Source organism: Nicotiana tomentosiformis, chromosome 8, assembly GCF_000390325.3.
Source record: "Nicotiana tomentosiformis chromosome 8, ASM39032v3, whole genome shotgun sequence".
In the NCBI taxonomy this organism is placed as follows: Eukaryota; Viridiplantae; Streptophyta; class Magnoliopsida; order Solanales; family Solanaceae; genus Nicotiana; species Nicotiana tomentosiformis.
The window spans coordinates 114,046,375-114,118,463 of NC_090819.1; the positions used below are offsets into that span (position 1 = coordinate 114,046,375).

General features: G+C 40.0%; 4 protein-coding genes across 4 annotated transcripts; 3 read left to right on the forward strand and 1 right to left on the reverse strand.

Annotated features, from left to right (window-relative positions):
* Positions 1–3,907: 3,907 nt before the first annotated feature.
* LOC104088211 (probable purine permease 11) lies at positions 3,908–6,171 on the forward strand. The gene is made up of 2 exons (XM_009592856.4): positions 3,908–4,067; positions 4,738–6,171. Exons 1-2 carry the CDS (start codon positions 4,031–4,033, stop codon positions 5,838–5,840), a joined length of 1,140 nt encoding a protein of 379 aa, XP_009591151.1. The 5' UTR covers positions 3,908–4,030; the 3' UTR covers positions 5,841–6,171.
* A 2,408-nt stretch (positions 6,172–8,579) lies between these two features.
* Positions 8,580–15,550, forward strand: LOC104088212 (phragmoplastin DRP1E-like). Its single transcript, XM_009592857.4, has 15 exons — positions 8,580–8,859; positions 9,095–9,158; positions 10,587–10,694; positions 10,914–11,015; positions 11,419–11,469; positions 11,558–11,619; positions 11,795–11,885; positions 12,011–12,075; positions 12,816–13,010; positions 13,114–13,233; positions 13,316–13,386; positions 13,704–13,929; positions 14,394–14,444; positions 14,515–14,883; positions 15,264–15,550. Exons 1-15 carry the CDS (start codon positions 8,731–8,733, stop codon positions 15,390–15,392), a joined length of 1,833 nt encoding a protein of 610 aa, XP_009591152.1. The 5' UTR covers positions 8,580–8,730; the 3' UTR covers positions 15,393–15,550.
* Positions 15,551–15,851: 301 nt separating this feature from the next.
* Positions 15,852–30,932, reverse strand: LOC104088213 (haloacid dehalogenase-like hydrolase domain-containing protein Sgpp). Its single transcript, XM_009592858.4, has 5 exons — positions 30,642–30,932; positions 29,127–29,241; positions 16,724–16,875; positions 16,367–16,628; positions 15,852–16,286 (listed from the first exon to the last, which is right to left on the reverse strand). The coding sequence occupies exons 1-5, from the start codon at positions 30,674–30,676 to the stop codon at positions 16,095–16,097; spliced, it is 756 nt and encodes a 251-aa protein (XP_009591153.1). The 5' UTR covers positions 30,677–30,932; the 3' UTR covers positions 15,852–16,094.
* A 2,038-nt stretch (positions 30,933–32,970) lies between these two features.
* Positions 32,971–33,777, forward strand: LOC104088214 (serine/threonine-protein phosphatase 7 long form homolog). Its single transcript, XM_009592859.2, has one exon. The coding sequence runs from the start codon at positions 32,971–32,973 to the stop codon at positions 33,775–33,777; it is 807 nt and encodes a 268-aa protein (XP_009591154.2).
* The last annotated feature ends 38,312 nt before the right edge of the window (positions 33,778–72,089 follow it).

Here is a 72,089-nt window from a genome sequence, read left to right on the forward strand (position 1 = left end):
CATTTGAACAACACACTTTATTCTACGATAAAACGGACATCACCTTCCCTGTTTATATGACTTTCCACAAGTTACAACAACCAACAATATCCCAAACAATATCAACAATAATCATAATAAGCCTTTCAAAAAAGTTTAACAATCCCAACGAGCGGCAAGCTCGGTTTGTGCCTAAACAACTAAAGTTTTAAACCCCTTCTTCCTTCCTGAATTTATAAACAACATTAACCGCCAAATATCCAATTATACCTACTAAATTTCAGCCACAATAGAACTTTAAAACGACCCCATAGCAGTCCCACAAGTTCAGCAACTCGAAACTTCTTTTTCATATTACTAAAACATGTTTCTGACTAGTCTTTTCTTTCAAATCGGGCAACACAATCAACAATACATAATTAAGCCTCTTCTCATATAAAACTACCATGAATTAAACTTGAAATTAAGTTCACAACCAGCCAACAGTGACGTAACAACAAACAACATACTACTCTTTCGAAACTCGCAAGTTCTAGTCTTTACGATCAAGCTACAACTCGTAAAAGCTTAGATAAGGGAAAGAGAAGCATAAAATTACCTTGGAATAAGTATAACCCACGAAACCTAGTCTTTCTTCATCCAAAACCAGTCCCCCAACACCGCTACAAGAAGGAGAAAGGGAAATTAGCAAGTTGTTCGGGTTTTTCGGCACTAGAATCACTTTGTATCACCCGAAATTACCTAGGGTTTGTGTGGGATTTTGGGGGGAGGAGTTGCAGGGTTTCAATCTGAAGTTCTTAGTCTGAAATATAAGTGAAAGAAATTATTTAATTCATCCCTTAAAATTCCCCTTGGCCTCCCCTTTTTTGGGGGATTTATTTGGTCCCTTCATTTAAACAAGTAGGTGACACACCTACTTGTCACCCACCCGTCTGTGCAATCTTGTGAAAAAATGAATATCTATCTACTCCGATGTCGTATCGATGAATGTTTTAATACATTAGAAAATAGACTTGTATATCTTCAATTTGATAGGTGGATCACCCCGTAATTCTTATTAAAATGAGAGAAAAGCTCCGCTACATTTTACCTAAGTTTCAGCACATTTATGAATGAAACTTGTGATGACCTTTGCCAACTTTTATTCCACAACTCGCATGAATTCAAAACATAACACACGGCTATCATACGACTAAAATAACTCAACACATAACCTCCTTATTATGTTAAGCACCCTAGTCTCACCCCAAAAGTACATGTTATAACATTCTCAATTTGTCGACTTCCGACGAAGGTTATTTGCTTCAATTGGTTTAGCTTCTAAGCCTTCCAATACTCTTGGTGCTTGTTATCAATGATCTTAAATATTTATAACCTTCACGGTAACATGATTAACTTACTTTACATATTTCAAAGATGATCTCATTTCTGAGCTTACATCAATTAACTTACGATATACGCTCACGTATGAAAACATAAGGTGCAACAGGAGTCGTGGCCGGGATAGTGTCCCTGGTGGCGACCGCAACGAACTGCTCCATCCATCCACGGTCATTGTCATCATTCATGCTAGTTAGAAAAGCATGGTGACCACGCTTGCTGAAGTTTATCATTCCCCCACGAAAAATCTTGAGAGAATAAAGGCTCATCAGCCGAGCCAGGGATAGCTCTTCTCCCGTCTCCTGGCATAGACGCCGAAGACAAGCAACAGTCTGCTACACAGAAGGGCTCACATGTGCCAAGCAGACTTGGCAACGAAGGCAAAACTCCAAGATAACGGAGTCAAGCCCCCCGTTCAATGAGAACGGGCCTAGAAAAAAGTGATACGTATAAACATACGTAAAAACTTTCTTGTAGAAGGTTACCCGCTCCGCCAGGTCAGGAGCAATGATGTTCAAATCTTGACAATCACAATCTTCCTTCACATCAGGGATGCTAGAAGGGCGGATGGAAGAAGGATACACGCCAACAGCCCATGTTCGGGGGTTAGCAGAAGGGTACTTCTAATCGAAGTCCTTAGTTGTAATAAGCTTTCTGGGAATGATGGTGCTCATCGTGGTAGGAGCAGCATCATCAGCACTTTCTTTGTTTTTCGAAGCACTGGAATTTCTGGAAGAGGAGGCCATTGTTATCAGAAGAGAATAAGGGTTTTTTCTCTAAAGAAGAAGATTAGAGGAAGTGGAAAACAAGTATGAGTTGAGTAAAGAGAGTTTGAGAGAGTTTGGAAAGTTATGAAGGGTAAAAGGAGAAGGTTGATGCGTATAACTAAAGGTATATGCGGCCAAAATCGTGGCCATAATTACCTCGATAACCGGAAAAAATATTGTTGAATCATGGGATGACGCGTGTTCGAGGCATAAAATGCGGAGAGACGTGCGTCTAATCAACTGTCAGCAACTTTTCAGATGGGGGGTCAGAGAATTTTCCGCCAAGAAAGGTATCTTTACCAACTTCCCGGTGACACAAGGTTATGCCACCGAAAAGTAGGGGGACTATGTGTATAGGTTAAAATATGTTCATATTAATTGCTCGCATGGTTAAGCGACACATGGAGCCGAAGGCAATCAGGTCCGAAGGCAACGATCTTGATGGTTCCTGAAAGGAATGGTGTCCATGAAGGCAGAATAAATGCCTGCCACCCGGTAGAATTTAATGGAGAATATTCTATAGCATTAAGTGCATAGTCCGTTACAGAGAATATAGCATTCACTGCCTACCGTTACACATTCTTCAATGACTCTCATAATTGTCATTTAAGAGGGGCTTGATCCTAGGACCTTGTTCCCTATGTGCAATTATAAATAGAGATCTCAACAACCATTGTAAGGGACACGAATTTTCTGACAAGCACATACTATACTTTGTTCTAAGTTCAATAATATTTTATCTTCTTACTTATTAATATTGTTAAGCGTTGCTCCCAAAACCAAGATTTCTGTTGTCTTATCTCGATTTCAACGCTAAGTCTTATATTCTTGTTTAATTTATTTATCATTTTGGGATCAAATCGATTTACTTGTCTATAAACCACGTATAAATTCAACTGTACCGTTTTACGGTTAAACAACATAGTAGTTGTTGGTTCAAAGTCAGGATATCCCATGAGTATAATCTTGGATTAAAATTAAATAGCTTATCCCACCTTCTTATATGGGATAAGTTATAGTGTTATATCGATGTTTTGGTATAAAAATAATACTCATTTTAGCTAATACTTCTAACCAAATAAAATTTAATACCAAAATCTATACCAGAATAATTCACGCAAACCCTCGAACCAAATAACCATAGTGCTAAGTTTTATCGTGAAGATTATTTCTGAGAATGCTAACAGCTGGCCAAACGTTTGTCATGTGGCAGGGACCAAGTAAAAAAGTCATTGTTGCAATAGTACATATATATCTTAGTGATTAGCTGCACAAAATTGTAGGTCCTTTTTGCTTTAATATATTTCACCTAATTCCTTCTTCTTTTTCCTAGAAGCATTGAATCCAATGAGAGTGATTACTGATTAGACTTGTGAGCAAGTTAGTATGGACACAACTTTTTATTTGATAAGCTTGATTTGGTTCATTTTAGAAAGTGTTCTAAAATGTGCAATACAGGATTATCTATCAATCATGGTTCAGGGCGTTAGTATTAAGGTACGAGACAAAAGTCTCACGAATTTTTTTTGTTTTAGATATTTTTAAAAATTAAAAAATTTAAAATATAGAAATGTATTGAAAAATATATTTAATTAAAAAAGTTCAACAATTGATTTCATAATATGAACACAAGAATATTGTTTAGTCACCAAATTCTAAATCATTCAAAAGCAACTATATTTCCTAGCTCAGTGAAGATTGAGTCAATCTATTTTCATTTTCAACTTTTTAAATTCGTCAAACTTGTCATACTATATACTATATAGACACAGTTGGCTTTAAAAAGCTAAAATTTCAACTGGTGGGACTTACTAATATGTCATAGACGTGATACGTCTTCAATTTGATTTCTTTATTAATGAAAAACAGGATTTTATTAGCACTCTCTGTACCACAACTTAATCATGGACTCTACTCAAGAAGTTGAACTGCAAATCCCAGGTTTGTCACTGATTTTATTTCTCCTTCCAAAAGTCATTTATTTCCCATCTTTTTTAGCTCTTATCCACTCTTTATGATCACAATTTGATACTCTTCTTGGTAAAAATGATTCAAGAAAAGGAGTAGAGGTGTAGGTTTTGTTCCTATGTTTCTTAGAGGGTTCTCCAACTAAAGAACGATGTCCATCGTCGGCGGCAGAGTCAAGATTTGAAATTTATGACTTTTGAACTTGCCATTAAATTCATAACTCGTTTTAGTTACTGGGTTCACAAGTAAATAATTATATACATTTAATGGATTACCTGATACAAATAGAGACAAAGGCGGATCCAGAATTTAAGTTCTATGAGTTCAAACTCATTATATTTTTAAGTTATGAATTCATATCTACGTATTTCTTGCAATTTTGGTGGATTTTTACACAAACTTATACTCCTTGTCGAAAGTACTGGGTTCACATGAACCCGGTGCTTTTAAGCTGCATCTGCCCCTGAATAGAGAGTCTAAACAAAAGCTACTGGATCTGAGTTGTCGCTCCGGCCCTGGTCCTGAAATTTAGCTTGATTAAGTGAATTATGCACCAAATAAAAATGAAATTTCTACAACTGAATTCTATTTGTTGTGTTTCATCATAGTTTTCACTTATTTGATTACTATATTAATGTTGTAGTGGCTGTCAAAGAATCAAGCAGAATACAAATGTTAGAAGATGACACAAATCAGCAGCAGCAGCAGCAACTTTCAAGATTCAGTAAACACTACGGTTGGTGGTTTAGAATATGTGTATACATCACTTTCCTACTTGTTGGACAATCTGCAGCTACACTTTTAGGAAGATTTTACTATGATAAAGGTGGAAATAGTAAATGGATGGCAACATTTGTTCAATCAGCTGGTTTTCCAATCTTGATTCCACTCTTATTTCTCCTTAAATCTTCAAAAATTGTCTCCTCCTCATCGTCCGAAAAACCATCAAAATCTTACCTTTCTCTCCTTTATGTATTTTTTGGCCTACTATTAGCAGGTAACAATTTGATGTATTCATATGGTCTGTTATATCTTCCTGTCTCAACTTATTCCCTCATTTGTGCATCTCAATTAGCCTTCAATGTCCTGTTCTCTTTCGTACTAAACGCTCAAAAATTCACAGCCCTAATACTCAACTCTGTAGTGATTGTCACAATTTCAGCTTCACTACTAGCAGTTCATTCTGAATCTGATACTACTAGTACAAAATTATCAGTTGGGAAATACGTGATCGGATTCGTTTGCACTGTGGCTGCATCAGCAACTTATGCACTATACCTCTCTTTATTAGAACTAACTTTCAAGAGGGTGATCAAAAGTGAGTCATTTGACACAATCTTGAAAATGATAATTTATCCATCATTTGTAGCAACTTGTGCTTGTGTTGTGGGGCTATACGCGAGCGGAGAATGGAGAAATTTAACAGCAGAAATGAATGGTTTTCAGAAGGGGAAAATTTCATATTTGATGACATTGATTTGGACTGCTGTTCTTTGGCAAATTGGTTCTGTTGGTTTATTGGGGTTGATATTTGAGGTTTCTTCTTTGTTCTCTAATGTGATAAGTACTTTGGCTTTGCCTGTTGTGCCAGTTCTTGCCGTGATTTTCTTCCATGATAAAATGGATGGGGAAAAAGTTATTGCATTGTTGCTTGCTCTTTGGGGATTTCTTTCCTATATTTATCAGAATTATCTTGATGACTACAAAGCTAAGTCCTCAAAATCTGATGTTGAGAATACTTCTTAAAATGGAATGATAAAGGATTTGGACTGTAAACTATAGCAGTTATAGTCGCTCAATGGAGATGTTTGCCTTTGTTTGGAATGAAGATGGATGAACAGTCACTTGAACCTGGAACTTGATAAAATTCGGAGAAAATATGGAAGCATACTTTATTATAAAGTCAATGGAATTGAGGAGGTACTCTTTACATCCAATTTCATGATATATTCTCTGTTAAATATCATGCAAAAAATAATTGCATGCTTCTTGTCCTTTTTTATGTACTATAATCATTATTAAGAAAAATATTGTATGGCGATTTTTGAATAGTATCTGAATTTTAAGTTTGTGTCAATTTTAACATATTTATAACTATAAATGTATATTCTTTATGATGGTAGTGTCCGTATCAACTTATGCACAACTTCCCACCGGTACAGGTGTCGACCGACACAGTTCAGTTGAGTCTTCCTTTACTCTTCGTTAATTACGGGAGGGTGGGAGGATACTTTTTCTATAATAAAAAAAAGAAATATGTTTGGTTTTAAATTAGTATGGACAGAGAATCTAAATTAGTAAAAGTTGATGCTTCACAGATGCATTTTGTGAAGAAGGGAGAGCTGAAGATGCCGAGAAAATAATACAAGTCATGATTGAAAAAGGTCTGAAACTTAATGAGTTTAACTATATAATAATACTAATAAACGCAGGTCAAATACATTATCTAAGAAAACGATGAATTATACGAGAGAAAAGGGTATGAAGCCCCTCTCTCTCTCTCTCTATATATATATATATACTATTAATACTATAGTATATACTATTAATATATAGTATATATATCTATTAATACTATCAGCCACACATAAAAAAATCTATTAATAATATAACAACCAACGTCATCTATGTTACTATATTTCATCTACTAATAAAATACATGACCAAACCTCATGGATTGAGTAGCGCAATAACCTATTGACATTAGGGTTGGCAAACGGGGCGCGGCGCGGCGGTTGCGGGGCAAACCCGCATAAAACCGCAAAAATTTTAATCCGCCCCACCCCGCATAGCATAATTTGCTGTTTTCAGTCCGCCCCGCCTCGCATAATTGTTTTTATGGGTAAGGTGAATACGTGGAGAAATGCGGGGATCTTAAAATTCGAGTTCAATTCAAGATAGATTCTGTCAAATGAATAATATCTACTCCATATTTTCCATCTAGAAAGACGATAATAATTTAAGTAGTACAATTCGTTATAAACATAATAATTGGCCAAAAAAGAGAAAAAAATTCATGTTTAAAGAAGTATAAATCACAAAATGAAGTAACTTTCTAAAAGTATCTTAGCATGCGATTACTCTAAAGAGAAGATAGAAGAATAGAGAATATTTGGCTAAGTTTATAAGCTAATCAAATTAGTTTATTAATTAACACTTTTTTGGTTATTTATTCTTATCTTTTTACCATTTATTTCACATTTGACACAAACAATTAACGTTCTTCGGAAACAAAAAGAATAAAAACACTAACGAAACTTTTGGCGTTCATGATCTTAATATTCCGTCACACTATTGAAATATTCCTTTTTCATCATATTTGCATTTTCAACCTACTTTTAATTCATATAATTATTATGATTACTAACTTTCTTAGCACAATCATATTTAAGCAGACATTGCTTAAAATTTTGTCCCTTGTTTTCCAATGTGGTTTTGGTTGATGGGTGATTCTATCAAATGATTGTAATTACGTTATTAATAGTTTCTTTAAGATAGAATAAAAGGAAGTTACAAGATCTATTGGTAAATGACAGACGTTACATATATATGATCTTGTTTTAAGTTGTAATCAATGTTAAGGGTATCTATAATCTGTTGAATTATTACTCTTTAATAATCCTTTAATAGAAGATAATCCCAGATAGAATATATATACTATTATATTTCCAACAATGCCAAGGGCAGTTTTAGTAACTAGTAAGATTTGAAATAGGCTGGTTTCCCATAAATACACATGTGTCACACCTCCCCTTTTATTATTATTAATTAATTAATTAATAATTAATAATAATAATTCTTGTGGATATGTGAGGACGATACATATTTAGAACGCAAATTATCTGAACCGCTTTCTAAGATCATCATGTGATGACAAAAAATAGCAATTTGACTCATATTGTTCCGAATTTGAATTTTAGTGATTCTTTAATCAGCATCACCTAGTATAGTTTTTTCATTGTTTTCCGTTTCAGTTTAGATGACACATTTAGCTTATCGAGAGTCAAAATATTAATTTTGATCAGCATTTTAAAATGTATCTTTTTATCATATTGACATGAGAATAATTATAATTTATAGTACTTTTAGTATAGTTTCGAATATCTAAGTCTTAAAATATTAAGTTGAATTAATCAAATTTAGCTTCAAAATTTAGTTAAATTGATTTTCGATAAGCAAAATGTGACATCTAAATTGAAATAGAAAGAGTATATGAACTCGCACCAGTAGGTCAACTACTTCTTTTATTGACACAGAATAACTTATTTTTTAAACTTTATATAAGATAAATAAAGTTTTTTGTTGACATGAAATAAAAAAAATAAAGTTGACAACACATAAGAAAATGTCGTCAAAAAAGATCCCGCCCAGAGTCAAAATTTTAAAAATGTTGATAACTCCACATGACCTGAAAAAGACTATAAAAAGACTACCCCACGTGGCGCACTAACTCGACCACAACACAAACCCCCTGGCACTCACACTCCTTACCAAGTCAAAATATAATAATATAAAAATAGATTCCGTCACGTTCTCTACATTGGTACTACTATTGCTCATTCTCCTCTCGTTCGTCGTTGTAGCCGATAGGAATCTCCGACATCGGAGAATCGATAGGGTTAGGGTTTTCGTTAGAATGGAAGGCGTCATTGGCCTTGTAAACAGAATTCAGAGAGCTTGTACGCTCCTCGGTGATTACGGTGATGATCGGAGTTTGCCTACTCTTTGGGATACTCTTCCAACTATCGTCGTCCTCGGTGGCCAGGTCTGTTTCATCTACACCTATTTTTGTGTGTTTTCTCTGTGTTTTTTTGTTTTCTGTTTATGTATGTGTTTTGGTTATTTTATGTACGTGAGAGTCTGTAGATGATTGTTTTCTGTTTGATCGGTCTTTGTGATGGCGTTAATGCTTTTTATGGAGTTTTATTACTGTTGCTGGTTAATTTAGCGTTCTTGCTTTGTTTTTTAAATGTTTTGATTGAATTATGGTGGTTTTGTAGAGTTCGGGGAAGTCTTCGGTTTTGGAGAGCATCGTCGGCCGGGATTTTCTTCCTAGAGGATCAGGTAATCGTTAATGTACCAACTATATATATCCTAAAAAAGTAAAAAATCATATTCGTAAAGCTAAATCTGCTGTTCTTTTCAGTTATTTTAAACTGTAATTTCTCAATTGGAGATTTTTTTGCCAGTAGGTTGGTGCTAACAAATTATTAAAAAGAAAAAAAAAAGAATCAAACAGAATTAGAGATGTACGCAAGCCTGGCTGATTTTTTCCCATCTGCCTAAGCTTACCCGATACTATCGTTGGTGGGAGGTAACATGAATACAAGGAATAGTCGAGATACAACAAGTTGCTTCTAACACCACCGTCATAAATTAAAAAGCAAATTTCATTTTTAATGAAATTCTGTTACGAGGATTTTGGATGTTGATTGACATTTCGACACCATACATATATGGATCAGTCAATGGAATAGAATATCAGAAACTTAACAATCTGATTCTTTTTCCCAGAAAGATAAAATGAAATCAGCTTTAGCAAATGTTACCTCTGATTATGTCCAATAAAATAAAGAAGATATAAAAGAGACGTCGTTAAGCGCTTATTTTATTTCCTCGTAATTTACTATAGTTTTGGCTTTTTGTTTTTTTGGTGAAGAAGAATAGAGAAATACTGGATAGCTGGTACAATTGTAAATGCTGTATTATTAACATATGCAGGTAGAGTAGAAATACTAAAATAAGCTGTTACTTTAGTGAAAAAGGAACTAGTCTTTTTTAATTGGACCACAATATACATTCTCAGTGCTCTTATATTGAGATATTTGACAATTAATTGACTAATTAGGAAAAATGCTACTTTTTTAGCCAGTTTTAGACCTTTTGACCTAATGATTGTAACTTATGCTTATGTCATTATGTGTATTATCATGATTTGCTCGAGTTAAACTTTTCTTATCACAATGATAGACACAAAAAATAGATAAGACACTGATTCTAAGTGTCTTATATTGAGATATTTGACAATTAATTGACTAATTAGGGAAAATGCTACTTTTCTAGCCAGTTTTAGACCTTTTGACCTAATGATTGGAACTTATGCTTATGTCATTATGTGTATTATCATGATTTGCTCGAGTTAAACTTTTCTTATCACAATGATAGACACAAAAAATAGATAAGACACTGATTCTAAGTGTCTGTTTTTCAAAAGAAAAATTATGTACTATTTATTTCATTCTCTACCTTTCAGCATAACCCAGTTTTAACTATCTTTGCCCTGGACCTACAAACTATACCATTTCACTATTTTAGAGATACTCCAAATTGATACAATTTTCAGGAAGCTGCATTGGAATTTTATATTGCAATTTCGCTCTGCTATTAGAAACAAAAATCTGTAATTTATTGGAAAATAAAGTTATAAACCACAAAATTTCTCCTTCCCTCCCTTTTGTTCAGTTTTCACATAGCAGTATTTATTTTGGGCAGGGATTGTAACAAGAAGGCCATTGGTTTTGCAACTTTACAAGACTGAGCCAGGACAAGAAGACTATGCACAGTTTCTTCACACTGGAAATAGAAAGTTTATAGATTTTGGTATGTTGGTTTTTTGAAAATGTGGTACAATGCGTAGTTGCCTTAGAGCTTCTTCATTTTTTCCTTTACTGTTGTGCTTTCGACATTACCTTGTCATATTTCTTCTGGTAGTTAGTCCATTACCGTAGCCATTTTGGAAGTGAATCTTCCGTGTAATATCATTTCAAACTATGCAATATTTATGTGTTGATTTGATTTGTACATTTCTTCTTAATGAAGCTATGGTAAGATCACAGATCCAGGAAGAAACTGACAGGGTGACTGGAAAGACAAAGCAGATTTCTTCTCTTCCTATTAATCTCAGCATCTACTCTCCAAATGGTGCGCCTTTTATGTTACTTTCTTTTATTTACAATAGTGTGCTGGCTTTCATTGTGGATTTAGCAGTGTATCTACAGGAAGGCATGCAACTGATGGTTTGCTTTCTTGCTTCTATATGTATATGTCCATTATGTTGCATTTTGCTGTTCCAAAGTTTTGTCTGTTATTACCTATTGTACATATAGCACACAAAAAAAGAACTTAACAAAGTTATTATATATGTAGTTCATATTAACATGTTGTAAAACGTCCTTGATTTAAGGAGGGTGGTGCAATTGCTTGATTGTAAGTTTTTAGCTTTACTCTATGGTTGATAGATTCTTGGTGGTATTCATATGAGTACTCAGTATTGGGGTTTTGATTTCACTATCAATCAGATAACTCATATTGGGTTTCATTGCAGTTGTCAATTTGACGTTAGTAGATTTACCTGGTTTAACAAAGGTTGCCGTCGGTATGTTTCTTCATTCTCATGTTGTTGGTCTTTCATTCGTACATGTTTCATGATCTATTTTGCTCAATACAATTGTGTGTGTTGACAGAGGGGCAGCCTGAAAGTATAGTTCAGGAAATCGAAGATATGGTTCGCTCATATGCTGAGAAGGTAATATGCTGAGAGGCAGAGAATGTCTTTGTTGATTGGCAAAATCTAACTATGTTTCTACCCTTTAGAGATGAGAAAGTGGAACTTTGAGAATTATGATCCTACTTAGCTTGTAAATTTTGCTCTCGACACTTTGTAGGAACCAACTGACAAAACTTTGGTTCTTGCATTGTAGCCGAACTGTATTCTTTTAGCTATTACCCCAGCCAATCAGGATGTTGCAACATCTGATGCTATAAAGATTGCTCGAGAAGTTGACCCAACTGGTATTATTTTCAGATCATCTCTGGCATAATAAAACATTTGCCTAATTTTTCCTGTCTTTGTTTTTTCTCCCACATTTGAAAAATACTTTTGAGGGTCATTGGAGCATTAACTTGCTTCCATGCAGGTGAACGTACACTTGGTGTGTTGACAAAGCTTGATTTGATGGACAAGGGAACAAATGCATTGGATGTGAGTCTTTTTTCCTTTCTACCTAACATAACAATTGGCTTTTGTTTGTTGAAGAGGTGTTATATTTCTCTGTATTAATCAACATCTTTTGATTCATGATCCATTTTTTATGAGGATCAGTTTATAATTATTCAGTGGCTATACTATTAAATCTTCTAAATTTACAGGGGAAAAAACCGCTAAACTCTTCTTAAAGTCTGTTCCATGCTGATTCCTCCATAGGTCATCTGCAATATCCATCACCACTTTGCATTTGAGTATAATGTGTTTGTTTTGAAGTGATAATATTCATTGAATGTGAGTTTTATGTCTGCCAGAGTATGAGGATAGAGCGTATAACTATTTTCATCATCTGTGGTTGTATGAAGTCCCTTGCATCAGGCATGCATTTTAAAACTGTATATTTATGGACAAGAACTTTCAGTTAAGTTATACCATGCTGAACTTCAAGATTGGTATAAATAGGCATTGATGAATAGTTGAATGTAGAGAAGGCACTGATGCCCTCTCGAGGCCATAAATTACAGTAGGATGTGGTTGTTTCCTTAGGATTATGCAACATTCATTAGGTTCTCTTTACAAATACGCTTAAAATTCTCTGTTATTAATAGCAGCAGTTTTTATGTTATCTTTGCTGCTGCTAGTCTTTTCACAACTACAGATAATTGCAACATCTTTTTGGCTGTATCCTATCATATATTGACATTCCTCTAAGGTTCCTTTTCAATTGTGTGATGAAGGTTCTTGAAGGAAGATCTTATCGGTTACAACATCCTTGGGTTGGAATTGTCAATCGTTCACAGGCCGATATTAATAGAAATGTTGACATGATTGTTGCAAGGCGTAAGGAACGTGAATTTTTTGCTACAAGTCCTGAGTATGGACATTTGGCCAATAGAATGGGTTCAGAGTATTTGGCAAAACTACTCTCAAAAGTATACACACTACCGAAGCTGCTTATACCAAGAAAGATTTATCTCTAATTCTTGCAATTGATATTTGTTACACGATGCTGATAGCAAATATTTGTTTTTCCAGCACCTAGAATCTGTGATCAAGGCCCGTATACCAACGATTTTGTCTTTGATCAATAGAAGCATTGATGAACTTGAGGAAGAGCTGAGTTACCTAGGGAGACCAGTTGCTATTGATGCAAGCGTAATGATACTAATATTTTCCTTTCCTGAAAACATGCTACTGTTTGATTCAATATCTTTACTAGTTTTGCTTAAATTGACAGGCGCAGTTGTATGCCATATTAGAGCTGTGCCGTGCTTTTGATAGGATTTTCAAGGAGCACCTTGAAGGAGGGTAAGAATATACATTTTTCTTTAACCGAACAAAGGAGGAAAAATTGTTGATTTGACTACTACTGTATTTTGCTTCTGTCTTCACAACCACAACTATATTTTCTTATGTAAAGGAAAACACACAATGTTTGGTTCCATTAACATGTAAACCATTCACTGTCAAATTGTGTTACAACCTGTGAAAATGTTGGAAACATGTAATGAGGATATTTTCAGTCGTTTTCATGCATAGTGTCTAAAAAACCAAGGACATATACTACATTGCCTTGTAATGAGGTTAAGTTGATCATATTTGGTCTTCCACATCTGCTTGTGCAGGCGGTCAGGAGGAGATCGCATTTATTGGGTTTTTGACAACCAGCTCCCTGCTGCTCTGAGAAAGCTTCCATTGGATCGTTATCTCTCGCTGCAAAACGTTCGGAAGGTTGTCTCTGAAGCAGATGGCTATCAACCTCATCTAATAGCACCAGAGCAAGGTTATAGACGGCTTATTGATGGTGCTCTTAATTATTTCAGGGGTCCTGCTGAAGCCTCAGCAGATGCAGTAAGTAATTGCACCTTTTCATTCTTTTATCCCGTGGATGTGAATTGTCATGTTACTTCATGTGGCTATGGTTAAGGGAACCTTTTTATGACATTGGTTATGCAAGTACTCCTTTTTTGGGACCACAGATTGTTACCAGTATTCGGAAGCTGTTGAAAAATGGAAGCTTTCTGAAATACTCTCTCCACAGGGATTGGAAACACTAGCTTAGATTATGTACTAGGGAATTGAGTAGGAAAATAAAACTATGGTCATGTCAAAAGGAGTTTGTCATATAAGCCAACTTAAAAACTTGGAACTGTACAGCAATAAGCCAATTAGTAATAACAAAGCTGCTTTCTCTTGAAAGCGCATAATTTTTCCCTCCCCCTTCCCCACTAAAGAAAAACAAACCAATTGTTCAGGATTCCAATGCTTAAGTTGAAACTGATATTTCAACTTAACTCTATGAATTGACTATGTAGGTTCACTTCATCTTGAAAGAGCTGGTGGGGAAGTCAATAGGGGAAACTCAGGTATGATCTGAAACCTCTACTACTTCATTATCTAATGGCAAATGATGAAATTGATATTTTCTGGATGCAGGAACTAAGTCGCTTTCCAACTCTTCGAACAGAGATAGCATCTGCTGCGAATGAAGCATTAGAGAGATTCCGTGATGACAGCAAGAAAACTGTTCTGAGGATGGTGGATATGGAATCCTCATACCTTACTGTTGACTTTTTCCGGAAACTCCCACAAGAAGCTGATAAGGGTGGAAGCCCAACTGCTTCAACTGCTGACCGTTACACAGAGGGGCACTTGCGCAGGATAGGCTCAACCATTTCCTCATATATCGGGATGGTGTCAGATACCCTACGAAATACAATACCAAAGGCCGTGGTTTATTGTCAAGTTCGGGAAGCCAAACGTTCTTTACTTGATCATTTCTATACGCAACTGGGCAAAAAAGAGGTATTTCACTTGTCTACTTAAATTAAATACCCTCCAGAGATTCTTTTTCCCTTATGCTTAACATCCTTAATGACATCAGTAGAGTCAATGGATGATGATCAATTCATCAAATTGTGAACATGTCATTGGAGGTGAAAGCAATGTTATCTGCTGATGCAATGTTATAAGCACTTGAAACCTTTTCTTTTACTTCTATGCACAAAAGTTTCCAAATAATTGCAGAGTTTGATATGATTTATCTGAGAATAAAAAATATCGAATAAATAGTCTGAACCAATTTTAGTAAGACCTTTCACAGGCGAGGTTGAAAATTATGGTCTGCTTTCCTTTCAGGTTCAAATTTAGTCTACAGTACTTAATGAATTTTTCCCAACGTGTAGGGTAAAACTCTCGCCCGGTTACTGGATGAAGATCCAATCCTGATGGAGAGGAGGCAGAAATGTTCGAGAAGGCTTGAGCTGTACAAGTCTGCTAGAGATGAAATAGATTCAGCGTTATGGGCAAAATGATGTGAAATAGTTTGCAGTCTAGTTAGAAAATGTTTTTTGGTCTAAACCTAGGCTTTTCAAAGCCACAGCATCTTGTTATTGCATTATTGCATTATTGAACTTTGAATTATGCCTGTCTTTTACCGTTGGCAATATCTAAGAAATTTAGGCTTTCCGAAGCTACTGGGTCATCCATGGAGGGAGTTTTTTAAATTCGCATAATTTTTTCTTTTACTGCCTGTCAGACTTCAAAAAAGGCAAAGGGAAAAGTAATGGTTTTGCATATCTTATGCACTAGCTGTGCAATGGAAAAGAACATGGAATGTTTTAGCTATATTTACAACATTATCTCACAAAACATACGACGGCCTAATCATACAGGGTTGCAGTAGGTCGACCACTGTAGGAATAATTTACTGTGATAAGCCTACATATGGAACCGGGTTAACCTAAACATATGAAAATGTGACAATACCAACCTGGTAAAAAATTGACAAGTTATTAGGCCAATGAACAGCCACCATATTCGGTTTTCATATACTCTTAAATCAATATCAATGGTAGGACCCAGCACAAATGATTTTATGAACGAAAATAATAGTAATATTGTTTCCCTCTTTGTTTATTATGACAAGAAATCCAAAGCTTCAATAAATCATATCCAATAAACTCTGTAGACATCTACGTCAACAACATCAGATCTTTCACCAGTATGCGTATGTCTCAGACTGTGGTTGTTCCAGCACCTGACTTTTTGTCGATCTCCTCAAGATCTGCCCATAGTTTCGGATCTTCATAATCTTTGATAAGAAAAGCAGGCTTTGCTTCCATAAGCAAGTGAGGTGGATTTCGGGTTGCCAATCCAACAACAGGCATCCCAGCTGCCACCCCAGCTTTTATTCCTGAAACAGAATCCTAACAATCGAAGAAAGATTATGAGTTTTAATGGCGTGAGGATAAGAAAATGAAGAATGTGGTCGACAAAGAAATCAGACCTCAAATATGAATGTGTGATCCTTTGACACCTTCAGCAGTTCAAGGGCCTTCAAATAAGGGTCGGGAAATGGTTTTGCACGCTCACACTCACTTCCAATAATAACCACATCAAAGAAATCCTTTAGGCCAAGTATTTCTATTATCAGTTCACCGTTCAGTCTAGGCGCATTGGTAACTGCAGCCCGTTTCAGCCCACGATCCTCAATCCACTTCTTCACCTTGTACAGGCCATCTATTGGTTTCAACTGTTCTTTCACCAACCTATATTGTAACCAAAACAGCTTGCCTATGAGACTGGAGGAAGAGTAGCACAAGGTCAATTGAAATACACAAGTAGCGTAAGTAGAGTTACGAACCTTCTAAACATAGCTTCCTTCTCGTCACAGAATTTAAGACCCCTTTCCAGATCATCAGGGAAAAGGGCAGCAGCAATGTTGTCATTGTGTTTGCCAGCAATAGTTTTGACAAACCAGTCCTCATCAACCGGCACACCACCATTGTAGCCTATCTGCAGAACCAAAATCGCCAGTGATGAGCTTAAAATTACTTAATATTTATGTTTGCTTTGTGTCTTTGATTTGGTTGATTCGATAGAGATTTGGTCTGATTTCGGTCTAATATGTTGCCCTTCAGTGCAGGTGGTGCACAGGGGATCAATGGACGAATAGTGCACTAAGTGGGAGGAAAACAAGTTGAGCAAGAAGAAATTCTCGTGCGCGGCCACGCACGAGCAACCCCCAAACGCGCACCTGAGCGCGCAAGTGCCACAGAAGTCTACCAGAGGTGCGCGACCATGAGCGCTGTCATACTCCCAGGTGCGCGTCCGCGCACGTCCGTCTCCGAGAATTCTAGTCAGGCCTATTTTTGTAAATTTGGAGGCAGCCTTTTGACCTATATGAAGCCTAGCTCGTCCCAAAACAAGGTATCTCGGATTTTGGAGCAATTTTTGAAGAGAAGAAGGCAAGGAAACAACATAGACTCTGAATACTTCATCCGAATCATTCAATACGAAAGTTTGTTTGATTTTGGGGATTGTAATATTTTCTTGTTCTCTTAATACTCTTGAGATGAACAACTTCTCCAATATGGAGTAATCTTTCTTAGGGTAATTGACGGATATTGTGATTTGACTATTGTTTTGGGTTTGCTTTCTGTTAGTTGCCTGAATTCGTTGAACGAGTCTCTATTTGAATTGAGAAGTTAATTGTTGGTTTTACTTAATCGAAAGAGAAGTGTTGCTGCAATTCGCATTGCGTTATCTTATTTGGGTTGATTTCACGACTCTCATAGGTAATCGAAAGAGCTTGTGGAGTTATCAGTTGACCCAATTTCGAAGAAAAGTCAAAAGACGTTCTTCGTAAAATTATTCATTCAAAGTATTCTTGCATATTTTCACATCACATATTATTAGGTTGTATAGCAAACTCTAATTCATTCGGAAGAAGAATTTGAATCCTTTAGATAGCCTAATCATCTGTTGAAGAAAGAGTCAATAGAACTTAAGAGTGAACATAGCACAGAGTTGCCCATAATAATAGTTGATCACATATCTTGTCAAAGCCCTTATTTCTCACTTTGATACTCAATCATTGCTACTTAGTCTCTCAATTTCCATTATTTATTCGCAATCGATAATCTTAGTTTTTATTCTTATTTCGGTAATAACTCAAAATCAAAGGTTTATTTTCATGACTAGTGTTAAGCTGAAGATTTATTCGAACATTATTTAAACCAATCCCTGTGGAGACGATTTAATACTATATTATCTTTGACTAGCGAGCCTAAGGTTTATACACCGATTTTGCGCTCGTCAAATTTTGGCGCCGTTGTTGGGGATTGGCGATTAATAGTGTTTAAAATAATTTTCGGTGCTAATTCAGGAACAATTTTATTTTCTTTTCTTTTTTTACGCTCTTCTTGTTTGTGTGCAGGCAACAGGTTAAGTTCAGTGGTGTATGACTCGATCCTCCTCCAAGGAATTGGTGCCATACAATCCAGAATTAGACAAGACAAGCACCTGCGACAGTTGAGAAGGAAGAAAGAATCGAGTGGATCATTTTTGGGTCAGATTTCGACTCAAAATACAATGGTGAACAACGAAAAGGAAGTGGACTTAGCTGCAAGAGAGGCAGCCCAACAACAGGCTGCACGGTTAGCAACTGAAGCAGCCCTTAGAGTTGCTGATGAAACAGTTGAAGAGGGTTGAAGATTCAATCTTAACCGAACTCTGGTCGAAGATGCGTTTGAAAATGCAGCTCCCAGGCCTGGGAGGTCTCTAGGAGATTACGCCAGACCGGTCTACTACCAGCGGCAATCCAGTGTGAGGCCCCACCCATTGACGCTAACAATTTTGAACTCAAGCAGGGAGTCATCCAGACCATTCAGAACAACTGCATATTCAGAGGCATGAAGATCCCAACAACCATCTGATGGACTTCAATGAAATCATGAATACATTCCGCTATAATGGAGCATCACATGATGCCATCTACCTCAGAGCATTCCTTTTCTCACTTAAGGATAATGCAAAGCAGTGTTTAAGGAGTTCACCCACAGGGTCAATCCGTACGTGGGAGGAGATGACTACCAAGTTCTTAGAAAAATATTTCTCTGCTGCTAAGACCGGAAGGATGAGAAAGGAGATTCACAATTCGGAATGATGAGAAAGGAGATTCACAATTTCAGCCAAGGAGAAGGGAGACAGTGTTCGAGGCATGGGAAAGGTTTGAGGAGCTGTTGCGGAGATGCCCTCATAACGGAATGGAGCAATGGAAGATTTCTGGGACGGGTTAAATCCTTCATCAAGGAGATTGTTGAATAGTGCGGTTGCAGGCCCTCTGATGAAGAAAACTCCAGAAGAGATTGTTACACTCCTGAATGAACTATCTGAAGCGCAGAACAATGGTCTATTGACCAAGGTGATCGAAGAAGATAAGCGGGGGTGCACCAAGTAGAACCTCTGTAGCAATGCAGGCCCAAATTGCAACTATGGCTAAGGACATCAAGCAATTGACAATAGCCCAGGTGCAAAATCAACCACAATTGGGATGTGACATCTGTGGGATGGGACACCCGACTCATGAGTGTCAAACCTCCACTGCAGAAGAGGAAGTTAAAGCATTGGGGAATTTCAATAGAGGCAACTACCAAGGAGGTAACAATTTCAATTCTGAGGGACAGAGACATCCGGGGTTCTCACGGAGTTCTTCAAGTGGTAGCTTGAACTCATGGCAGCAGCAAAATCCCAGAGCACCTGTGCAAGGACCTCATGGCTTCCAAAACCAACAAAGGCAACATTACCAGCCTCCATGGCCCAACAACTCAAGTTTAGAAGATCTAATTAAGGCATTCATAAACAAATCATATGAGAAGCTTGAGGTTCAGGGAACAGCTATATGGGAGCAAGGCACAGCCATCCGGAATCTAGAAAGACAAATGGGGCAGATTGTATCATTATTATCAGAAAGGGCTCCGGGGACTCTGCCTTCCGACACTGAGAAGAATCCAAAAGAGACGATCAAGGTCGTGTCTCTGAGGAGTGAAAAAACATTAGCAAATCCTATTGCAAAACCAAGGGTTGAAAGGGTGATCAAATCAGCCAAAACAGCAGAAGAGCAGAAAAATTGATGAGTCTGTGGCTACGTAGAACATCAATAGCAAGCAGGTTGTTAAGCAGAAGTCAAACAGTGAAGTTGAAGAAAGCAAGCACATGCCGGTGTTACCTTTTCCTCAAAAGATGAAGCGAGAGAAATTAGATGAATGCTTTGGAAAATTCTTGGAGATATTGAAACAGTTGTATGTAAACATCCCGTTCACCGAGGTGCTCACCCAGATGCCTGCCTATGCCAAATTCTTGAAGGAAATCCTGTCAAGTAAAAGGAAGCTCGAGGAAACAAAAGTGGTCAAACTCAATGCACACTGTAGTACCATCCTACAGAATAAAATTTCTCAAAAATATGGGGATCCTGGCAGCTTCACTATACCCTGCTCGTTGGGGAGTGAAAATTTTGACAAGGCCTTTTGTGACTCAGGTACATTCATTAACTTGATACCATTATCGGTTTTCAAAAAATTGGAAGGAGGACTAGGAGTGATCAAATATGTGCCGGTATCTTTGCAACTGGCTGATCAGACCACTATCATACCAGAGGGCATAATCGAGGACATTCTGGTGAGGGTGGACAAGTTTGTCTTCCCGGTAGACTTCATTGTAGTAAACATGGAAGTGAATAAGGAGGTACCTCTAATCTTGGGGAGACCATTCTTTTGCACTGATCGGGCTATTCTTAACATATACGAGGGTCAACTCATGCTACGAGTGGGAAACGAAAAAGTGGTGTTTCAAATGAAGAGAATGATGAAATACCCGTGTAATAAGGCATCTGCCTATGTTTGTTTCAAACTGGATGTGGTAGGAGAGTTAGCTGAACAACACAAGCTGGACAAGCTGGTAGGTGATTCATTGGAAAGATGCATTAGTCAATCGAGTACAGCAGAGGATGAAGACCCTGAAATCAAGAAGAAGCTGAGGCACTGGAAGATGAAAACCAAGTGGTAGACGAAGAGGAATTTGAGAAAGAAAAGATCAAGCCAAAGCTGGAATTGAAAGTACTCCAAACACATTTAAAATATGTTTTTTTTGGAGACTAACAATTTTCCTGTGATTGTTTCTGCTGATTTGACAGGTGAACAGGAACACATGCTAGTGGAGTTACTACGGAAGCATAAAAAAGCAATTGGCTGGAGCATAGCCGATATTCAGGGAAGCAACCCTACAATCTGCTTGCACAAGATCTTGTTAGAAGAAGGGAGCAAACCGGTAGTGCAGCCCCAACGCAAATTGAATAAAAACCTAAAGGAGGTAGTACAGAAACAGATACTCAAACTGCTGGATGCAGGTATAACAATTTTCCATCTCCGGCAGCCAATGGATCAGCCCCGTATAGGTTGTGCCGAAAAAAGGGGGCATGACGGTGGTGAAAAACGAGGACAATGAGCTAATTCCTACCATAACTATCACTGGTTGGAGGATGTACATAGACTACTGAAGGTTGAACGATGCAACGAGGAAAGATCACTTCCCTCTTCCCTTCATTGATCAGATGTTGAAGAAGGTGGCAGGGCGTGGATATTACTGCTTTTTAGATGGTTATTCAGGGTACAATCAAATACCCATTGCTTCTGAAGATGTTGAAAAAACCACATTTACCTGCCCTTCCGGAATCTTTGCATACCGGAGAATGCCTTTCAGACTTTGCAATGCACCAGCTATTTTTCAGAGGTGCATGATGTCAATCTTTTAAAATTTGAATGGGAAGTGTCTGGAGGTGTTCATGGATGACTTTACTCTCTTTGGGGATGACTTCAAGGGTTGTTTGAGGAATCTAGAACTTGTACTAAAACGATGTGAAGACACTCACCTACTACTCAACAGGGAAAAGTGTCACTTCATAGTTAAGGAGGAGATAGTCTTGGGCCACAAAGTCACAGCTGAAGGTATTGAGGTCGACAGAGCTAAGGTAGATGTGATCGCTAAGCTCCCTCCACCAACTTTAGTGAAGAGCATCAGAAGCTTTATGGGGCATGCAGGATTTTATAGAAGGTTCATCAAGAATTTATCCAGCATCACCAAGCTCTTAACAGCATTACTTGCCAAGGATGTGAAGTTTGTGTTTGATGAAGAGTGCCTCAGATCATTCGAGTTAATCAAGGAAAAGCTAGTGAGTACCCCCATAATGGTGACTCCCGACTGGAGCGAACCCTTTGAGATCATGTGCGATGCCAGTGATGTGGTAGTGGGAGAAGTGCTAGGGCTGAGAAAAGATAAAATATTCAGACCCATTTACTATGCAAACCGGACTTTGAATGATGCTCAAGTGAACTATGCTACCACGGAGAAGGAGTTCTTTGCAGTGATCTTTGCTTTCGACAAGTTCAGATCCTATCTAGTGGGAAGCAAGGTCATAGTACATACTGTTCACTCGGCACTGAAATATTTGTTGAGCAAGAAATAGTCAAACCGCGTCTGATGCGGTGGGTATTATTGCTGCAAGAGTTTGATCTTGAAATCAAAGATAGGAAGGGCACAGAAAATCAAGTGGTTGACCACCTGTCGCGATTGGAGAAACCACTTGTTGAAGCGGTGGAAATACGGGAAGAGTTCCCGGATGAGCAGATTTTATCCATTGCAGCCGTCTCTGATAGACCGCCATGGTATGCTGACATAGCCATGGCTACCACATCACTTGACCTCCGACCAGAAGAGAAAGCTGCAAAGCGAGGTAAAAAGCTACCCTTGGAATGGCCCCTTTTTGTTTAAATTATGTGCAGATGGCATGATTCGGAGATGCGTACCAGAAGAGGAAATGGGAAGTATATTGTCCCATTGTAATGATGGAGCAGCTGGGGGACACTATAGAGGAAATAGGATAGCAACGAAGGTCATGGAAGCCAGTTTTTACTGCCCGTCCCTGTACAAGGACGCAAGATCCTACGTGGCTGCATGTGACAAGTGCCAACAGACAGGTAACATTAGTAAGAGGGATGAGATGCCCCTGAATTCCATTTTGGTATGTGAAATCTTCGATGTCTGGGGCATCGACTTCATGGGTCCCTTCCCATCATCCCATTCCTATGAGTATATCCTAGTGGTCGTTGACTACGTCTCCAAGTGGGTCGAGGCAATCCCCACTAGGACAAACGATGCTCGGGTAGTATGTGAATTTCTTCGGAAGAATATTTTTACCCGTTTTGGAACTCCCCGAGTCATCATCAATGACAATGGGTCACATTTTGTTAATAAACAGTTTGCCACACTGCTGTCTAAATATGTGGTAACTCATAAAACAGGAACCCCATACCATGCACAAACTAGTGGGCAAGTAGAAGTAGCTAATCGTGAACTCAGAAGAATTCTAGAAAAAACGGTTAGTGCTTCCAGAAAAGATTGGTCAGTAAAGTTAGATGAAGCTCTATGGGCATATAGAACAGCGTTCAAAACAATCATAGGGACTTCATTCTTCAAGTTGGTATATGGAAAGACATGTCACTTACCTGTGGAGATAGAGCATAAGGCTTATTGGGCAATTAAATTGCTTAATTTTGATCTTAGTCTTGCAGATGAGCACAGAATGTCACAGGTGAGTATGCTGGAGGAATTCAAATTGGACGCGTATGAGAATGTGCGAATTTTTAAAGAAAAGACGAAGAAATGGCATGACCGTTTAATTAAACAGAAAGAATTTCATGAAGGGAAAAAGGTCTTGCTATACAATAGTAGACTCAGATTGTTCCCCGAAAAATTTAAGTCTACATGGACGGGACCGTATGTGGTGAAACATGTATCACCATATAGGGCGATTGAGGTCCAGAACATGGAAGGAACGAAGAGTTTCAAAGTGAATGGGCACAGGTTAAAACCATATCTTGCTGGAGGATTTGCTCAGCAATCCTCGAGCATCATAATCAGTTGAGGATGCCCGGTTGAGTCAAGTTGACGACTATAACTCAGAACTACCTCTAACTCCTCTACTAGCTTGATTTTTCTCTTTTATTTTTTGTTGTAGCTTAGACTACGTAAAATTTAGTGTACATTATGATTTGGTGGTTGCAGGAAAGTATATATTGTGGAAGGGCGGAGTTGAGGCTTTAAAAAGGCCATTTGTGCGTGTATAGGTGCGCGACCGCGCACCTGGAGGGGTGTACCGCGCATATGATCGCGCAGAATACGGCGTCACCAAGCCTGGAGGTGCGCAGCCGCTTACGAGGAGGGTTGACCGCGCATTAGGCCGTGCATGTGTAACAAAAGTCTGGCATGTGTGCACGGCCGCGCACGAGTGGACCCGACCGCGCACAGGTAAGTACCCGACCCTTTTTTGTTTAACATCCGGATTTCAGCCCCCCTCCCTCTAAACCCCCTTCTAATCTTTCCCTCTTTTCTCTCATCTCTCACTAAACCAAACCCTAAACCGTCCCCAATCCCTCTCTCTCTCCGCGACTAACCACACACACCACCCCACTCCCTTACTCTATCTTTCCCCCCTCCTCAAGTGTGTTTCCATCAATTGACCCCTCAGGTATGTAACTTCCTTTTTCCATGTTTTTTTTTCTTTTTCTTTTGTTCTTTTTTTTCGTTTTTTTTCTTTTTCTTATGGGGTTAAAGACTGGGTTTCACCATGGGTGCTGAGAGTATGGCTGCTAGGTAGTTGACTTGTTGTGTATGTAGTTCATCTAGGGCTGAAATTGATTTATGTGGAATAGGAGCAGCTTTGCATGTTAGGTGTTTGTGTAAATGCCACAATGAGGTTATGCGGTGTATTCTAGATTTTGTTGCTCACCCGATAATAATCCATGTACTTAATTTGGGTGAACTGATAATGGGGGTATATTCTAATGATTGTGGGATGGATCCTTCCCATGGCCAGAAGAGTGTATCTTCTTGGTCCGAAGAGTGGTCTAATTGCTGATATTTGTCGGGTTGTTTCAGGTGCAAATGGTCACTTCCAAGAAAAGAAAAACCCCAAGTGCCTCCACCGGTAGGCAAGCAGGCACGTCCCGAGCTAAAAATGTGGGCACGTTCAGGTCGGGAGCTTCTGCATCCTCTCGCCCATATGATCAAAACAAGTTCGTATCCTGGGAGGCCCAAGAATGGTTTAATAGCAAGGCGGACAAAAACCCATACCTGTAAGAGGAATCGACATCGGGTGTCTCCTCAATGAGTGTTACAATGTTCATGAGGAATTGGTCCGGCGAGAAATTGGGGTGTTCTTCGAAAAACCTGACGAGGCAAATTTAAGGGTTGTTAGGGAATTCTACGCGAATTGCCCGGAACATGAGGACTATGTGTGTACAGTCCGGAAGAAAAATATGGACTTTTCCAAGGAGGCTATCCAAAGGGCCTATCACCTGTCGGCGTACGTGGACCATCTTGATACAACCATTACTTTTTGTTGCACAACAAGGAACCATACACGTGGACCATGTTCTTTGAGACCATTTGTGTGCCCGGGAAGGAGGTGGTATGGTTAATCAGAGGCCACAAATTTCACTCAACTGCACTCACTTTTGAGGGGAAGTGTTGGTTATACATCATTAATAACCACCTAATGTCTTCCGGCAACACAACTGAGGTGAATGGTCCCTGGGCTGCTTTGATTTGGTGTTTTGTCACTGGCCACGACTTTGATGTGGCTAAGGTCATTCAAGACGAGATGACAATTTGATGTCCGGTGCAGAGGTATGGGTTCTTTTTCTCATCGTTAGTCACTTGGTTGTGCCGTGAGACACGGGTACCAGAAAACAAGGCTATGGACGGAAAGGTCAAGCGAGAAAAAAAATTCGTGATAAAGTTGTCGTTGGGAAGGAACCTGTTGTGGCTGCTGAGGTTGAGAGTGAGGAGTCTGATACGCCCGTAGAGGAAAGAGAGGTGCATGGAGAGGATGTTGATACTACTACCCTGCATAAGCGGGGTATTGGAGAACCTTCCAGCGGTGTATGGGAAACAAGAATGGTTGCCTTGGAACAGGAGATGGCGGGGATGCGCACTTCTGTCACTGATTTGGGTACTCGAGTGAACTCACTTGCTAGGCAAAATGCCAAGTCCGAGAAAAAGATCATGGCATGGCTGCTTGCACTTGATCGGGCTTGTCACCTGAACCCCGGCACCGTCTCCGACACGGATTGACCCACTCCCCACTTGCTAGGCAAAATGCCAAGTCCGAGAAGAAGATCATGGCATGGCTGCTTGCACTTGGCCGGGCTTGTCACCTGGACTCCGGCACCGTCTCTGACACAGATTGACCCACTCAGGGGAGTTTTCTTTCACGTTTGCATTTTAATTTTGTGACATGAGGACATGCCACTAGTTAAGTTGGGGGTGGGGGTATTGTAAATGGCGCCGTTTAAATTGCTTCCTTATTGGGGAAAAAAAAGAAGAAAAAACCACAAAAATAAAAAATTCCAAATATATTTTCTTATTTTTTTTTAGGATAACTTCTTCACTTGTACTTCCATGGGTTTCTTGTTTGGTTCTTTACCATGGTCGTAATATTTTGAACCTGACACCTTTTAGAGTAGATTTTTTGTTATTTCTTTATTTTAGATAAGTTTTTGAAAAAGTTGCTTGTGGTTGGCAAAGTTGATTGTGCTTGACTGGTGGGATGCATGATCCTGCCCTTGTAAGTCAGAGAGACCATTGGCGACTGCGGTCTGAATTGTGTGCCTATCCAAAATGCTATGTGTGGTGAGGGGAATGTTTGCTTAGTGATCATGCCTGACAGGGTCTAGAACTTGGCTTGGTTGTGGCTCAAGGCGAAATCATAAGTAATAGTTGAGTTTGGAGATGACCGTAGGCTTTCTTTGATAGCCTTTTTCTTCTATTGCTTTGAATCCTCCTGAGAACTGATAAGTTATCCCTAGTTAACCCAGTTGAGCCTAATTTCCTTTTTCTTTGGCAACCACATTACAACTTGAGCCTGTAGCTGTCCCTAAGCACTTGAATGCCTTGTGTGTGATGCTAAAAGATGAAGATACATAAGTGTGGGGGTGGGGGTTGGTTTTAAGTGGAACCAATGATAAGTAGAAAAAGGTGCACCATCATGAATGTATGTGAGGTACGAGAGCAGGGGATTGTGAAATGGAAAATAAAATAGAAAAAAATAAAAAGAAAAAAAAAGATATGCTCACGTTGAGTAAGGAAATAAAAGTGAACATTCCCTTGCTGATGTAAAGTCCTTGTATGTTGTGCTTAAAGAAATGAGAACTGGGTGTTATTCTGAATTGGAAGTTTAGGGTAGTTATAATTGAAAAGGGTGTAGGTCACGTATAGTGTTGTAGGTATTAAAGTGCTTAGGGAGGTATAGATACTCTTATACAGATTATATCCAACTCGTCTCATAGCCTATGTTACAACCAAATGCAAAGTACTACATGATCTAGACGAGATTGTTCCAACATTAGTGGAGAGTTACACGATAGCCAAGCTTATGGTACTCTTGAAAGCATGATTCACTTCTTTGTGAGGGCGAGTGATTGTTGTGTATTTTCCTAGGCTATTATTTGCAATTAGTGTGTGAATGAGCATTGTCTTTTTCTTGTGAGGTGTATCGAGGATTTGGCGCCAGCTTGACCACAACACTAGTGGAATGTCATGACCGGGGTTGAGGTTGAATGTGACCCCAGGATGGTATCGAGTTGATTTTGGCCGGCCACTTGTCTAAGGTGGTTGCAGTGTTAGGAGCAATTTCGTTTTAGATTTGCTCGGGACTAGCAAAAGCTAAGTGTGGGGGTGTTTGATGAGCTTAAAATGACTTAATATTTATGTCAGCTTTATGTCTTTGATTTAGTTGATTCGATAGAGATTTGGTCTGATTTAGGTCTAATATGTTGCCTTTCAATGTAGGTAGTGCACAAGGGATCAATGGACGAATAATGCACTAAGTGGGAGGAAAACAAGTTGAGCAAGAAGAAATTCTCGTGCGCGGCCGCGCACGAGCAACCCCCAAACGCGCACCTGAGCACGCAAGTGCTAGAGAAGTCTGCTAGAGGTGCGCGGCCATGAGCACGTTCATACTCCCAGGTGCGCGGCCGCGCACGTCTGTCTCCGAGAATTCTAGTCATGCCTATTTTTGTAAATTTGGAGGCATCCTTTTGATCTATATGAAGCCTAGCTCGTCCCAAAATGAGGTATCTCGGATTTTGGAGCAATTTTTGGAGAGAAGAAGGCAAGGAAACAACATAAACTCTGAATACTTTATCCGAATCATTCAATACGAAAGTTTGTTTGATTTTGGGGATTGTAATGTTTTCTTATTCTCTTAATACTCTTGTGATGAACAACTTCTTCGATATGGAGTAATCTTTCTTAGGGTAATTGACGGATATTGTGATTTGACTATTGTTTTGAATTTGCTTTCTGTTAGTTGCCTGAATTCGTTGAACGAGTTTCTATTTGAATTGCAAGGTTAATTGTGGTTTTACTTTAATCAAAAGAGAAGTGTTGCTGCAATTCGCATTGTGTTATCTTGTTTGGGTTGATTTCACGACTCTCATAGGTAATCGAAAGAGCTTGTGGAGTTATCAATTGACCCAATTTCGAAGAATAGTCGTAAGATCATTCATTCAAAGTATTCATGCATATTTTCACAGTACATATCATTAGGTTGTTTAGCGCACTCTAATTCATTCGGAAGAAAAATTTGAATCCTTAAGATAGCCTAATCATTTGTTAAAATCGAAAGAGTCAATAGAAGTTAATAGTGAACATAGCACAGAGTTGCCCATAATAATAGTTGATCACATATCTTGTCAAACCCCTTATTTCTCACTTTGAGACCCAATCGTTGCAACTTAGTCACTCAATTTCCATTATTTATTCGCAATCGATAATCTTAGTTTTTATTCTTAGTTCGGTAATAACTCAAAATCAAAGGTTTATTTTCCTGAATAGTGTTAAGCTAAAGATTTATTCGAATATTATTTAAACCAATCCCTCTGGAGACGATTTAATACTATACTATCTTTGACTATCAAGCCTAAATTTTATACACCGGTTTTGCGCTCGTCAGCCAGCAATTATAGAAACATGATTGATATTTTCCCAAATATCAGTAACTTATGCATAAACAGGAAAAATAAAGCTTCTTGCGCGGGTGGGAGTGCAAAATATGTCCCCGGGGAGGGGGGGGGGGGTAAGGAGCATTTCACAAGTCAAAGGTACAAAAAAGCTTTTTCTCTAAAAGAAAAGCGATTAATTGTTGTTACCTCTAGAAGCATTTCACGGAAGGCATAATAGTGAAGTGGATCTGAATCACATAAAGTCCCGTCTACGTCAAATAGTACTGCTTGAAGGGGAGCAAGTCTTGCTAGAGACGAAGAACTGCTAAGAGAAAATGTAATAGTTTAGCTTTGCTTTCTGGATGCAATCACAAAAGAATCTCCAAACACAACTCGGTGTAATAACAAACATTAATCAATGCAAGCTTTATACATTCCATGGACAAATCTAGACTTAAAACATTTGGTGCAATGACATCCACTGCCTTTTGTTAGGATGATGCGTCTTAAAAAAGTAAATATACGCAACAAACCACACCATCCTGAAGTCATTGATTCTTATCTTGGACTACCTCTAACACAACCTTTAAGAAGTATTAAACATTAGTATGGGCATTTCCTGAACATGTTTATGAGGGCCAAGAAATCATGAAAAGGATTAAAGCATTAATGATAACAGTATCTCAATCTATGTTGCCCGGACTCTCCAAAATGTTGCCACACCCGTGTCAGATCCTGTAGAAATACACTACTTTTGGAGGATTCGACACGCACCAAGCGACATTTTTGGAGAAGCCGAGCAACATAGATCTCAATTATATAATGAAGTTCATATTCTGATAATATCAAGTTAAACGCACACTAAGTTGCTGTTGGTTTGTTTTTAAGCAATGCGATTTCTATTCAATAGGGGCTATACCAGGAACATTTTAAGCATAAGATCCAGCTTAAGTTCAACTATCCTGTTATCAATTTGGTTAAGTATGTTCTGGACCAAACATGTACTCATATAGTATACAAACTTAAATTCAGCGAGGGGAAGAAAAATGAGAATAAATTGCAAAGAACTCAAATCGTGCAATAAGCCTAGGTCCAATAGTCACTATGAAGCTCATATACCAGCCAGGAGAAAACAGAATTCACATCATATAAATAAGAGAAATTTCAACTAAATGAAGATAAAAAGAAGTCATTAGCCTTATATTATGAACCAGAAAGAAGAAATTGCTAAAGATGCCCAAAATCACAATCGACCAATCGAAAACTTAGTGAGAATACTGAGTTTTGGATTAAAGAAAACAGAATAAGAAAACCAGTGGAGAAGGGAAGATATAGATCTGCTTAGCAAAAGGATACATTTTTTTTTACATTTTACCTTTACATCAATCAGATACAAACAAATCAAAACTTCCAAGTAAATATGATAATTGCAGGGAAATCATCATTAGATGCAGAAATTTCAAATGGCGCACATTGAGATTGAGATCAATGGTTTCAATCATGCAAAAATGGAGTAATCAAAAAAAAGAAGCTTAGATCATATGGTCATATGATGATAAACGGATTTAAAAAAAATTGGGAGCTTAAGCAAATTCATGGGAAAAAAGAAGAAGAAATTCCAATCAACAAAAATGCATCAAGAATTCAAACCCCAGATCAAATCTTGGATAAAATTCAAATTTTCCCATCAAATAAAAGCAAAAAAAGGATTAAAAATCTCACCTTTCTGTAGAATTTTCCCCAGCAGGAGCAGTCATCTTGAAAAGGGTATCAAACAATTCTGAGAGTTGTGTAGAAAAATGCCGATTTCCACAAAAGTGTGCTTTAAAAACTTGAGGGATTAGAAAAAGGTGGCGACTTTACGAAGTGAAGAAGAAAGAGATGGAATAAGAGAATCTTCTAAAGAATCAGAATAGTGTAGCTCCAGCGTTCCATAAAGTGCAAAGGTAACAAAGTGTTGGCCTTTCATCTCTGACAACATTTTCCCTAACTTCACGTGTTACATTTCATGCTTTTTTTTTTAAAACAAAATTCTTTTTGTTTTTTTTTCGTGTATATATATGGCCACGTTTACTTCAACCAAATTTTGCTTGTAATTTCAAAGTGTCTACTTCGTGTAACCTAAAATCAGTACCTGTGTGGCAGCAAAAAGCACCCTCACTCAGTTTTAATTGATCCGAACCTGTTTGATTGGGCACGGAATTTAAGAAAAAATAAAGATTTTTAGAATTTGTAGTCATAAACAATTCAAAAAGAGGCACAGAGTATTTGTGTGATTATAAAAGCTTCTCATTAAGGGTAAAATTGTAAGTTTAAGCAAAATTATTTTCAAATTTAGAATTTGGTCATTTTTTTTGGAACAGACCAAAAAGAAAATAGGTTCACGTAAACTGGAACTTCCAAAGATAGTATTTTTTTTTAATAATGTAGTGTCCGAGTCAACTTAAATACATTTACATTAATTAACTCTACGTGGTATTCTCTATTGTCTATTGATAGCAGAGTTATCTAATATATTTATTGGTAGAAAATAACAAGTATCTGATAAAGTAGTCCACATATGTGCAAATTCAAATAATCACATTTATTGAAGAAATTTTTTGAACATGAAGATAGATAAATAATTTTTTTTAGCTAATGTCGTGTCGGCAAACTTAGAGCCTAGTGTAATTGGTTTTAAATGATACCTAAAAGTAGAAGGATGTTTGATCAATTAATTGGTGTCCGTAGCCAAAATATGATTTTTTTGGACTCAAAGAATCAAAATATGTGAGAAAAATAACTGGCCACCCATAATATGTATAGTGCGGTGAAATACCGCATTATATTTGAACTTAAATGGGCGGGAAGGTATAGCGTCCGTATTTACCGCGTTATATTATAGTGCAGTAAATAAGGGTGCTATACCTACATAAATACCATCTTCTTCCCCAAAAACAGAAACCCCCCTCCCCCCCAAAAACGAGCCAAAACCAGCGGTCCCCCCTCCATTTTTAATGAAACAAAACTCGGGTGGAGCCCACCGGTCCAACAAAAAGTGTAGATTGTCGGTCCCACATCGTATCTAAGGCGTTATCTCGTAATGAGTTGCTTGTTCGACTCCAAATCACAAAATTCAACTTTCCAAAAAATTTAAATCGAGGTATTCCGACTTATTTTTTGTTAAAACTCATGTATAAAAAATACCTATTAGTTATTTTTACTGTGTTCTATGTTATTTCGTGATTGTTTTGCGATTTAATTAATTTGTTATTTTTTATCTGGATTATATTATTAGTGTGATAACAAAATTAGTAAAATAGAGAAATTGCTATTAGTTGTTAAAAATGTTAATTAGTTAATTTTTACTTTGGTATATATTTTTTCATGATTGTTTTGTGATTAAATTAATTTGTTATTTTTATCCGATTTAGATTAGTTATTTGCTAAAAGATTAGTAAAATAGATAAATTATTATTTTAGGAATAATTAATCTTATTTAGATGTTATTGTTATACATATATGAATATGTGATTTTATTTTCATGTAGTGGTATCTTGTGCCCGTAATTTTAATGTAGTGCTCGTACTTGTAATGTAGTGCCCTTTTAGCGTAGTAAAATGTAGTGCCTTTAGCGTAGTATCTTTGTAGCTATTGAAATTAATTATTTAATTATTTGTTAAACCCAAAAATATCTGAAAAAAGTTGATAGTTCAAATACAAACTCTCTCGAATTCTAGTCAACAAACGTAAGAAAATAACATTAGAAAACAACAATATTTGTCAAACTAAGTATTGTTACATGAATATTTAATAATTAAATCTTGTATAGTTATGAAAATTAATTATTCAATTTTATTATGTTCAAAAATAGGTGAGTAATAAACTAACACATAAAATAATAAACTAACATATAAAATAATAAACAAACATATAAATAGTAAACTAACATATAAAATATTAAAGTAACATATAAAAATATCAAATGTATCAACCTAATTAACAATATAGTAAAAATATCGAATAAATTTTAATATTAAAGATATTGCAATATATTTAAAAATGTTAAGCAATGAAAAAGAAAAATACTTTAATTAATATTGTTCAATTTATAGTAGTCGTCATAGAGGTTCCGTCTGTGCATCCCGGACCTGCAGCATTAGAGCTACTATTGCTACAGGCCGAGCATATGTCTCCGTACATATGGGAGGGGCAGTGTTTGGCCCAGACATTTCGTGCTAGATGGGTAGACGATATGTGGGACTTTCTTAGCGCCCACCTACTCCATCCTTGTATAGTCAGACGCCTTCTGGATACGGGTTTCTATAGGATCATAGAGATCGGCCGGTTGCAGTTGGACTGGTCATTGATCACGGCTTTGATAGAGCGGTGGCGACCGGAGACGCACACGTTTTATTTACCCATTGGCGAGGCTATTATCACGCTTCAGAACGTGGAGGTTCTGTATGGGCTGCCGGTTGATGGACATCCTATAGCTTACCCGCATGCTCTCAGAGAATATACGGGATTGTCGTACCTGGAGATGTTGCAGCGGCTCACCGGTTTCCAGCCAACGGAAGAGGCTACATTTAGTGGGTATAGTCGTTTGCAGTTGACGCCAGTCCGACTGCATCTGGAGGCGATGGATGCGGACATTACAGATGATACACTGGATCTTCATATCGACCGGTACACGAGATTGTTGATGTTGCTTATGTTTGGTGTGGCATTGTTCCCAAACACTTTGGAAGACCTAGTCAGCTTGAGATTTCTTCATCATCTTGAGCGGTTAGATGATTTACCTGGTTACAGCTGGGGTGCAACTATTCTAGGTTACTTGTATAGGCAGATATGTCGGGCGAGCATGGGCACCCAGTGAGACGTTGCTGGATTTTTGCCGCTGCTGCAAGTGAAAACATAGTCAATTATTTTCATGATTATAACATACATAGTAAAAATATACCTTAAATTTTACGTCCGCATTGTATATTAGGTTTGGGCCTGGGAGCGGTTCCTGCAGTTGCAGCCACCTCTACCACCCATCGCTCCGGATGCACCACCTCCACCGTTTCTTCCTTTAACTAGGAGGTGGGTTGATAAGTGAGGCTACGGACATGAGGTCAAGGCTCGACATAATCTCCCCTATTGCATGAATTTGTTGGATTTGTTCCGGCGGCCAATAATACTCAGCACTCACTCACTGCAACTGTCCATTATAGGTGTTTAAGTATGCAACAACACTATATTCTTTATAAACATATCTCGTTACCACGGAACCTGTATGTTTAAAGCACTTCATGGCATGTGAGTATGGCATGTGATAGATGGATCATTTCTCACAGGAGCGTGTACCTGTAGGTTATACCAATACTGGGTCTGTAGTCAAAGCTGTCTTGAGCTTTTGAAAGCTCTCCTCACATTCCTCAGTCCACCTGAACGGAGCACCCTTCTGGGTCAATTTGGTCATAGATGCAGCAATAGAAGAGAAACCCTTTACAAATCGGCGATAATACCATGCCAAACCAAGGAAACTCCGGATGTCAGTAACTGAGGATGGTCTAGACCAACTCTGCACTGCTTCAATCTTCTTCGGATCTACTTTGATCCCCTCGCATGAAATTATATGACCCAAAAATCCCACTGAATCAAGCCAGAATTCACACTTAGAAAATTTTGCATATAACTTCTTTTCTCTCAAAGTCTGAAGCACAGTCCTCAGGTGATGTTCATGATCTTCCCGACTCCGGGAATACACCGGAATGTCGTCAATAAACACAATGATGAAAGAATCAAGATAGGGCTGAAATACACTATTCATTAAGTGCATAAATGCTGCTGGGGCGTTGGTTAGCCCAAATAACATCACAAGGAACTCGTAATGACTGTACCGAGTCTTGAAAGCAGTATTCGGGATATCTGGCTCCCGAATCTTCAACTGATGATAGCCTGAACATAAGTCGATCTTAGAGAACACTCTGGCACCCTGAAGCTGATCAAATAGATCATCAATGCGTGGCAATGGATACCTGTTCTTCACTGTAGCCTTGTTCAGTTGGCGGTAATCAATACACATCCGCATAGAACCATCCTTCTTCTTCACAAATAAGACAGGAGCACCCCAAGGTGATACACTGGGCTGAATGAAACCCTTATCAAGCAACTCCTATAACTGTTCTTTTAATTCTTTCAACTCTGCTGGGGCCATACGATATGGTGGAATAGAAATGGGTTGAGTTCCTGGTAATAAATCAATTCCAAAGTCAATATCCCTATCGGATAGCATACTCGGAAGATCTGCTGGAAATACATCAGGAAAATCCATCACTACAGGAACTGACTCCATAGTAGGAGTATCAATACTAACATCTCTCACATAGGCCAAATACGCATCACACCCCTTCTCAACTATTCGTTGAGCTTTAAGAAATGAAACAACCCTACTATGAACATGATCCGAGGTACCTCTCCACTCTAGCCGCGGTAGACCTGGCATAGCCAACGTCACCGTCTTGGCATAACAATCCAGAATAGCATGATAGGGCGACAACCAGTCCATGCCCAAAATAATATCGAAATCCACCATACTGAGCAATAATAAATAAGCCCTGGTCTCAAAACCACTGATAACAATTAAACACGACCGATACACACGGTCCACAATAATAGATTCACCCACGGGTGTAGATACATAAATAGAAGAACTCAAGGAATCACGTGATATGCCCAAATACGGGGCAACATAAGATGACACATAAGAATAAGTGGAGCCTGGATCAAATAAGACTGATGCATCTCTATGACAGACCAGAATAATACCTGTGATAATAGAATCAGATGCAACATCATCTGTCCTAGCAGGAAAGGCATAATATTTGGCCTGGCCTCCCCCTCTAGGGCGACCTCTACCTGCCCGCCCTCCACCTCTAGTAGGATGTGCAGGTGGAGTGACAACTGGTGCAGTAATCATGGCCTGAGAAGCCTGAGGACCCTGTGGAATAGGTGGGGCCTGAGAAATTCGTGGAGGTGCACCCTTCATAAGTATGGGGAAATCCCTCATGATATGACGAGTGTCACCACACTAAAAACAAAGACCTCGGAGGATGTGGCTGTTGCGCCTGGCTCGGGCCTGATCGACTAGACTGTCCGCTGAAAGCACACCGTACAGGAGGTACAGAAGACACTAGTGGTGCATAATATGGAACCTGAGGTCTGGGAGTAGTCGGAATACCACTGGAAGCTAGAAGTGCTAAACAAATAGGATGACTCACATAACCTCTACCATGATGGGTTGCAACTGGGGCACGAGAATTAGTATATGTTCCAGAATCTCGGGGTCTCTTAGCTTCCCTCTCTTCCCTTTCCCGAGTCCGCATACCTTCCAATCTTTTAGCAATTGACACCACCTGTTGGTATGTGATGTCCATCTCTAGCTATCGGGCCATACTATATCTGATACTAGGGTGAAGACCCTCAATAAATCTGCGAACCCGCTCTCGAACAGTAGCAACTAAGGCTGGTGCATGCCTAGCCAAATCACTGAATCGGACCGCATACTCTGACACGGTCATAGAACCCTGGTGCAACTTCTCAAACTCTGCGCCCCATGCATCCCTAAGACTCTGAGGAACATACTCCCTTAAGAACATATCCGAAAATTGAGTCCAAGTGAGTAAAGATGCCTCAGCGGGACTATCCAACTTATATGCCCACCACCACTGGTAGGCTGCTCCTATAAACTGGAATGCCGTGAAAGAAACCCCTCTGGAATCCACAATACCCATAGTACGAAGGATACAGTGACATTCCTCCAGAAAACCCTAAGCATCCTCTGAAGCTAAACCGCTGAAAGTGAGAGGGTGGTACTTCTTATACCTCTCGAGCCTGAGCTGCTCCCCCTCTGAAACTGTTGTCCTAATATCAGGCCGAACTGGGACAACTTGTTGCACTGGTATAACCTCTGGGGCATGGTCAACTTGGGCACGTGGCTCTGGAGTACAGGTGGCGGGAGTCTGCGCTCCTCCCCCATCCTGAGATGTGGCAGGAGCAAGTGGAATTAATCCTGCCTGAGCTAAAGTGCCAAACATGCTCAAAAACTGGGCAAGAGTCTCCTGAAGTGCAGGAGTAGTAACAGGCGTCTCAGGTGCCTGCTCTCCAACTGGAGCTACTGGTGGCTCTGGTGCAGCAGTTCGTGCAGGTGCTCTGGCTGCACCACGTGGTCTTCCTCGGCCTCTGCCCCGACCCCGTCCTCTTGCGGCTCCAACAGAGGGCGCGAGTGTCTGATCATCAGATCTAGTTGTGCGTGTCCTCACCATCTGTGAGAGAATAGAAAGACAATTGTTTAGAACTTTGAAATCAACAAAGGCGCACGATAAGGAATCAGAGAAGTGAATATTTCCTAACACTTCCATAGCCTCTCGAAGATAAGTACAGATGTCTCCATACCGATCCGCAAGACTCTACTAAACCTGCTTCTGACTCATTACACCTATGAACCTAGTGCTTTGATACCAACTTGTCACGACCCCAAATTCCCTCCGTAGGATGTCGTGATGGCACCTAGTCTCTAAAACTAGGTAAGCCTAACAATGCGGAATAATAATAAATATCTAAAATAAATAAACTACAATTCAAACAATTTCAACTCCCAAAACCCGGAAGAAATAAATCACAAGCTTCTAAGAAATTATTCTCAATGTCTCTATATATCAAGGTCTAAATAAAATATAAGGAAGCAACATAAAATGATAGATAGGGACTCCGGAGTCTGCGGACGCTGACAGATATACCTCGAAGTCTCCGTGCGCAGGTAACACACTGACGTCTAGGCTGGTAAGATATACCTGGATCTGCACAAAAAGATGTGCAGAAGCGTAGTATGAGTACACCACATCGGTACCTAGTAAGTGCCAAGCCTAACCTCGGTAGAGTAGTAACGAGGTCAAGTGAGGCCCTACTGCAATATAATAATGGCATGGTAAAATGTTTAACAATATAGTAAAATAAAATGACATTGAAAATAAATCAAGTAGTATGTCACAATTTAATTACGCAAAATAATGGCAAATGATATCTCGTGGAAACAAAGCAAAATTTCCTTTCAACATTAAGAAAATCACAACAAATAATCAAGGCAACTGCGGCCATAAATCAATATCAACAAGGGGACTCCTGAGGTACCGCCTCGTAGTCCCAAACCATAAATAAATTTACAATATCACATTTCCTTATCTCACCGCGGGAGCCTTCACAATTTATTTTAAAGAAAATATTTTTTTCGAAATAGCATCCCGCATTTTAGCCATCCTTATCACACCGCATGACTTCTAGTAGTTTCCCCTACTAGCCACGTGTATCAAGCCACCCTTATCTCACCGCATGCATTTCAATACCCAGACCTTATACCACCGCATGCGTATCAATATCATAATATATCACAATTTGCACCTCAAGTGCTCAAATAATTTATCTTGTCAAAATAATTCAACAACAATATTTTTCCACAATAAAGAGCTCACGGCTCCATCACAATGAGGACAAAAATATTCAAGAATAAATAATTCAGGAAAATAATATTTAAAAATCTTTAATACGTTGCATTCAATATCAAATTTAAAAATGTCAAATACTTCATATTAATAATATCTAATTTAAAGAAAATCACCCTTCAAATAATGCACAGAGTAAAAGAAATCAAGTTACAACTAAACAGGTATAACAATTAGCAGGAAAAGGTCAAACAATTTAAAGTATATATCTTAGACCAATAATGAAGAATATAACAAGATAAAATAATTTAATAAATGCGCAACAGTGAACTACACAATTTTAAAATATAATCTTTCACATTTAGCCCGTCTACAGACTCGTCACCTCATGTACACGACTTTCAACACATTTTAATAATCACATCAATATCAATTCTAGGGGAAAATTCCCACACACAAGGTTAGACAAGTCACTTACCTCGACTTGCTCCAATTTAATCAAGTATTATGCTTTTTTCTCGGTTTTCTGACTTCGATCGACTCGTATCTAGTCATAATTAATTCGATACAGTCAACGAAAATTATAGAAATCAATTTCATAAGAAAATATTATATTTTTCAATGAAATCCGAAATTAGCTCAAAAATTGCCCGTGGGGCCCACATCTCGGAATCCGACGAAACTTACAAAATCCGACATCCCATTCAATTACGAGTCCAACCATACCAGTTTCACTCAAATTCGACTCCGGATCGACACCGAAATCTCAAAAATTCGTTTCTATGAGATTTCTAAAATTTCCCAAATTTCAATCTCAAAACACTAATTAAATGGTGAAAACAATGATATATTCGTGTATATTGACCAAATCCAAGTTAGAATCACTTACCTAAATATTTTTCCTTGAATATATATTAAAATCGTCTCTCCTCAAGCTCCAATTCGTCAAAAAGGCAAATGGGACGAAGTCCCCTGTTTTTATAACTCATAGATTTGTTAGGGAGCTCGATTTTGTAAGGGAGCTCGATTTGTCAGGGAGCTCGATTTTGTCAGGGAACTCGATTTGTGAGGGAGCTCGATTTTGTGAGGGAGCTCAATTTGTCAGGGAGCTCAATTTTGTGAGGGAGCTCGATTTGTCAGGGAGCGGAGTCCAATTTTGACAGGGAGCTCGATTTTGTTAGGGAGCTCGATTTTGTCAGAGAGTCCGATTTTGACAGGGAGTCTGATTTTTGACAGGGAGCTCGATTTTGTCAGGGAGTCCGATTTTGACAGGGAGCCCGATTTTGACAGGGAGTCCGATTTTGACAGGCAGCTCGATTTTGACAGGCAGCCCGATTTTGGCAGGCAGGCCGATTTTGACAGGCAGGCCGATTTTGGCAGGCATCCCGATTTTGACAGCATTTCCAGCAGAAAAATTGCAGCAGCTAAGTCCCACTTTTGATCCGTTAACCATTCGAAACTCACCCGAGGCCCTCGGGAACTCAACCCAATACATCAACAAGTCCTAAAATATCATACGAACTTATTTGAAACCTCAAATCACATCAAACAACGCTAAAATCACGAATCATGCTCCAATTCAATCTTAATTAAACCTAGAATTTCCAACTTCTACATTCGATGTCGAAACCTATCAAATCAAATCCGATTGACCTCAAATTTTGCACCCAAGTCATAAATGACATAACAGAGCTGTGAAAATTTTCAGAACTTGATTCCGACCCTGATATCAAAAAGTCAACTCCCCGGTCAAATTTCTAAACTTTAAATTTCTATTTTAGTCATTTCAAGCCTTATTTCACTATGGACTTCCAAATAAAATTTCGATCACGCTCCTAAGTCCAAAATTACCATACAGAGTTGTTGGAATCATCAAAACTCTATTCCGGGGTCATTTGCACATAATTCGACATCCGGTCACTATTTGAACTTAAACTTTTAATTCTTTTCATCAAAATTCCGTATCTCGGACTTAGTACCTCGGAATTTGATTCCGGGCATACACCTAAGTCTCAAATCACGATACGGACCTACCAGAACTGTTAAAATACTTATCCGAGTCCGTTTGCTCAAAATGTTGACCAAAGTCAACTTAGTTGAGTTTTAAACCTCTAATTCATATTTTAATCCATTTTTCACCTGAAAACTTTCCGAAAAATTTTATGGACTGCGTACGCAAGTCGAGGAATGATAAATATTACTTTTCGAGGTCTTAGAACATAAAATTAATTATTAAATTTAAAGATGACATTTTGGGTCATCACAATGAGCATCTAAATGAATACAAAGTCCAACTGGTAAAAATCACTGTCTGAAATATAGAACAGTACAATAACTAAACAGGAAGGGAATCAAGTCTGCGGTCTTCAAGCAGCTACCTTGATAGTCTCCAACGGAAAGAACTTTGAATTCTAACTGCCGTCATATCCGAGAGTACCTGGATCTGCACACGAGATGCAGAGTGTAGTATGAGTACAACTAACTCAATAAGTAACAAGACTAACCTCTGGGCTGAAAGCAATGACGAGCTCCGTAGGTACAGTCCAGTATAAATAATGGTACAAAACGTAGACATGCTTTCAAATTTAACAGTTAAACTCAGTACAAGTGAAATAGATCAATACTGCATGATATGAAGAATATGACATCTCAGTAAAAAGACCTCATGTAAATACTTGTCACAAATTATCCGCTCACTCGGTACTGTTTATGGCCAATCCAGCCCAGGGGTGTTCCAACTCGTATATAAATACACATCGGCTGGCAACCAGTCACCAGTACCGTATAAGGCCAATCCAGCCCTGGGATAATTTATACCCAAATATAAATTATACGGACAAGATCCATGTCCAGGTAAACTCATTACAATACAAATACGTAAGGCAAGTCCATGCTCTGGGAAATCCATCTGGAAAATACATAATCATCTACACTCACTAGGGTGTGTACAGATTCTGGAGGGGCTCCTTCAGCCCAAGCGTAATACAAAGCCAATATGGCCTACTGCAGGCGGGCATTCCCGATCCGTATAATAACAAAGCATATAAGGCCTGCTGCAGGCGGGCAGCCCCGATCTATAAAATAGTAAAGCCTATAAGGCCTGCTGCAGGCGGGCAGCCCCGATCCATATAATAATAATTTATAAAGCCATTATGGCCTGCTGCGTTGCGCAGCTCAATCCCATAAATATCTTCACACTGGACAATTATTACTGAGTGTGAAATATATATTTTTGAACAATTAATTCAACAACAACACGACCTCATGGGTCCTAAAATATTGGCATGTAGCCTAAACATGATCTTTAATAGGAGCCTCAGCTCAATTTCTCTAACACGTAGAGAATGTTAAGATAATATCATGATTCATTAATCTTACAACTGCACGTCCACATGAGCCTCAGCTCAATTTCCTAAAATGGTGCACGTCCACATGATCGTCACCTATCGTGAGTGTCACCTCCAAACAATTTATATCATACCAAATTCAGGGATTCATACCCTCAGAACCAAGTTTAGAAGTGTTACTTACCTCAACCCGTGTAATTCTTTACTCCGGCATGCCTTTTCCTCGTGAATTGACCTCTAAACGCCTCGAATCTAGCCACAAATAATTCGATTCAATCAATAAAATTATTGGAATTAATTCCATAAGAAAATGCTAAATTTGCATAAAAATCCAAATTTTAGCTCAAAAATTGCCCGTGGGGCCTACGTCTCTGAATCCGGAAAAACTCATAAAATCCGACAATCCAATTCAATTACGAGTCCAACCATACCAGTTTCACTCAAATCCGACTCCGAATCGACACCGAAATCTCAAAAATTCGTTTCCATGAGGTTTCTAAAATTTTCCCAAATTTCAATCTCAAAATACTAATTAAATGGTGAAAATAAATGATGGATTCGGGTAATCTAACCCTAATTGAGTTAAGAACACTTACCCCGATGTTTTCTCTGAAAATCTTCCAAAAATCGCCTCTCCCCAAGCTCCAATTTGACAAAAATGGAAAATGGGACGAAGTCCCCTGCTTTATAACTTACAGTTCTGTCCAGGCCCTCGGCCTTCGGTCCTCTAAATAATTTTCTGGACATGCTTCTAAGTCCAAAATCACCATACGGAGTTATTGGAATCATCAAAACTCTATTCCGGGGTCGTTTACACATAAGTCAACATCCGGTCAACTATTTCATTTTAAGCTTCCAACATGAAATTTATTATTCCAAGCTAACTTTGAAATACCTTAAAATCAAAACCGACAATTCACACAAGTCATAATACCTCGTAGGAAGTTGTTCAAGACTTCAAATAGTTGAAAGGAGCGTAAATGCTCAAAACGACCGATCGGGTCGTTACAATCTCCCCTACTTAAACATACGTTCGTTCTCGAACGTGCCAAGAGTTGTTCCTAAGCCTTTAAATCACTGTTCCTCCTTACCATGCACATACCTGGGGTGATCCCACGCCACCCTATTCTATATAGGCCTGACAACATAACACAACTGAAAATCATTAATTTAACCTTAGCCCAAAACTTGGAGCCCAATTTCTAACACCCAGAATTCTTTCCAAGATCTAAATCTCACACACCGTATAAGTATGAACAAGCTGTATCAAGACATAGTCATAACCCTAGATATAATAACACTACATACTACACAACTCAGATGCTCACAACACCATTCCCGATCACAATCATATTAATTATGCCAAACCATCCAAGTACAAGTATTAAACCTCATATCAAGCCAAACCTCGTTCCAAACCTTCGTACACTGTTGATAATAAAAAAAACATGCAGAAATCTCATGACCCCTTATCAGAGCAATAAGTCATGGAGCTCTCTCGCCCCAACCAGAACCATAATCACTTTCTAAACCGACTTTCAATATTATCCTCCCGAATATACCTTAATCAAACCTGATAGTACCCATTCTTGGTCCAATGACCTTATTTTATTAAACACAACTATCCCACAGACACGCTACATCATTATAACTCAAGCCACAACTGCGCAATCCGTGTACCAAAATATGGGAAATATCTCAAGGAAGAGAACCGTATTGTAAGTTCAACAAGTACCACCACAACTGTAATGCTATAAGCTCACTATATATAGTAGAACAAATACACACTAATTTAATAACAGTAACCAGCTCTTCTAGAGCTCACATTAACATCACTCGCACAGACAATTCACGTGCTATAGTATCAATATCTGAACCCGCACGGACAACTCACGTGCCAATAATATCAATAATTTGAATATCACTAGTCTATCAACCAGGAGAGTACCGTAATACCAATGAACATCTGTAACTCAAAACATAATGCTCCTTTCAACCGCACACCCTTCTCAGGGATTACCGAGCAACTATAACATTCACCTAAATATATAACACTGACCATTCTGTTCAGAATTCGCGATCTTCCTTTCAAGAATGAACTGCCACCTCGTACATATAAATCTAAATCCCTCCCAACACACCACATCTATCATGTGACAAGCACGGGAATCTCATTATAACCCTTTCGAAAGTTACCCACTATTCTCAAATCTAAAATGCACTGCCCGAACGGGCCAAAAGACACAAGTCCCCTAGCACAACAGCCCCCAACGGAGTAACTCTGCCTTTATACCACCAATCAAATGGAGTAGATATTATTGATTTGATAGAATCCACCTTGAATTGAACTCGAATTTTAAGATCCCCGCATTTCTCCACGTATTCACCTTACCCATATTCAACTCTATTGGGAAAATATGTATATGCTTATAAGGTAATTTGATCCATTTTAGGTTGTAGTTGTACTATCTTCTTTTCTTTTTTCTTTTTGTTGTTGCGCTACTCAATCCAAGAGGTTTGGTCATGTATTATTAGTAGATGAAATATAGTAACATAGATGACGTTGTTTGTTATAGTATTAATAGATTATTTATGTGTGGCTGATAGTATATATATATATATATATATATATATATATATATATATATATATATACTATATGCTTCATACTCTTTTCTCTCATATAATCCATCATTTTCTTAGCTAAATGTATTTGACCTGCGTTTATTAGTATTATTATATAGTTGAACTCATTAAGTTTCAGACCTTTCTCGATCATGACTTGTATTATTTTCTCGCCATCCTCAGCTCTTCCTTCTTCCCAAAATGCATCTATGATTTTGTCAAAAGTGTCCTCTATCTCTCAATTGCAACATCAACTTTTACTAATTTAGATTCTCTCTCCATACTAATTTAAAACCAAACATATTTCTTTTTTTTATTTTAGAAAAAGTATCCTCCCACCACGCGTAATTAATGAAGAGTAAAGGAAGACTTAACTGAACAAAAATTGGTAAAGGTAATCACAAGTTACATTCATAAATGTGCTGAAACTTAGGTAAAATGTAGCAGAGTCTTTCTCTCAATATAATAAGAATTACGGGGTGATCCACCTATCAAATTGAAGATATACAAGTCTATTTTCTAATGTATTAAAACGTTCATCGATACGACATCGGAGTAGATAGATATTCATATTTTTACAAGATTGCACATACGGGTGGGTGACAAGTAGGTGTGTCACCTACTTGTTTAAATAAAGGGACCAAATATATTCCCCAAAAAGGGGCGGCCAAGGAGAATTTTAAGGGCTGAATTATATCATTTCTTTCACTCATATTTCAGACTAAGAACTTTAGATTGAAACCTTTCAACTCCTCCCCCAAATATTCCACACAAACCCTAGGTAATTTTGGGTGATACGAAGTGATTCTAGTGCCGAAAAACCCGAACAACTTGCTAATTTCCCTTTCTCCTTCTTGTAGCTGTGTTGGGGGACTGGTTTTGGATAAAGAAAGACTAGGTTTCATGGGTAATACTTATTCCAAGGTAATTTTATGCATCTCTTTCCCTTATGTAAGTTTCTACGAGTTGTAGATTGATCATAAAGACTAGAACTTGCGAGTTTCGAAAGAGTAGTATGTTATTTGTTGTGACGTCATTGTTGGCTGGTTGTGAACTTAATTTCAAGTTTAATTCATGGTTGTTTTATATGAGAAGAAGCTTAATTATGTACTGTTGATTGTGTTGCCCGATTTGAAAGAAAAGACAAGTCAGAAACGTGTTTTAGTAATATGAAAAGGAAGTTTCGAGTTGCTAAACTTGTAGGACTGCTATGGGGTCGTTTTAAAGTTGTATTGTGGCTGAAATTTAGTAGGTATAATTGGATATTTGGCGATTAATGTTGTTTATAAATTCAGGAAGGAAGGGGTTTAAAACTTTAGTTGTTTAGGTACAAACCGAGCTTGCCACTCGTTGGGATTGTTAAACTGTTTTGAAAGGCTTATTATGAGTATTGTTGATATTGTTTGGGCTATTGTTGGCTGTTGTGACTTGTGGAAAGTCATATAAACAGGGAAGGTGATGTTCTTTTTATCGTAGAATAAAGTGTGTCGCTCAAATGCAATAAGTTATGGCATTCGTAATGTGACGAAAGTATTGTTCATTGCTTGTAGACAAATGAGATATAGGTTAAGTTAGCTTGAGAATTGGATTGGATATTATGAGGTATGTAAGGTTTTCCTTTATTTTCTTTGGCATGATTCCGTAAGTTATGTTGCCCTTATAAGGAATTCAAGGGGACGACTCTTTGTATAATACTATACCGATAATTAAGGCCCGTTCACGAGTATAGTCATATGAATATTGAAATGGATTGTGTTGATCACAGTTTCATGTATTCTTAAGGAGTAAATAGAGCCTTCCGAAAGTTTCTTGTCCTTTATATGTAACAAGATGTCTAGATGTTAATTAAACATTACGTACGAATGGTCTGACGAATCAGAAGCAATATAGCGTCTGTATAATGAGGGATAGTTATATATGAATAGTTCAACAAGGTACCATAATATATAGTTGCAAAATGATAAGAATATTTCGACCTAAAGAATGGCACAACTTCCAATACTTGCACGTTTGTGTTCACGATTGATAAATAAGGTTTGCTCTCAAGTTAAATAAGGTTGATTATATACGAGGGTGATGTGAAGAGACGATACACTTTACATATGGAGTCATAAATTATAGAATATGATAAGTTTAGCAATAAGAATTGTCACGACCCAATTTTACCTATAGGTCGTGATGGCGCCCAACACTACAACTAGGCATGCCAACTTAATAAATTAAGCATACATTGACAAAATTTAAAACCAAGAAAAATAAAAAAATACCAAATTCTACCAATGTGTGTGCCAAGACCTGGTGTCATAAGTGTATGAGCATCTAGTAGATTATACAAAACCTCAAATACTGTCTGAAATAAAACTAGACAGAATAAAAAAAAAATACAAGGAGAGACACTAGTAGCTGCAGAACGACTCAGAAAGGCAGCTCACCACTATGCCCCTAGATAATGTAGGTGTAAGACGATAGGCCCTCCACTAGTACTTGCCTCAGGTCCTGCACAAATAGTGCAACAAGTGTAGTATGAGTACGTAAACAACGTGTACCCAGTAAGTATCAAGCCTAATCTCTAAGTGGTAAAGACGAGATGGCCAACTTTGACACTCACTATGGGTCAATAATAATAACTGAAATACAACTAGAATATTTAAATCAGCATAATTCACAGAATTTACAATAATTTATTTAACCAGCGAAAATAATCATATTCCTTCAAATGCAACAATTCTCAATATATTAATTAAATTCCTTAAATTCAAATAATTTCAATTTTATCAATTAATCTCATTTACAGGAATAACAATTAATTCCTTAACAAGCAGGAATAATAATTCATTAAATTTCAAGGATTCTCCAATTTATCAATTAGCTTCGCAGGCTTGAAATAACTATTCAAGTATCGTGTAATTATTATTATTAAGCACGATTTTTGCCGAGTACGTACGGCCCGATCCAGAGTGTCGTGTACACTGCCAAGGGACGTGCGTCGCGATCCATAGATGCATCTATCCTGCCGAGGCGTTCGGCCCGCTCCACAAGAAAGGAGGACATTTTCTTATGTACCTCCGAAAGGAGAGTATATTTATTATAAGATAAATTCGGGAGGAAGAACAATTTCTTTTAACAATTAATTAATTTAAACAGAAAATCAAGCATATGAGATTTCCATCCCTTAAAATCTTTATCTAACAATTCACAATATTAAAATCCTTTAAACTCTTGTCACCTCATGCGTACGTAGCCCCCGGAATTAGCAACAATTATTCAATTTAATCCCTATTGGGTAATGTTTCCCTCACAAGATTAGACAAGAGACTTACCTCGTCTCAAAGTCCACTTTCTGATTACCACGTCGCGTTGAATTCTTGATTCGACGCCGAAAGAGCCGAAACTATCCAAATATTATGCACAATAATTAATATATGCTAAATGATTCGAAATTTATCTATTAAATAAATTACCTTATCCAAAATGGTAAATTTTTTAAAATTCACCCCGGGCCCACGTGCTCGGATTCTGGAAAATTTTGGATGAAAACGTTACCCATAATCTCAAGAACTTAATTATATAATTTCTACCCAATTCCATAACTATTTTCGTGGTTAAAATCTCACTTTTATAAAAATCTAGGGTTTTCATCTAAATCTTTGATTTCTAAGATTTACTAGTTATAATCCACCTATAATCTATGTATTTAACTCAAGAGGTATGGAATTAACTTACCTTTAAATTGCTAGTTGAAACCCCCTTCTCAAAAGCTCTAAAATCGCCCGAAAATGGAGGAAAAATGGGCTCAAAATGTCTGAGCTCCGACTTTTAACCATTCTGCCCAACAGTGATTTTCGCACATGCGGAATAGGTACCGCACATGCGTCTTCCGCACCTACGGAAAAGCCTCGCAAGTGCGAGTTTTCCCTCGCTTGCCAAGCCTCGCATATGCGAAAAATGCTCGCACCTGCGCGTTCGCAGGTGCGCCCGAGATTTTGCACCTGCGATGGCAAACCTCCCCTTCTCTTTTTTTTCGCTTCTGCGCACAAACCTCGCATCTGCGAGAGTCGCACCTGCGGCTGTCCAAGCACAGGTGTGAATGTACCAGAAGCAGAAAGCTTTAGCTCTTCTTCAAAATTCCAAAATTGATCCGAGCCTCGTCCGGTTAACACTCGGGGCCGCCCGAACATACCAACAGGTTTGAAATCATAAAACGGACTCGCTCAAACTCTCGGAACGCGTAAAACAACATCAAATATAAGAATCATACCCTAAACCAAATTGATTCAAACTAAGAATTTCAAGTTCTTCAATTTACTTCCAATGTGCCGAAATATACTTAAACTATTCGGAATGACACGAAAATTTGCGTACAAGTCTTAAATCACTATACAGAACTATTCCCAAACTCGGAATTCCAAACAGACTTCAATTACTCAAAATCCTACTCCAAACCAAATTTAATGAATTTTAAACCTTCAAATAGTTGAGTTTTACTATTAAGCATCAAAACGCTCCCGGGTTATCCAAAACCCCATTTGGATATACGCCCAAGTCCAAAATCACATACGAAAGGAACCAAGTGTTCCGATTTCAACCCACACACTTCCAAATCCCGAACCAACCATCCCCGCGAGCCATAAATTAATAAAAGCATGTTCGGGGAGTTTTATTTTAGGAAACGGGTTTCTAAAAGTTAAAATGACCGGTTGGGTTATTACATTCTCCACCTCTTAAACAAACGTTCATCCTCGAACGGGTTTAGAATAATACCTGGAGTGCTAAATAAGTGTGGATATTTGCTCCGCATGTCCTCCTCGGCCTCCCAAGTCGCTTCCTCGACTGGCTGGCCCCTCCATTGGACCTTTACTGCAGAAATCCTCTTGGACCTCAACTGGCGAACTTGTTTATCAACAATGGCAAATGGATCTTCTTCATAACCCAAACTCTTATCTAGCTGAACTGTGCTGAAGTCCAACATATATGATAGGTCAGCATGATACTTCCGGAGCATAGATACATGGAAAATCGGATGAACTCCCGATAGACTGGGAGGCAATGTAAGCTCATAAGCAACCTCCCCAACTCGTCTCAACCCTCAAATGGGCCTATAAACCTTGGGCTCAACTTGCCCTTCTTCCCGAATCTCATAATTTCCTTCATCGGCGAAACCTTCAAGAGAACTTTTTCACCTACCATAAATGATAAATCACGCGCTTTCTGATCCACGTAACTCTTCTGTCTGGACTGTGCTGTATGAAGTCGCTCCTGAATCGACGGCCATATAAAGCCTCAAATGGAGCCATCTCGATGCTAGATTTGTAACTGTTATTATAAGCAAACTCGGCCAAAGGCAGGAAACGATCCCACTGACCTCCAAAGTCAATCACACATGCCCTGAGCATATCCTCCAAAATCTGAACTGTCCGCTCTGACTGCCCGTCGGTCTGCGGATGATAGGCTGTGCTGAGCTCTACACGGGTCCCTAATTCACTCTGTACTGCTGTCACGACCCAAACTAACCTTTGTCGTGATGGCACCTATTGTGGAGATAGGCAAGCCGACTCATTTCCAAAACAAACTGATATTTTCATTTCAAATATAATTTAAAGGTTATTTACCATAAAACCTCCATTTAAAGAGTTCAAATTAAAGAAAAATAGAAGTGCGAAAAAGAAAAGCCCGACATCGGAGTGTCACTAGTCATGAGCATATACTACAATCTGTCTAACAATATCAAGGCTAACTCAGCCCGAAAAATAGCTAAATACAACTAGAGGAATATAAGAGGGAGAAGAGCAAGGGCTGCGATCGCCAAATAGCTACCTTGCTATCTCCAAGAAAATCTGCAACCAGAACACTCAATAACCGCTACCGTGTCCAGCTACACCTAAATCTGCACACAAGGTGCAGGGAGTAACGTGAGTATGCCAAGTCAGTAAGTAACAACAATAAATAAAGACTGAGCAGTAGTGATGAGCAATAAAGCATATAACGTTCATATTAGGAAATTTCAGTAAAATACTACATGCTTTTAAAAATCAGGATTTAAATCAAAACATCTCGTTTAACCCAGTTCCAGTAAAAATCATTTAAAGATATTTTTCAACAGTTTTCAGATAGAGGAAAAATGCAAAGGTGAGGAAAAATGATGAAATCATAAACAACCCCTCGGGCAAAACATCACTCATATACAACCCCTCGGGCAAACCTCACAGTCACTCGTGCCACTCGGGCATACCTCACAATCACTCTTGCCACTCGGGCATACCTCACAATCGCTCATGCCTCCCAGTCACTCAGCACTCGGCACTCGCACTCAGTAGGTACGTGTGCTCACTGGGGGTGTGTACAGACTCCGTAGGGGCTCCTTCAGCCCAAGTTCTATAATTTTCACGGACATCTCACGTGAACAAATAATAAAGTATGCTGCAGGCGGGCAGCCCCGATAAACACTCATCCTCACAAATCAGGCCCTCGGCCTCACTCAGTCATAAATATGCTGCAAGCGGGCAGCCCTGATCCACATTCATCCTCACAAATCAGGCCCTCGGCCTCACTCAGTCATAAACCTCTCAAGCCACTCGGGCATTTCAGTAAAACAGGGCATTCGGCCCAAAATATTTATATGTATCAAAATAGAGTCATACAACTGAGTTATGCGGTAAATAAGTATAAACATGACTGAGTATAGATTTTCAATCAAAAACAGTGAGAGGATGGTAAGAAACAGCCCCTAAGGGTCCAAACAGCTTTGGCGCAAGGCCCAAACATGGCATTCAGCCCAATTTACAGAAATTCTTTCTAAAACATATAAGTATCATATGGTTTCAACAAAGTATGCAACTTTACAGTTGCTACGGGGCAGACCAAGTCACAAATCCCCAACAGTGCATGCCCATACGCCCGTCACCTAGCATGTGCATCACTTCAAAATAGTAGAATGATACGAAATCCGGGGTTTCATACCCTCAGGACAAGATTTACAATCGTTACTTACCTCAAACCGCGAAATTCTTATTGTGTAATGCCCTTTCCTCGTGAATTGGTCTCCAAACGCCTCGAATCTGGTCATAAATAATTCGTTTCAGTCAATAAAATTCATTGGAATTAATTCCACAAGATAATAATGATTTTTCCATAAAAACCCGAAAATTAGCTCAAAAATCGCCAGTGGGGCCCACATCTCGGAACTCGACAAAAGTTACAAAATCCAAAAGCCCATTCAACCACGAGTTTACTCATACCAATTTTACCAAAATTAGACCACAACTCGACCCTCAAATCTACAAATCTTATTTCCAAATTTCTAAGTTCCAATCTCCGATTTACACCTCAAAATCATGTAATCTAGTCGGATTATTCGATGATAATTCAATATTATGGAGTAGAAATGATCACAAGGGACTTACCTCAAGTTTTCCTTGAAAATATACCAAAAATCGCCTCTCCTCAAGCTCCAATTTGTCAAAAATGACAAATGGGACGAAGTCCCTATTTTTATAATTATGCCCGGACAACCTCGGTTCTGCCTCGATCTTGGCCCTCGATCCTTGTTCTCGATCCTGGCCCTCGATCCTGGTTCTCGATCCTGGCCCTCGATTATGTCTTCGACCCGACCTTCGACCCTGGGCTCGATCATGGATTTGATCGTGGCCCTCGACTCTGGGCTCGATCATGGCTTCGATCGTGGCCCTCGACCTTGGACTCGATCTGGGCTCACATCTGGGCTCGATTTCTGGGAGATTTCTGGGCTCGAATATGGCAGAAGCAATTTCCAACGGAAGGAAATTGCAGCAGCTGTTCTAGTTCTATTTTTGATCCGTTAACCATCCGAAACTCACTCGAGGCCCTCGAGACCTCAACCAAATATACCAACAAGTCCTAAAACATCATACGAACTTAGTCGAATCCTCAAATCACCTCAAACAACGCTAAAACCCTGAATTACGCCCCAATTCAAGCCTAATGAACTTTGAAATTTCTAATTTCTACAAACAACTCAGAAACCTATCAAATCACGTCCGATTGACCTCAATTTTTGCACATATGTCCTAAATGACATAACAGAGGTATTCCAATTTTCAGAATCGGATTCCGACCCCGATATCAAAAAGTCAACCCCCCGGTCAAACTTTTCAAAAATAAAACTTTCGGCATTTCAAGCCTAATTCCTCTACGGACTTCCAAATAATATTCCGGACACGCTCCTAAGCCCAAAATCACCGTACGGAGCTATTGGAATCATCAAAATTCAAATCCGAGGTAGTTTATACATAGGTCCATATCCAGTCCACTTTTCTAACTTAAAATTTTCAATTATGAGACTAAGTGTCTCATTTCACTCCGAGTTCCTTCCTGACTCGAACCAACTAACCCAATATAACATAATATAGCTGAATAACACAAAAAGAAGTAGGAATGGGGAAAACGAGGTTATAACTCTTGAAACGACCGGCCGGGTCGTTACATCCTCCCCCTCTTAAATATCCGTTCGTCTTCGAACTGGTCTAGAAACATACCTGGAGTCTCGAATAGGCGTGGATATCTGCTCCGCATCTCCCGCTCGGTCTCCCAGGTGGCCTCCTTCATAGGCTGACCTCTCCATTGCACCTTCACTGAAGCTATATCCTTTGACCTCAACCTTCGAACCTGTCGATCCAAAATAGCCACCGGCTCCACATCATAAGTCATATCACCCTCCAACTGAACCGTGCTGAAATCCAAAACATGGGACAAATCTCCAATATACTTCCGGAGCATGGAAACATGAAACACTGGATGCACACTCGACAAGCTGGGTGGCAAGGCAAGCTTATAAGCCACCTCCCCTATTCTCTGAAGCACCTCAAAAGGCCCAATGAACCGAGGGCTCAACTTGCCCCTCTTCCCAAACCTCATAACACCCTTCATTGGTGATACCTTCAGCAAAACCTTCTCCCCAACCATAAAAGACATATCACGGACCTTCCTATCCGCGTATCTCTTCTGCCTGGACTGCGCCGTGCGAAGCCGCTCCTGAATCAATTTCACCTTATCTAATGCATCCTGGACCAAGTCTATACCTAAGATCCTAGCCTCACCCGGCTCAAACCATCCAACCGGAGATCTACACCTCCTCCCATACAAAGCCTCGTACGGAGCCATCTGAATACTCGACTGATAACTGTTGTTATATGCAAACTCCGCGAGTGGAAGAAACTTGTCCCATGAACCCCCAAAGTCAATGACACAAGCACGCAACATGTCCTCCAATATCTGAATAGTGCGCTCGGACTGCCCGTCCGTCTGAGGGTGAAAAGCTGTGCTCAACTCAACTTGAGTACCCAACTCTCGCTGCACGGCCCTCCAAAACTGCGATGTGAACTGAGTACCCCTATCTGAAATGATGGAAACTGGGACACCATGCAGGCGAACGATCTCTCAGATGTAAATCTCAGCCAACCGCTCTAAAAAGTAAGTAGTACAACTGGAATGAAGTTCGCGGACTTGGTCAGCCGATCCACAATAACCCAAATAGCGTCGAACTTCCTCGAAGTCCGTGGGAGCCCAACTACAAAGTCCATAGTGATCCGCTCCCACTTCCACTTTGGGATCTCTAACCTATGAAGCAAGCCTCCCGGTCTCTAATGCTCATACTTAACCTGCTGACAGTTTAGATACCGAGCCACAAATCTAACTATATCCTTCTTCATCCGCCTCCACCAATAGTGCTTCCTCAAATCGTGTTACATCTTCGCGGCACCCGGATGGATGGAATACCGCGACCTGTGGGCCTCCTCAAGAATTAGCTCTCGAAGCCCATCTACATTAGGCACACATATCCGACCCTGCATTCTCAACACCCCGTCATCACCAATAGTCACATCCCTAGCATCACCTCTTCAAACCCTGTCCAGAAGAGCGAGCAAGTGAGGGTCATCATACTGACGCTCCCTGATAGGGTCATAAAGAGAAGACTTGGAGACCACATAAGCCAATACACGACTAGGCTCCGAAATATCCAATATGACAAGCTGGCCTGCTAAGGTCTGAACATCTAATGCCAAAGGTCTCTCTGCTGCTGGAAGATATGCTAAACTTCCCAAACTCTCTGCCCGGCGACTCAAATCATCAGCCACCATATTGGCCTTCCCTGGATGGTACAAAATAGTGATATCATAGTCCTTAAGAAGATCCAACCATCTCCGCTGACGCAAATTAAGATCCTTCTGCTTTAACAGATACTGCAATCTCCGGTGATCAGTATAGATCTCACAATGAACCCCATACAAATAATGGCGCCAAATCTTCAAGGCGTGAACAATGGCTGCTAACTCAAGATCATGGACAGGATAGTTCTTCTCATGGGTCTTCAACTGGCGTGAGGCATAGGCAATTTCCCTACCCTCCTGCATCAAAACACAACCAATGCCTATCGAGGCATCACAATACACGGTGTAAGAACCTGAAGCTGATGGCAGAACTAACACTGGAGCTGTGGTCAAAGTAGTCTTGAGCTTCTGAAAGCTCTCCTAACATTCATCCGACCACCTGAATGGGGCACCCTTTTGGGTCAATTTGGTCAAGGGCGATGCAATAGATGAAAATCCCTCCACAAAGCGATGGTAGTAACCCGCCAAACCAAGAAAACTCCTAATCTCCGTGGCTGAGGACGGTCTGGGCCAACTCTGCACCGCCTCTAACTTCTTCGGATCCACCTGAATACCCTCACTGGACACCACGTGCCCCAAGAATGCTACTGAACTGAGCCAAAACTTGCATTTGGAGAACTTTGCATAAAGCTTCTCCTCCCTCAATCTCTGTAATACAATCTTCAAATACTGAGCGTGCTCCTCCTGGCTACGAGAGTACACCAAGATGTCATCAACGAATACAACAACAAATGAGTCCAAATAGGGCTGAAATACACTATTCATCAAATGCATGAACGCTGCTGGGGCATTGGTCAGCCCAAAATAAATCACCAAGAACTCATAATGGCCATATCGGGTTCTGAAAGTTGTTTTAAGAATATCTGAATCCCGAGTCTTCAGCTGGTGATAACCGGACCTCAAATCAATCTTGGAGAACACCCTCGCTCCCTGAAGCTGATCGAATAAATCATCAATGCGAGGTAAAGGATACTTATTCTTGACCGTGACCTTGTTCAACTGCCTGTAATCAATACACATTCTCATGGAACCATCCTTCTTCTTCACAAATAGAACTGGTGCACCCCAAGGTGACACACTAGGCCGAATAAACCCCTTATCAAGGAGTTCCTGAAGCTGTTCTTTCAAATCCTTCAACTCTGCCGGCACCATACGATACAGTGGAATAGGAATTGGGCTGAGTGCCCGGCACCAAATCAATACCAAAGTCAATATCCCTGTCAGGTGGCATGCCCGGCAGGTCTGCAGGAAACACATCCGAAAAATCACGTACCACTGGAACATAATCAATGACGGGGGTCTCTACACTAACATCCCTCACAAAAGCCAAATAAGATAGGCAACCCTTCTCAACCATGCGCTGAGCCTTCATATATGAAATCACCCTACTTGGTACATAATCTATAGAACCGCTCCACTCAACCCTCGGAATTCCCGGCATAGTCAACGTCACCGTCTTAGCATGACAATCTAGAACAACATGACATGGAGATAACCAATCCATACCCAATATCACATCAAAGTCAACCATACTGAGCAACAATAGATCAACTCGGGTCTCCAGACCCCCAATAGTCACAGCACATGACCGTTATACGTGGTCCACAATAATAGTATCGCCCACAGGATTAGATACATGTACAGATGAAACTAAGGAGTCATGTGGCATATCCAGAAAATGGGCAAAATACGAGGAAACATATGAATACGTGGAACTAGGGTCAAATAATACTGAGGCATCTCTGTGGCAAACTGAGACAATACCTGTAATCACAGCATCTGAAGAAATAGCATCTGGTCTGGCAGGGAGAGCATAGAAACGGGCCTGACCACCCCCTGATCTGCCTCCCCCTCTAGGGCGACCCCTAGCTGACTGACCTCCACCCCGAGCTGACTGGGCGGGTGGTGAGGTAGCTGGTGCTGTAGTCGGAGGCTGACTCCTCTACTGAGATAGACCTCCATGATGACGAGGACACTGCCTCCACATATGCCCAAGCTCCCCACACTCAAAACAACTCCCTGGTGCTGGCGGCGGAAGCTGAAGGGAACCCCTAGCACCGGGATGACTGGTAGAAGAACCTGGCATGGAAGAGCCCTGAACAGGTGGAGCACGCGACGAAATCTGAACTGGAAGGGCACTAAGTGATGAGTGGTCCTGATGAGAACTGTGAGAAACATGGCTAGATGATGCACCCCGATGAAATGGCCGAGCTGACTGAGCCTGTCTGAAATGACGACCTTTACCGTGCTGGAACTGACCCCCAAAAGGAGCACCGCTGAATCCACCATGACCACGAGGCCTCTTGGCCTCCCGCTCAACCCTCTCTTGACCGCGAACCATCTCAATCTTCCAAGCAATGTCGACAACCTCATCAAAGGTAGCACCCGAAACCCGCTCCCTGGTCATGAGCAACTGTAGCTAATAAGTGAGGCCATCAATAAACCTCATGATCCTCTCTCTGTCTGTGGGAACCAACTAGATAGCATGACGGGCCAACTCGGAGAACCGCATCTCATACTGCATCACAGACATATCACCCTGGCAGAGCCGCTCAAACTGTCTATGCAACTCCTTTCTGCGAGATCGAGGCACGAACTTCTCCAAAAAGACCACGGAGAACTGCTGCCAAGTAAGGGGTGCAGCGCCAACAGGCCTACGCCTCTCGTAAGTCTCCCACCATCTGATTGCAACCCCAGAAAACTGAAAGGTAGTGAATGAGACCCTACAAGTCTCCAAAATACCAGCAGTACGGAGTATCCTCTAACACCTGTCCAAAAAGTCCTGAGTGTCCTCTCTCTCTCTGTGCCACTGAAAGGTGGTGGCTGGAGTCTCCCAAACCTCTCCAACCTGCGCTGATCATCCTCAAGCATAGCAGGAACCACATAATCCTGAGCAACAGCAACCGACTGGGCTGGTGGTAGCTCTGGTGTCTAAAGTCCCTGAATAACCTGCTCGGGTGTGCGAGCGACGGGAGTCAAAGTGCCTCTCCTGGCCTGAGAAGTGGTTGCGGCCGTCGAAATAGAGACCGCCTAAGCAAGGCTAGTACACACTGTCAGAATCTGAGCTAGGGCCTCCTGAATGCCTGGAATTACAATAGGCACAGGTGGTGCTTGAGATGGTGCATCAACAACTGGAACTTGGTCCTGATCTGGGACAATAGGTAGATATGTAGGTACTGCCCCAACTGCTGTACGGGCTGCACCTCTGCCCCTACCACAGCCTCTACCGCAGCCTCTCGCGGCCCTGGCTGGTGGTACTGGTAGCTGGCCCTCCTGACCGGTAGCACGAGTCCTCACCATCTGTGAGAGAATGAAATAGCAGATGTTTAGTTACTAGAATTAACAGATTCACACGACAAGAATTCAAGAATGTGGAGTTTTCTAAAGGTTCTGCAGCCTCCTGAAGATAAGTACAGACGTCACCATACCGATCTGCAAGACTCTACTAAACCCGCTCATGACTCGTGATACCTGTGTAACCTAGGCTCTAATACCAATCTGTCACGACCCAAACTAACCTCTGTCGTGATGGTGCCTATTGTGGAGCTAGGCAAGCCGACTCATTTCCAAAACAAACCGATATTTTCATTTCAAAGATAATTTTAAGGTTATTTAACATAAAACCTCCATTTAAAGAGTTCAAATTAAAGAAAAACAGAAGTGCGGAAAAGAAAAGCCCGACATCGGAGTGTCACTAGTCATGAGCATATACTACAATCTGTCTAACAATATCATGGCTAACTCAGCCCGAAAAATAGCTAAATACAACTAGAGGAATATAAGAGGGAGAAGAGCAGGGGCTGCGATCGCCAAACAGCTACCTTGCTATCTCCAAGAAAATCTGCAACCAGAACACTCAATAACCGCTACCGTGTCCAGCTACACCTAAATTTGCACACAAGGTGCAGGGAGTAACGTGAGTATGCCAAGTCAGTAAGTAACAACAATAAATAAAGACTGAGCAGTAGTGACGAGCAATAAAGCATATAACGTTCATATCAGGAAATTTCAGTAAAATACCACATGCTTTTAAAAATCAGGATTTAAATCAAAACATCTCGTTTAACCCAGTTCCAGTAAAAATCATTTAAAGATATTTTACAACAGTTTTCAGATAGAGGAAAAATGCAAAGGTGAGGAAAAATGATGAAATCATAAACAGCCCCTCGGGCAAAACATCACTCATATACAGTCCCTCGGGCAAACCTCACAGTCACTCGTGCCACTCGGGCATACCTCACAATCACTCTTGCCACTCGGGCATACCTCACAATCGCTCATGCCTCCCAGTCACTCAGCACTCGGCACTCGGCAATCGCACTCAGTAGGTACGTGCACTCACTGGGGGTGTGTACAGACTCCGGAGGGGCTCTTTCAGCCCAATCGCTATAATCTGCACGAACATCTCACGTGCCAAAATAATAAAGTATGCTGCAGGCGGGCAGCCCCGATCCATACTCATCCTCACAAATCAGGCCCTCGGCCTCACTCAGTCATAAATATGCTGCAGACGGGCAGCCCCGATCTACACTCATCCTCACAAATCAGGCCCTCGGCCTCACTCAGTCATAAACCTCTCAAGTCACTCGGGCATTTCAGTAAAATAGGGCATTCGGCCCAAAACATTTATATGCATCAAAATAGAGTCATACAACTGAGTTATGTGGTAAACAAGTATAAACATGACTGAGTATAGATTTTCAATCAAAAACAGTGAGAGGATGGTAAGAAACAGCCCCTAAGGGTCCAAACAGCTTTGGCGCAAGGCCCAAACATGGCATTCAGCCCAATTTACAGAAATTCTTTCTAAAACATATAAGTATCATATGGTTTCAACAAAGTATGCAACTTTATAGTTGCTACGGGACGGGCCAAGTCACAAAACCCCAATAGTGCACGCCCACATGCCCGTCATCTAGCATGTGCGTCACTTCAAAATAGTAGAATGATACGAAATCCGGGGTTTCATACCCTCAGGACTAGATTTACATTCGTTACTTACCTCCAACCGCGAAATTCTTATTCTGCAATGCCCTTTTCTCGTGAATTGGTCTCCAAACGCCTTGAATCTGGTCATAAATAATTCATTTTAGTCAATAACATTTATTGGAATTAATTCCACAAGATAATAGTGATTTTCCATAAAAATCCGAAAATTAGCTCAAAAATCGCCCGTAGGGTCCACGTCTCGGAACTCGACAAAAGTTATAAAATCTGAAAGCCCATTCAATCACAAGTCCACCCATACCAATTTTACCAAAATCCGACCTCAACTCGACCCTCAAATCTACAAATCTTATTTCCAAATTTCTAAGTTTCAATCTCCGATTTACACCTCAAGATCATGTAATCTAGTCAGATTATTCGATGATAATTCAATATTATGGTGTAGAAATGATCACAAGGGACTTACCTCAAGTTTTCCTTGAAAATATACCAAAAATCGCCTCTCCTCAAGCTCCAATTTGTCAAAAATGGCAAATGGGATGAAGTCCCTATTTTTATAATTATGCCCAGACAACCTCGGTTCTACCTCAATCTTGGCCTTCGATCGAGGTCCTCGATCCTGGTTCTGGATCCTGGACCTCGATCCTGGTTCTCGATCCTAGCCCTCGATTATGTATTCGACCCGACCTTCGACCCTGGGCTCGATCATGTCTTCGATCGTGGCCCTCGACTCTGGGCTCGATCATGGCTTCGATCGTGGCCCTCGACCCTGGGCTCGATCTGGGCTCACATCTGGGCTCGATTTCTAGGAGATTTCTACGCTCGAATCTGGCAGAAGCAATTTCCAACAGAAGGAAATTGCAGCAGCTGTTCTAGTTCAAATTTTGATCCGTTAACCATCCGAAACTCACCCGAGGCCCTCGGGACCTCAACCAAATATACCAACAAGTCCTAAAACATCATACAAACTTAGTCGAATCCTCAAATAACCTCAAACAATGCTAAAACCATGAATTACGCCCCAATTCAAGCCTAATGAACTTTGAAAATTTTAATTTCTACAAACAACTCCGGAACCTATCAAATCACGTCCGACTGACCTCAAATTTTGCACACAAGTCCTAAATGACATAACAGAGGTATTCCAATTTTCGGAATCGGATTCTGACCTCGATATCAAAAAGTCACCCCCCGGTCAAACTTCTCAAAAATAAAACTTTCGGCATTTCAAGCCTAATTCCTCTATGGACTTCCAATTAATAATCCGGACATGCTCCTAAGCCCAAAATTAGCATATGGAGCTATTGGAATCATCAAAATTCAAATCCGAGGTCGTTTACACATAGGTCCATATCCGGTCCCCTTTTCTAACTTAAAATTTTCAATTATGAGACTAAGTGTCTCATTTCACTCCGAGTTCCTTCCGGACTCAAACCAACTAACCCGATATAATATAATATAGCTGAATAACACAAAAAGAAGTAGGAATGGGGAAAACAGGGTTATAACTCTCGAAACGACCGGCCGGGTCGTTACAACTGCTCTCCAGAAATGTGAAGTAAACTGAGGGCCTCTATGTGATATGATGGAAATTGGCACACCGTGCAACCGAACTATCTCCTGAATATAAATCTGGGCCAACCTCTCTCAAGTATACGTAGTCACAATAGGAATAAAATATGCCGACTTGGTCAACCTGTCAACAATAACCCAAACTGCATCAAACTTCCTCAAGGTCCGCGGCAACCCAACTACAAAGTCCATAGTAATTCGTTCCCATTTCCACTCTAGTATAGTCATCTGCTGAAGTAGGCCACCAGGCCTCTAGTGCTCATATTTAACTTGCTGGCAATTCAGACACCCATCTACATACTCAACTATGTCCTTTTCATTCGTCGCCACCAATAATGCTGCCTCAAGTCACGATACATCTTTGTAGCACCTGGATGAATAGAGTACCGAGAACTGTGTGCCTCCTCCAGTATCTTTTTCCTCAGTTCATCCACATTAGGAACACACAGACGATCCTGGAGTCGCAGAACACCATCCGCACCAATAGTAACTTCCTTGGCACCACCTCGTAGTACCGTTTCTCGAAGAACCATTAAGTGTGGGTCATCATACTGGCGAGCCTTGATCTTCTCAAATAGTGAAGACTGAGCTACGACACATGCAAGAACTCGGCTGGGCTCTGAAATATCTAGCCGCACAAGTGTGTTGGCCAAGGACTGGATATCCAAAGCTAATGGCCTCTCTTATACTAAAATGAAAGCCAAACTACCTATACTCTCCGCCTTTTTACTCAAGGCATCTGCAACTACATTTGCTTTACCTGGATGATATATGATAGTAATATCATAATCTTTTAGTAATTCCAGCCATCTGCGCTGCCTCAAATTTAGGTCCCTCTGCTTGAACATATGCTGCAAACTGCGATGATCAGTATAAACTTCACAAGACACCCCATAAAGATAATGCCTCCAAATCTTAAGGGAGTGAACAATCGTAGCTAACTCCAAATCATGTATCGGATAATTCTGCTCATGGGGCTTCAACTGACGTGAAGCATATGCAATAACTCGCCCTTCCTGCATTAATACACAACCCAAACCAACGCGTGAAGCGTCGCAATACACTATATACATTCCCGAACTGGAAGGTAACACTAACACTGGTGCTGTAGTTAAGGGTGGCAAGTGGGCCGGTCCCGGGCCTAAATGGGCCAAGTGGGCCGGTCCAAACGATCCCGGTCCCGGGCCGGTCCCAAATTAAACGGGCTAAACAGTCCCGGGCTAAGTGGTCTTTTTGTAGGGACCGGCCCGGGATCGGGACCAGGACCGTTTGGTCCCGGGCTAAATGGTCCCGGCCCGCGGGCTAAATGGGCTAAGTGGGCCCAACGGATTTAAAAAAAATAAATTAAATAGATATTAGAGACAAAAGGATGTTAAAAAAAATATCTAAGGCAATGCTTTGTAAATTTTATTTTAGAATTGTGAACTAAATTTTATTTAACATCCTAAATTTTAATATTAAATATTTAATTATGAATATAGCTTATATATATATATACACTATACTATACTATATATACATCTTATATCGAATATAACTTATATATATATATATATATATATATATATATATATATATTATACATTTAGTATATATACTATACTATGCTATATTATATATATATATATATATATAGCTTATATATTATACAATTAGTATATATACTATACTATACTATATATACTATACTATACTATATAGCTTATCGAATATAGCTTTTATATATATATATATATATATATATATATATATATATATATATATATATAGCTTATATATTATACATTTAGTATATATATTATACTATGTTATATTATATATATATATATATAGCTTTTATATTATACATTTAGTATATATACTATACTACATTATATATATATATATATATATATATATATTATACATTTAGTTTGGGGAAAAAGTGTAATTATAAAAAGGGAAAATAGGGAAAATGTGTAATTATAAAAAGTTTGGGGTTAAAACAAAGTTGGGGGATTAATGGATATTTTATAAATAGCCAACTGCTATTTTTGACAGCCCAACGACTATATTTTTTTAAAATATATATTTTTTTTCTAATATAGCCGTTGGGACCGTTTGGCCCGCTAAGGGACCGATCCGGTCCCGGTCCTTGGCGGGCTAAATGGTCCCGGGTCTGGCAGGCCCAAATCATAGGACCGGCCCACGAGACTGGCCCAGGCCCACTAAAACCGGGCCAGTCCCGGACCTGGACCAGCCCACTTGCCACCCTTAGCTGTAGTCAATGTTGTCTTGAGCTTCTGAAAGCTTGACTCACAATCATCGGACCATCGGAACTGAACACCCCTGGGTTAATTTGGTCAAAGGTGCTGCAATAGATGAAAGACATTACCAGAAACTCATAATGACCATATCTAGTACGAAAAGCAGTTTTCAGAACATCCGAATCTCGAATCTTCAACTGATGATACCCCGACCTCAAGTCGATCTTAGAGAACACCCTAATACCCTGCAACTGGTCAAATAGGTCATTAATACGCGGCAACATGTACTTATTCTTAATAGTAACTTTGTTCAATTGGCGATAGTCAATACACATTCACATTGTGCCATCTTTCTTCTTCACAAATAATACTGGTGCACCCCAAGGCGATACACTTGGTCTGATGATCCCTTTGGCTAGTAACTCTTCAAGTTGTTCTTTCAACTCTTTCAATTCTTTCGGAGCCATGTGATACGGTGGAATAGATATAGGTTGAGTATCTGGAGCCAAGTCAATATAGAAATCAATATCCCGATCAGGTGGCATACCTGGAAGATCTGAAGGAAATACATCGGAGAACTCCCGAACTACTGGCACTGCATCATTAGCCAGAGTATCTATAGTAGTATCCCGAACATAGGCTAGATAAGCCAAACAACCCTTCTCAACCATGTGTTGAGCCTTTATAAAAGAAATAACCCGATTAAATGAACTAACCGACGAACCCTTCCACTCCAGCCTAGGCAAAGATGGAATAGCCAAGGTAACAGTTTTGACATGACAATCTAGAATAGCATGATATGGAGATAACCGGTCCATACCCAGAATAATTTCAAAATCGATCATCTCGAGCAATAAGAGATCTACTCTAGTTTCATAGCCACAGAATGTAATAATACAAGACCGGTAGATCCGGTTCACAATAACAGAATCGCCTACAGGAGTGGACACATAAACATGAGTACTCAAGGACTCACGAGAAACACCCAGGAATGGAGCAAATAGAGATGACACATATGAATATGTGGATCCTGGATCAAACAATACTGAGGCATCCTTGCCGTAAATAGAAATAATACCTATAATCATAGCATCTAAGGCCTCTATATCTGGTCTAGCCGGAAAAGCATAGAACCGAGCTGGAGCGCCAACTGGCTAGCCTCCGCCTGGCTGACCTCCACCTCTAGGACGACCCCTACCCACCTGTCCTCCGCCTCCGTGTGGTCGGACTACTGGTGGAGCAACTGGTCCGGTAAGCATAGGCTGCTGACCCTACTGTACTGGTCTACCCAGAAGCCTGGGGCAAAACCTCCGCATGTGATTGGGATCCCCGCACTCGTAACAACTCTTCGGTTCGATGGGCTGCTGACTAAGAGTCTGGCCTTGGGGACCTGAATACCCACTGGGAGGACCCTGAATATCTGGTGGGCAGGTAAGAACTCTCTGGTATAGCACTGAGATAAGGTCGCATTGGAGTACCCCGAGGAGGTGGTGGTGCTGGAAATGGGGGTCTGCTGGACTGCCCCCTCACGAACTGACCTCTGCCCCTAGACGGAGCACCTCTGAACTCTCCAGAGTACCTGAACCGCTTATCTCTCATAATCTGCTTTCGGCTCCGCTGATGCACACCCTCAATCCTCCGGGCTATCTCCATAACTAGCTCATAAGAATTACCCATCTCAACCTCTCGAGCCATAGTGTCCTGAATGCCAGTATATAAGCCGGCTACAAACCTCCGCACTCTCTCCACCTCAGTAAGGAGTATCATAAATGCATGGCAAGATAATTCAAAAAACCTCGCCTCATAATCGGTCACTGACATCTGACCCTGCTGGAGCTGCTCAAACTGAAATCGCAACTCTTCCCTCTAGGAGGGTGGAATATACCTGTCCAGGAAGATACAGGTAAACCTGTCCCAAGTCATGTGAGGAGTATCTGCTGGTCTGCCAAGAACATAAGACTGCTACCATCTACGGGCCCTGCCCTCTAGTTGAAAAGTAGCGAAGTCAACCCCATGAGATTCCAATATCCTTATGTTGTGCAGTCTGTCCCTGCAACTATCATTGAAGTCCTGTGGATCCTCATGTCGCTCACCCTCAAAGACAAGAGGATGTAGTCTAGTCCATCTGTCCAATAGTTTCTGAGGATCGGTAGCTACAGCTGGCCTGGGATCAGGTGTAACTGCTGCCACTGGCTGGGCTCCACCAACGGGTAGTGCACCTTGGGTCTGCTATATAGCAGCTGCCTATCCATGAGCCTACGCGGTAGGGGTCTGTGCTCCCCCGCATGCCTGAGATGTGGCTGGGTCTGCCGGAAATAAATCGACCTGAATCATATTGTCCATGAACTGCAACATACGACCCATGACATCCTGAAATCCCGGTGTAGATATGATATCCACCTGAGCTAGCTCTGCCACAGGCACCTCATCCTGTTACTCAACAATGGGGTTTTCTGCTGGACCCACTAGCGGCATAACTGGAACAGTCCTGGGACATCCTTGCCCTCTACCGCGGGCTGGAGCCCTCTCTCGGCCTCTAGCAACTGGGGGAGTAGCTCTTCCCTGGCTTGGAACCTCATTCGAGCGCGTTTTCACCATCTGAGAGAGAATAAGAGAAGGATATTTAGAACTACATCAATTTCACGATGGAATATGAAGAAAGGTAATTTCCTAACACCCTATAGCCTCTCGAAGATAAGTACAAACGTCTCCGTACCGATCCGCAAGACTCTATTAGGCCTGCTCATAACTTGTGAGACCTACGTGAACCTAATGCTCTGATACCATGTTGTCACGACCCAATTTCACCTATAGGTCATGACAAGAATATAAGTTGATAGAGCGTAAATCCCGCAACTCTTGTTACGTATTGATGAATGGATATATATATATATATATATATATATATATATATATATATATATATATATATATATATATGTATAACGAGTAGACTCACATATATATCATGTAATCCCCAAAAACGAGTTGTGATGTGAAATAAGGATAAATATGCGATTCCAAAATAGTTACAACGTTCTTTACGGCTAAATAATATATAATACGAAGGATGGCGTAACAAGAAGCTAAGGAATAAGGATTGGTTACTGTAATGAGCTACTCATGAACTTATATGCTTATGAATACAAGTTTATCTATTGATGATTGAATGATGTCTGCACGAGTGATATGAAATGAGTATGTATAATTTATGATCCCTACAGATGGTCTATGAACGCGTAGGTGTAAAGTGAAGCCCTACAGATGGTCTATGAATGCGTAGGTGTATAATGAAGGTTGGTTATGGACAGTCTCAGTTGCACGCATAGCCAAACCTCAGTATTATGAGTCGTACGGATGGTCTACTATATTACGCGTACGATCCACTAGTTATTCATGTTTATGAGTGAACCTTACGGACGGTCTCTTATGAAATGCGTAAGTGCCACTTTTATGTTTCAGTGTAGCCCTAGAGATGTTTGATCTGTTTGAGGTAAGTATTCAGATATAAGGTATGATGGCTAGAAGAATGTTATAAATGAAGCTCCATACTATGATGGTTTCCAGTACATATAGCATATAGGAACAAGTTCAGGTATATCATGACCCGAGTTAGATATATATACGACACTAGCGACATTAGATGTTCTCGGCCAACAGAGCCTTCCCTTTTCAGTCTACATCCTTTGTAAGGTAAGTTGGATAGTTCAATACTTAGTTATGTTACGAGTCAGAATAAGGTAAGTATGATTCCTGGATTTCATTGACCTTCCAGATTACTTTCAGTATATCATATATACATGTTAGTTTAGTTTCAATTCAGTTATTCATATGTTATCTGCCTTACATACTAGTACATTTCTTTGTACTAATGTCTCATCATTGGGGCACTGCATTCATGCCTGCAGGTTCAGGTATCCAGTTTGGTGGGCTCTTATCATAGACGGAGTTAATAACCAATTGAGTATTGGCGAAGCTCCATTTCATCTGGAGTACAGCCGAGTCTAGACGTTATCACACTGCCCTATGTACATATATACTTTTGGGTAGGTCGGAGCCCTGTCCCAAAAATGTTTTGATGTCAAATAATCTTAGAGGCTTTGTAGACACAGGTTCATTATGTACAAAATGTTTGAGGCCTTGACGGCCCATGTGTATTCATGTTTTGAGTACGCTGGTTTGCTGATACAACGTTTGCTCACTTACAATTATACATTATGAGTTGTGGCCATGTTGGCCCGTGATAGTTACAGGAAGAATAAGTTCATCCATGTCAGCCTAGGTATGTTCTAGTTTTCATCAAATGATTATGAGTTACAGAGTAGTTTGCTCGGGCCAGTACGACACCGAGTGCCAGCCACGCCTCCTCAGGTTGGGGTGTGACAAATCCATTCTTTCCTGAATTATGGAACCCCACTTGTAAGTATATCATTTGTCTTTCTAGTTTATATTGTCACATGCTATTGTTGATCCTTCTTCTTTCACTATTTCAGCAACTCGGTGGACACCACCTAGGGTTGAAGTCTTGGACTAGTGGGTCCAGAAGGTTATGGATGTCACTATGCCTGAGACCCGCTAGTGGAAGGAACTGGCCGTTATATATGGGTGGAAGGCCAAAAATCATGGTAGGTTGAACTTATGTTGCTTTCACTTCTCTTATAAGAAAAATTGGTTAACCTTTCTTTCTTGTTGAATTCAGGTCTTCCGCAAGGCTCTATTACCGTCCCTGAAGAGGACGTTTTGGCTGATCTGGATGATGAGGCGAGGTTCCTGCAGGAGGGTTTTACCCGAACAGGTATCACCAGGTCTACTTCCGGTGCAAGTGCTTCTTCTCGGAGTCCCCAACCGGAGAACAAGCAACAAAAAAGGCAATGTTATTCTTTGGCCGAGGGAAAAAATAAAAAGGCGAAGAACGCCACGCCCGAGCCATCCACGGACGTTGTGGTGATGAGCGTCGCACTTCACGCCTTGAACTTGGGCCTGGACGTAACACGACACTCGGTGCCTGACTACATGTGACCGAGCGAACCAACTGGCTGGCTTAATTAACATATGATATCATAACATACTGAATACGAAAGATATAGTAACACATGCTGATATACTGAAAGTCTGAATGATATAAATCAAGTGCAAAAACACTAATATAAGCCTAAAACATATCTGTAGCCAAAATTGCTTAACATGAAAAGCCTGTGACTCTGTCTAACTAGTACTCTAGTCTATAAAGTCTCTAAGAAAGTACTGAAAATACTGACTATCTATAAATACTGAAAGACTGTAAAGTAATAATAATTCCCCGAAAGAACTGGGGCTCACCAAATAGCTGGTACTAGAATCCTAGCGCTCTAAATTATAACCTGTAAATCATTACCTACATCGTGAGATGTAAACCCCGGGCGAAAAGGACGTCAGTACATTTGAAATGCACTTGTATGTAAAACAACTGAAAGAAAGAACTGTAAATGCTGAAACTGAACTGATAACTGATAACTAATAACTGAATGATAGCTGATAACTGAACAAAGGAAGTAAGGATATAAATACTCCCTCTTCTGAATGATGAACCACATGTTTATCTGAATAAGTAAATTGCAGCCTTAGGACCAATATATATGTGCACAAACTGCAGCCTCAGGATCAAGTATACGTTTGCATAACTGCAGCCTCAAGCCCAAAAATGCATAAAGCATAAACTGCGGCCTCATGCCCAATGATGCATAAAGCATAAACTGCAGCCTCAGGCCCAAAGATGCATAAAGCATAAATTGCGGCCTCAGACCCAAATACAGGTGTTCAACTTTCAGGAATTTAAATTCAGGAACTGAGAATCATACTGCAATACGTGATGCTGAAATATTGAATAATACTGAGATTCATGATACTGGAATGCTAAATAGGACTAGACTGAGACATGTATTCATAAACTGTCACGACCCCAAATTATGCCTCCGTAAGGTGTCGTGATGGCACCTAGTCTTTACGACTAGGTAAGCCTAATATTGCGAAAAATATAAAGAGACACAACATTTTAAAGATAAATAACATATTATAAATATCCAAGAGTAGTATCACTCGGCATACACAAATTAATTTCCCAAGACCCGGAATATCACGAAGTCACAAGCTGCTATAATCTATGTAGCTCTATACAAAAGTCTGAAGATAGTAAGGAAAATCTCTAGACGAGGGAGTAGAAGGGGACTCCGACGATCTGCGGACGCAAGCAGAGGTACCTTGAAGTCTCCTAGAATCAGCAGCACGTATTAACCCCGAGGCTGATAGCTCGCACCTGGATCTGCACACGAAAAACATGTGCAGGGAAGGGCATGAGTACACCACAATGGTACCCAGTAAGTGCCAAGCCTAGCCTCGGTCGAGTAGTGACGAGGACAGGTCAAGGCCCTACCAGAGTAAATATAATAAATTATATAGTAAAAGATATAAGTAGAATTTACGGTAACACAGTTAAAGAAATTCTCAAACATTTAACAGTTAAGGGAGCCCTCGGCTCAAAACAAGGTAAACACAGTGGGAAATCTCTCGGGATACCGTCCCGTAGTTTCAAATAAATATGCAGTACCGAGGGATCTCCCGAAATACGTCCGTAGTCCCAAAGTAAATATGCAGTGCTGGGGGATCTCCCAGAATACGTCCGTAGTCCCAAAGTAAATATGCAGTGCTGGGGGATCTCTCGGAATACGTCCGTACTCCCAAAGTAAATATGCAGTACAGGGTGATCTCCCGGAATACGTCCGTAGTCCTAAAGTAAATATGCAGTACAAGGGGATCTCCTGGAATATGTCCGTAGTCCCAAAGTAAATATGCAGTACAGGGGGATCTCCCGGAATACGTCTGTAGTCCCAATTTAAATATGCAACGCAATATGAAATGATAGGTATGACATCGAGTTATATAGTTTATACTGGACACAAATAAGGCAAATAAGGACTTAACTGAACATGACGCACAGAATGTCAATTAGGCAGTGAAAACACGTAAGCATGCTTTTCTAGTCTAAACTACACAATTAAACATATTAGTACAATTAATAAGAGAAGCAATTTATGATTTAAAACAAAATGTTAAACATGATTTTTGCAATAATAGCCCGTGTACGTACTCGTCACCTCACGTACACGGCGCCCACACACCAAATAATATCAAGATATCTTAAGGGAAAAGTCCCCAACACAAGGTTAGGCAAGCCACTTACCTCGAGCCGCTCAAATAAACTTGATATCACATTCTTGCCACGAGTATCCGACTCCAAATGGCCCGAATCTATTCAAAACAGTACAATACCATCAATACGCGCTAATGGAATGAATCCCACAAGAAAAAATACAAAATTAGGCCAAAACCCGAAATTGGCTCAAACCCGGCCCCCGGGGCCCACATCTCGAAACCTGACAAAATTCACGAAACTAGAAAGCTCATTCACTCACGAGTCTAACCATATCAAATTTACTAAAATCCGACACCAAATGGTCCTCCAATCCACAATTCAAACTCCCAAATCCCTAGTCTCCAACTTCCAATTTCCACCTTAAATACACATTAACTAGGTGGGAAAATGCATGGCAAGGCAATATTATTGACCAACAATAAGCACAAGGAACTTACCTCAAGAAATGCCTCGAAAATGCTCTCAAACATTGCCCCAACCCGAGTTTGCAAAGCCAAAAATGATAAAAATCGCGAAGCCCTTCGATTTTAATCACTGCCCAGGTATTTCCGCACCTGCGGAACCTGGGCTCGCACCTACGGGTGCGCTTATGCAGAAAAAAGTGTGCATATGTGCAACTCACTTACCCTCTCTTCCTTCGCACCTGCGATGAAAGGGCCGCATCTGCGCCCTCGCGCCTGCGGAGTCCCTTCCGCTTCTGCGCATCTTGCGCATGTGCGAACATCCTTGCGCATTTGCGGGCATCGCAGATGCGGAAGCTTCCTCGCACCTGCGACCCCAGGCCAACTCTCGATTTATCGCATCTGCGCTTCAATCTCCGCATGTGCGGCTCGCGCACCTGCGGTCTCTTTTACGCAGGTGCGAAAACACCAGAACCAGCAAAGTTCAGAAATTCCTCTAAGTCCAAGTTTTCACCCGTTAAGCATCCGAAACACACCCGAGGCCCCCGGGACCTCAACCAAATATACCAACCAATCCTAAAACACCTTACAAACTTAGTCGAGCTCTCAAATCCCATCAAATAATGCAAAAATCATGAATCACCCTCCAATTCAATTTTAAAGAACTTGAAACTTCAAAATTCTACAACTGATGTCGAAACCTATCAAATCATGTGTGATTGACCTCGAATTTTGCACACAAGTCATAATAAATATTACGAACCTACAGCCACTTTCGTAATTCCATTCCGAGCTCGATATCAAAATTTCCACTATCGGCCGAAATCGCCGAAAAACTAGCTTCCGCCAATTCACGCCTAAATCTGCTACAGACCCCCAAAACACAATCCGGACGCGCTCCTAACCCCAAAATCACTCAACGGAGCTAACGGAGTTGACGAAATTCCATTCCAGATCCGTCTTCACATAGTTTCAACTACCATCCAAATCCTAAGGCTTAGGCTCTCATTTAGGGACTAAGTGTCCCAAAATACTCCGAAACTCAAAACCAATCATCCCGGTAAGTCACAATAGCAAAAAAACATTTGGGGAATGCAGTTAATAGGGGATCGGGGCTATTACTCTTAAAACGACCGGCCGAGTCGTTACATCCTCCCCCTCTTAAAACAATCATTCGTCCTCGAACGAGTATAAAGACATACCTGAAACTGTGAAAAGATGAGGGTACTGGCTTCGC

Excerpts from the sequence above, each read along its gene's own strand:
- LOC104088212 (XM_009592857.4), top strand. The coding sequence starts at position 8,731 with ATGGAAGGCGTCATTGGCCTTGTAAACAGAATTCAGAGAGCTTGTACG. Across the intron at positions 13,234-13,315 it reads CAGTTGCTATTGATGCAAGC|GCGCAGTTGTATGCCATATT; the intron begins GTAATGATACTA and ends TTAAATTGACAG. Across the intron at positions 14,445-14,514 it reads AGTCAATAGGGGAAACTCAG|GAACTAAGTCGCTTTCCAAC; the intron begins GTATGATCTGAA and ends TTCTGGATGCAG.
- LOC104088211 (XM_009592856.4), top strand. The coding sequence starts at position 4,031 with ATGGACTCTACTCAAGAAGTTGAACTGCAAATCCCAG. Across the intron at positions 4,068-4,737 it reads AGTTGAACTGCAAATCCCAG|TGGCTGTCAAAGAATCAAGC; the intron begins GTTTGTCACTGA and ends TTAATGTTGTAG.
- LOC104088214 (XM_009592859.2), top strand. The coding sequence starts at position 32,971 with ATGAAAAAGAAAAATACTTTAATTAATATTGTTCAATTTATAGTAGTC.
- LOC104088213 (XM_009592858.4), bottom strand. The coding sequence starts at position 30,676 with ATGACTGCTCCTGCTGGGGAAAATTCTACAGAAAG. Across the intron at positions 29,242-30,641 it reads GGGGAAAATTCTACAGAAAG|TTCTTCGTCTCTAGCAAGAC; the intron begins GTGAGATTTTTA and ends TTCTCTTAGCAG. Across the intron at positions 16,876-29,126 it reads TCCGTGAAATGCTTCTAGAG|ATAGGCTACAATGGTGGTGT; the intron begins GTAACAACAATT and ends TTGGTTCTGCAG.